Here is a 71,775-nt window from a genome sequence, read left to right as displayed (position 1 = left end):
CTATCGAGGTTACTAGACCTACCCACACAAGCGAGGTACCATTTGTATCGAGTGACCTGGAGGAATAATGGGCGGAAGTAAATTTGTGGCTCCTCTCAGAATCCAGAACTTTCTGTCACCAAAATGTGAGGGAAAACTGTTTTTTTGCCAAATCTTGAGGTTTGCCCAGGATTCTGAGTAACAGAACCTGTTGAGAGCCCCATAAGTCACCCCACCGTGGATTCCCCTACGTGTCTACTTTTTAAAAATGCATAGGTTGGGTAGGTTTCCCTAGCTGCCAGCTGAGCTAGAGGACAAAATCCATAGCTAGGCACTTTGCAAAAAACAGCTCTGTTTCCTTTGGGAAAATGTGATGTGTCAATGTTGTGTTTTGGGGCATTTCCTGTCGCGGGCACTAGACCTACCGACACAAGTGACGTACCATTTTTATTGGGAGACTTAGGGTAACGCTAGGTGGAAGTCAATTTGTGGCTTCTCTCAGATTCCACAACTTTCTGTCATGCAAATGTGAGAATAAAAGTATTTTTTTGCCACATTTTGAAGTTTGCACAGGCTTCTGGGTGACAGAACCTGGTGAGAGCCCCACAAGCCACCCCATCTGGGATTACCCTAGGTGTCTACTTCAAAAAAATGCACCGGTTTGGTAGGTTTCCCTAGGTGCTGGCTGAGCAAGAGGCCACAATCCACCGCTTGGCACTTTCCAGGAAACAGCTCTATTTTCTTTGGGAACATGTAATGTGTCCACGTTGTGTTTTGGGGCATTTCCTGTTGCAGGCACTAGGCCTACCAACACAAGTGAGGTATCATTTATTTTCGGAAGACTTGGGGGAACGCTGGATGGAAGGACATTTGTGGCTCCTCTCAGATTCCAGAACTTTCTGTCACCAAAATGTGAGGAAAAAGTGTTCTTGTTTGCCAGATTTTGAGGAGTGCACAGAATTCTAAGTAACAGAACCTGGAGAGCGAACCACAAGTCACCCCATCTTGGATTCCCCTGGGTGTCTACTTTAAAAAAATGCACAGGTTTGGTAGGTTTCCCTACTTGCCGGCTGAGCTATGGGCCAAAATCCATAGCTAGGCAGTTTGCAAAAAACACTTGTTTTTCCATTTGGAAAATGTGATGTGTCAATGTTGTGTTTTGGGGCATTTCCTGTCACGGGCACTAGACCTACCCACACAATCGAGGTACCATTTGTATCGGGTGACCTGGTGGAACGCTGGATGGAAGGAAATTTGTGGCTCCTCTCGGATTCCAGAACTTTCTGTCACCAAAATGTGAGGAAAAAGTGTTTTGGTTTACCAGATTTTGCGGATTGCACAGGATTCTGAGTAACAGACCTATGTGAGAGCCCCACTAGTCACCCCATCATGGATTCCCCTAGGTGTCTATTTTTAAAAAATGCACAGGTTTGGTAGTATTCCATAGGTGCCGGCTGAGCTAGAGACCAAAATCCACAGCTAGGCACTTCACAAAAAACAGCTCTTTTTTCTTTGGGAAAGTGTGATGTGTCCGCATTATGTTTTGGGGCATTTCCTGTCACGTGCACTAGGCCTACCCACACAAGCGACGTACGATTTTTATTGGGAGACTTCGGGGAACGCTGGGTGGAAGTGAATTTATGGCTCCTCTCAGATTCCAGAACTTTCTATCTCTGAAATGTGAGGGAAAGGTGCTTTTTTTTGCCAAATTTTGAGGTTTGCACAGGCTTCTGGGTAACAGAACCTGGTGAGAGCCCCACAAGTCACCCCATCTGGGATTCCCCTAGGTGTCTACCTTTACAAAATACACAGGTTTGGTAGGTTTCCCAGGTGCCATCTGAGGTAGAGGCCAAAATCCACAGCTCGGCACTTTGCAAAAAACAGCTCTGTTTTCTTTGGGAAAATGGGATTTGTCCATGTTATGTTTTGGGACATTTGCTGTCGTGGGCACTAGACCTACCCACACAAGCGGCGTACCATTTTTATCAGGAGACTTGGGGGGAACGCTGGGTTGAAGGAAATTTGTGGCTCCTCTCAGATTGCAGAATTTTCTGTCACCAAAATGTGAGGAAAAAGTGTTTTTGTTTGCCAGATTTTGAGGATTGCACAGGATTCTAAGTAACAGACCTGGTGAGAGCCCCACAAGTCACCCCATCTTGGATTCCTCTAGGTGTCTACTTTTTAAAAATGCACAGGTTTGGCAGGTTTCCCTAGCTGCCGGCTGAGCAACGGGCCAAAATCCATAGCTAGGCACTTTGCCAAAAACAGTTATTTTTCCTTTGGGAAAATGTGATGTGTCAATGTTGTATTTTGGGGCATTTCCTGTCGCGGTTACTAGACCTACCCACACAAGCGAGGTACCATTTGTATCGAGTGACCTGGAGGAATACTGGGCGGAAGTAAATTTGTGGCTCCTCTCAGAATCCAGAACTTTCTGTCACCAAAATGTGAGGGAAAAGTGTTTTTTTGCCAAATTTTGAGGTTTGCCCAGGAGTCTGAGTAACAGAACCTGTTGAGAGCCCCATAAGTCACCCCACCGTGGATTCCCCTACGTGTCTACTTTTAAAAAATGCACAGGTTGGGTAGGTTTCCCTAGCTGCCAGCTGAGCTAGAGGACAAAATCCATAGCTAGGCACTTTGCAAAAAACAGCTCTGTTTCCTTTGGGAAAATGTGATGTGTCAATGTTGTATTTTGGGGCATTTCCTGTCACGGGCACTAGACCTACCCACACCAGAGAGGCATCATTTATTATCGGAAGACTTGGGGGAACGCTGGATGGAAGGAAATTTGTGGCTCCTCTCAGATTCCAGAACTTTCTGTCACCGAAATGTGAGGGAAAAGTGATTTTTTGCCACATTTTGAGGTTTGAACAGGATTCTGAGAAACAGAACTATGTGTGAGCCCCACAAGTTACCCCATTGTGGATTACCCTAGGTGCCTCCTTTTAAAAAATGCACAGGTTTCTAAGTTTTCCCTAGGTGCTGGCTGAGCTAGAGGTCAAAATCCACAGCTAAGCACATTGAAAAAAAGAGCTCTGTTTTCTTTGGGAACATGTGATGTGTCCACGATGTGTTTTGGGGCATTTCCTGTCGTGGGCACTAGACCTACTCACACAAGCGACATACCATTTTTATCAGGAGACCTGGGGGGATGCTAGATGGAAGTAAATGTGTGTCTCCCCTCAGATTCCAGAACTTTCGGTCACCAAAATGTGAGAAAAAAATGTTTTTTTTTGCCAAATTTTGAAGTTTGCTGAGGCTTCTGGGTAACATAACCTGGTGAGAGTCCCACCAGTCACCCCATCTGGGATTCCACTAGGTGTCTACTTCTAAAAAATACACAGGTTTGGTAGGTTTCCCAGGTGCCGTCTGAACTAGAGGCCAAAATCCACAGCTCAGCACTTTGCAAAAAATAGCTCTGTTTTCTTTGGGAAAATGTTATGTGTCCACGTTGTGTTTTGGGGCATTTCCTGTCGCAGGCACTAGGCCTACCAACACAAGCGAGGTACCGTTTTTATCGGAGACTTGGGGGAATGCTGGTGAAGGAAATTTGTAGCTCCTCTTAGATTACAGAATTTTCTGTCACCGAAATGTGAGGAAAAGGTGTTTTTTTTGGCAGACTTTGAGGATTGCACAGGATTCTAGGAAACACATCCTGGTGAGAGCCCAACACGTCCCCCCATCTTGTATTCCCCTAGGTGTCTACTTTTTAAAAATGCACAGGTGAGGTACCATTTTTATCGTGAGACTTGGGGGAACGTTGGGTGGAAGGAAATTTGTGGCTCTGCTCAGATTCCAGAACCTTCTGTCACCGAAATGTGAGGGAAAAGTGTTTTTTGCCAAATTTTTAGGTTTGGACAGGATTCTGAGTAACAGAACTATGTGAGAGCCCCACAAGTCACCCCATTGTGGATTAACCTAGCTGTCTACTTTTCAAAAATGCACAGGTTTGTAAGGTTTCCCTAGGTGCTGGCTGAGCTAGAGGCCAAAATCCACTGCTAGACACTTTGCAAAAAACAGCTCTGTTTTCTTTGGGAACCTGTGATGTGTCCACGTTGTGTTTTGGGACATTTCCTGTTGGCGGCACTAGGCCAACCAACACAAGTGAGGTATCGTTCATGATCGGAAGACTTGGTGGAATGCTGGATGGAAGGAAATTGGTGGCTCCTCTCAGATTCCAGAACTTTCTGTCACCAAAATGTGAGGAAAAAGTGTTTTGGTTTGCCAGATTTTGAGGATTGCACAGGATTCTAAGTAACACAACTTGGTGAGAGCCCCACAAGTCACCCAATCTTGGATTCCACTAGGTGTCTACTTTTTAAAAATGCACAGGTTTGGTAGGTTTCCCTAGCTGCCGGCTGAGCTAGGGGCCAAAATCCATAGCTAGGCAGTTTGCAAAAAACACTTGTTTTTCCTTTGGGGAAATGTGATGTGTCAATGTTGTGTTTTGGGGCATTTCCTGTCACGGGCACTAGACCTACCCACACAAGCGAGGTACCATTTGTATCGGGTGTCCTTGTGGAACGCTGGATGGAAGGAAATTTGTGGCTCCTCTCAGATTCCAGAACTTTCTGTCACCAAAATGTGAGGAAAAAGTGTTTTGGTTTGCCAGATTTTGCGGATTGCACAGGATTCTGAGTAACAGAACTATGTGAGAGCCCCACTAGTCACCCCATCATGGATTCCCCTAGGTGTCTATTTTAAAAAAATGCACAGGTTTGGTAGGATTCCATAGGTGCCGGCTGAGCTTCAGACCAAAATCCACAGCTAGGCACTTTGCAAAAAACAGCTCTGTTTTCTTTGGGAAAATGTTATGTGTCCACGTTGTGTTTTGGGGCATTTCCTATCACGGGCACTAGGCCTACCAACACAAGTGAGGTACCAGTTTTATCGGGAGACTTGGGGGAATGCTGGGTGGAAGGAAATTTGTGGCTCCTCTCAGATTCCAGAACTTTCTGTCACCGAAATGTGAGGGAAAAGTGTTTTTTTGGCAGATTTTGAGGATTGCACAAGATTCTAGGAAACAGAACCTGGTGAGAGCCCAACAAGTCACCCCATCTTGGATTCCCCTAGGTGTCTACTTTTGAAAAATGCGTAGGTTTCCGTAGCTGCCGGCTGAGCTAGGGGCTAAAATCCATAGCTAGGCACTTTGCAAAAAACGTTTCTTTTCTCTTTGGGAAAATGTAATGTGCCCACGTTGTGTTTTGGGGCATATCCTGTCGCGGGCACTAGACCTACCCACACAAGCGACATACCATTTTTATTGGGAGACATAGGGGAACACTGGGTGGAAGTCAATTTGTGGCTCCTCTCAGATTCCAGAACTTTCTATCACTGAAATGTGAGGGAAAAGTAGTTTTTTTTTGCCAAATTTTGAAGTTTGCAGAGGCTTCTGGGTAACATAACCTGGCCAGAGACCCACAAGTCACCCCATCTGGGATTCCACTAGGTGTCTACTTCTAAAAAATGCACAGGTTTGGTAGGTTTCCCAGGTGCTGTCTGAGCTAGAGGCCAAAATCCACAGCTCAGCACTTTGCAAAAAAACAGCTCTGTTTTCTTTGGGAAAATGTTATGTGTCCACGTTGTGTTTTGGGGCATTTCCTGTCGCAGGCACTAGGCCTCCCAACACAAGTGAGGTACCATTTTTATCGGAGACTTGGGGGAACGCTGGGTTGAAGGAAATTTGTAGCTCCTCTCAGATTCCAGAATTTTCTGTCACCGAAATGTGAGGAAAAAGTGGGTTTTTTGGCAGATTTTGAGGATTGCACAGGATTCTAGGAATCAGAACCTGGTGAGAGCCCAACAAGTTACCCCATCTTGTATTCCCCTTGGTGTCTACTTTCTAAAAATGCACAGGATTGGTAGGTTTCCCTAGGTGCTGAGCTAGAGGCCAAAATCCACAGCTAGGCACATTGAAAAAAAGAGCTCTGTTTTCTTTGGGAAAATGTAATGTGTCCACGTTGTGTTTTAGGGCATTTCCTGTCGCAGGCACTAGGCCTCCCAACACAAGTGAGGTACCATTTTTATCGGAGACTTGGGGGAACGCTGGGTTGAAGGAAATTTGTAGCTCCTCTCAGATTCCAGAATTTTCTGTCACCGAAATGTGAGGAAAAAGTGTTTTTTTGGCAGATTTTGAGGATTACACAGGATTCTAGGAACCAGAACCTGGTGAGAGCCCAACAAGTTACCCCATCTTGTATTCCCCTAGGTGTCTACTTTCTAAAAATGCACAGGATTGGTAGGTTTCCCTAGGTGCTGAGCTAGAGGCCAAAATCCACAGCTAGGCACATTGAAAAAAAGAGCTCTGTTTTCTTTGGGAAAATGTAAAGTGTCCACTTTGTGTTTTAGAGCATTTCCTGTCACAGGCACTAGGCCTACCAACACAATTGAGGTACCATTTTTATTGGGAGACTTGGGGGAACGCTGGGTGAAAGGAAATTTGTGGCTCCACTCAGATTCCAGAACCTTCTGTCACCGAAATGTGAGGGAAAAGTGTTTTTTGCCAAATTTTGAGGTTTGAACAGGATTCTGAGTAACAGAACTATGTGAGAGCCCCACAAGACACCCCATTGTGGATTAACCTAGCTGTCTACTTTTCAAAAATGCACAGGTTTGTAAGGTTTCCCTAGGTGCTGGCTGAGTTAGAGGCCAAAATCCACTGCTAGACAATTTGCAAAAAACAGCTCTGTTTTCTTTGGGAACCTGTGATGTGTCCATGTTGTGTTTTGGGACATTTCCTGTTGGCGGCACTAGGCCAACCAGCAAAAGTGAGGTATGGTTTATGATCGGAAGACTTGGTGGAACACTGGATGGAAGGAAATTGGTGGCTCCTATCAGATTCCAGAACTTTCTGTCACCAAAATGTGAGGAAAAAGTGTTTTGGTTTGCCAGATTTTGAGGATTGCACAGGATTCTAAGTAACACAACCTGGTGAGAGCCCCACAAGTCACCCAATCCTGGATTCCACTAGGTGTCTACTTTTTAAAAATGCACAGGTTTGGTAGGTTTCCCTAGCTGCCGGCTGAGCTAGGGGCCAAAATCCATAGCTAGGCAGTTTGCAAAAAACACTTGTTTTTCCTTTGGGAAAATGTGATGTGTCAATGTTGTGTTTTGGGGCATTTTCTGTCACGGGCACTAGACCTACCCACACAAGCGAGGTACCATTTGTATCGGGTGACCTTGTGGAACGCTGGATGGAAGGAAATTTGTGGCTCCTCTCAGATTCCAGAACTTTCTGTCACCAAAATATGAGGAAAAAGTGTTTTGGTTTGCCAGATTTTGCGGATTGCACAGGATTCTGAGTAACAGAACTATGTGAGAGCCCCACTAGTCACACCATCATGGATTCCCCAAGGTGTCTATTTTAAAAAAATGCACAGGTTTGGTAGGATTCCATAGGTGCCGGCTGAGCTACAGACCAAAATCCACAGCTTGGCACTTTGCAAAAAACAGCTCTGTTTTCTTTGTGAAAGTGTGATGTGTCCACGTTGTGTTTTGGGGCATTTCCTGTCATGGGCACTAGGCCTACCAACCCAAGTGAGGTACCAGTTTTATCGGGAGACTTGGGGGGACGCTGGGTGGAAGGAAAGTTGTGGCTCCGCTCAGATTCCAGAACTTTCTCTCACCGAAATGTGAGGGAAAAGTGTTTTTTTGGCAGATTTTGAGGACTGCACAGGATTCTAGGAAACAGAACCTGGTGAGAGCCCAACAAGTCACCCCATCTTGGATTCCCCTAGGTGACACTTTTGAAAAATGCATAGGTTTGGTAGGTTTCCATAGGTGCCGGCTGATCTAGGGGCCAAAATCCATAGCTAGGCACTTTGCAGAAAACTGTTCTTTTTTCTTTGGGAAAATGTGATGTGCCCACGTTGTGTTTTGGGGCATATCCTGTCGCGGGCACTAGACCTACCCACACAAGCGACATACCATTTTTATTGGGACACTTAGGGGAACACTGGGTGGAAATCAATTTGTGGCCCCTCTCAGATTCCAGAACTTTCTATCATTGAAATGTGAGGGAAAAGTAGTTTTTTGCCAAATTTTTAGGTTTGCACAGGATTCTGAGTGACAGAACCTGGTGAGAGCCCAACAAGTCACCCCATCTTGGATTCCTCTAGGTGTCTACTTTCTAAAAATGAACAGGTTTGGTAGGTTTCCCTAGGTGCCGGCTGAGATAGAAGCCAAAATCCACAGCTAGGCACTTTGCATAAAACAGCTCTGTTCCCTTCGGGAAAATGTGATGTGTCGATGTTATGTTTTGGGGCATTTCCTGTCATGGGCACTAGACCTACCCACACAAGCGGCGTACCATTTTTATCGGGAGACCTGGGGGAATGCTGGATGGAAGTAAATTTGTGTCTCCTCTCAGAATCCAGAACTTTCTTTCACCGAAATGTGAGAAAAAAAGTGTTTTTTTTTTGCCACATTTTGAGGATTGCACAGGCTTCTGGGTAACAGAACCTGGTGAGAGCCCCACAAGTCACCCCATCTGGGATTCCCCTAGGTGTCTACTTCTAAAAAATGCACAGGTTTGGTAGGTTTCCCAGGTGCCATCTGAGCTAGAGGCCAAAATCCACAGCTCAGCACTTTGCAAAAAACAGCTCTGTTTTCTTTGGGAAAATGTGATGTGTCCACGTTGTGTTTTGGGGCATTTCCTGTCGCAGGCACTAGGCCTACCAACACAAGTGATATACTATTTTTATCGGGAGACTTGGGGGAATGCTGGGTGGAAGGAAATATGTGGCTCCGCTCAGATTCCAGAACTTTCTGTCACCGAAATGTGAGGGAAAAGTTTTTTTGGGCCAAATTTTGAAGTTTGAACAGGATTCTGAGTAACAGAATTATGTGAGAGCCCCACAAGTCAACCCATTGTGGATTACCCTAGGTGTCTACTTTTCAAAAATGCACAGGATTGTAAGGTTTCCCTAGGTGTTGGGTGAGCTAGAGTCCAAAATCCACTGCTAGACACTTTGCAAAAAACAGCTCTGTTTTCTTTCGGAACATGTGATGTGTCTACGTTGTGTTTTGGGACATTTCCTGTTGGCGGCACTAGGCCTACCATCACAAGTGAGGTGTCATTTATTATCGGGAGACTTGGTGGAATGGTGGATGGAAGGACATTTGTGGCTCCTCTCAGATTCCAGAACTTTCTGTCACCAAAATGTGAGGAAAAAGTGTTTTTGTTTGCCAGATTTTGAGGATTGCACAGGATTCTAAGTAACAGAACCTGGTGAGAGCCCCACAAGTCACCCTATCTTGGATTCCCCTAGGTGTCTACATTTTAAAAATGCACAGGTTTGGTAGGTTTCCCTAGCTGCCGGCTGAGCTAGGGTGCAAAGTCCATAGCTAGGCAGTTTGCAAAAAACACTTGTTTTTCCTTTGGGAAAATGTGATGTGTCAATGTTCTGATTTGGTGCATTTCCTGTCGTGGGCACTAGACCTACCCACACAAGCGACGTAGCATTTTTATCGGGAGACCTGGGAGAGTGCTGGATGGAAGTAAATTTGTGTCTCCTCTCAGAGTCCAGAACTTTCTGTCACTGAAATGTGAGAAAAAAAAGTGTTTTTTTGCCAAATTTTGAGGTTTGAAGAGGATTCTGAGTACCAGAACTATGTGGGAGCACCACAAGTCACCCCTTTGTGGATTAACCTAGGTGTCTACTCTTCAAAAATGCACAGGTTTGTAAGGTTTCCGTAGGTGCTGGCTGAGCTAGAGGCCAACATCCACCGATAGGCACTTTGCAAAAAAGAGCTCTGTTTTCTTTGGGAAAATAAGATGTGTCCACGTTGTGTTTTGGGGCATTTCCTGTCGCGGGCACTAGACCTACCCACACAAGCGACGTACGACTTTTATTGGGAGACTTCGGGGAACGCTGGGTGGAAGTGAATTTATGGCTCCTCTCAGATTCCAGAACTTTCTATCTCTGAAATGTGAGGGAAAGGTGCTTTTTTTTGCCAAATTTTGAGGTTTGCACAGGCTTCTGGGTAACAGAACCTGGTGAGAGCCCCACAAGTCACCCCATCTGGGATTCCCCTAGGTGTCTACTTTTACAAAATACACAGGTTTGGTAGGTTTCCCAGGTGCCATCTGAGCTAGAGGCCAAAATCCACAGCTCGGCACTTTGCAAAAAACAGCTCTGTTTTCTTTGGGAAAATGGGATTTGTCCATGTTATGTTTTGGGACATTTGCTGTCGTGGGCACTAGACCTACCTACACAAGCGGTGTACCATTTTTATCAGGAGACTTGGGGGAACGCTGGGTTGAAGGAAATTTGTGGCTCCTCTCAGATTGCAGAATTTTCTGTCACCGAAATGTGAAGAAAATGTGTTTTTTTTGGCAGATTTTGAGGATTGCACAGGATTCTAGGAAACTGAACCTGGTGAGAGACCAACAAGTCACCCCATCTTGAATTCCTCTAGGTGTCTACTTCTTAAAAATGCACAGGTTTGGTAGGTTTCCCTAGGTGCCAGCTGAGCTAGAGGCCAAAATCCACAGATAAGCACTTTGCAAAAAAGAGCTCTGTTTTCTGTGGGAGAATGTGATGTATCCACGTTGTGTTTTGTGGCATTTCCTGTCGCAGGCACTAGGCCTACCGACAAAAGTGAGGTACTATTGTTATCGGGAGACTTGGGGGAGCGCTGGGTGGAAGGAAATTTGTGGCTTCTCTCAGATTCCAGAACTTTCTGTCACCGAAATGTGAGGGAAAAGTGTTTTTTGCCAAATTTTGAGGTTTGAACAGGATTCTGAGTAAAATAACTATGTGAGAAACCCACTAGTCACCCCATCGTGAATTACCCTAGGTGTCTATTTTAAAATAATGCACAGGTTTGTAAGGTTTCCCTAGGTACTGGCTGAGCTAGAGACTAAAATTCACAGCTAGGCACTTTGCAAAAAACAGCTCTGTTTTCTTTGGGAACATGTGATGTGTCCACGTTTTGTTTTGGAGCATTTCCTGTCGCAAGCACTAGGCCTACCAACACAAGTGAGGTATCATTTATTATCGTAAGACTTCGTAGAACGCTGGGTTGAAGGAAATTTATGGCTCCTCTCAGATTGCAGAATTTTCTGTCACCAAAATGTGAGGAAAAAGTGTTTTTGTTTGCCAGATTTTGAGGATTGCACAGGATTCTAAGTAACAGAACCTGGTGAGAGCCCCACAAGTCACCCAATCTTGGATTCCTCTAGGTGTCTACTTTTTAAAAATGCACAGGTTTGGCAGGTTTCCCTAGCTGCCGGCTGAGCAAGGGGCCAAAATCCATAGCTAGGCACTTTGCAAAAAACAGTTGTTTTTCCTTTGGGAAAATGTGATGTGTCAATGTTGTATTTTGGGGCATTTCCTATCGAGGTTACTAGACCTACCCACACAAGCGAGGTACCATTTGTATCGAGTGACCTGGAGGAATAATGGGCGGAAGTAAATTTGTGGCTCCTCTCAGAATCCAGAACTTTCTGTCACCAAAATGTGAGGGAAAACTGTTTTTTTGCCAAATCTTGAGGTTTGCCCAGGATTCTGAGTAACAGAACCTGTTGAGAGCCCCATAAGTCACCCCACCGTGGATTCCCCTACGTGTCTACTTTTTAAAAATGCATAGGTTGGGTAGGTTTCCCTAGCTGCCAGCTGAGCTAGAGGACAAAATCCATAGCTAGGCACTTTGCAAAAAACAGCTCTGTTTCCTTTGGGAAAATGTGATGTGTCAATGTTGTGTTTTGGGGCATTTCCTGTCGCGGGCACTAGACCTACCGACACAAGTGACGTACCATTTTTATTGGGAGACTTAGGGTAACGCTAGGTGGAAGTCAATTTGTGGCTTCTCTCAGATTCCACAACTTTCTGTCATGCAAATGTGAGAATAAAAGTATTTTTTTGCCACATTTTGAAGTTTGCACAGGCTTCTGGGTGACAGAACCTGGTGAGAGCCCCACAAGCCACCCCATCTGGGATTACCCTAGGTGTCTACTTAAAAAAAATGCACCGGTTTGGTAGGTTTCCCTAGGTGCTGGCTGAGCAAGAGGCCACAATCCACCGCTTGGCACTTTCCAGGAAACAGCTCTATTTTCTTTGGGAACATGTAATGTGTCCACGTTGTGTTTTGGGGCATTTCCTGTTGCAGGCACTAGGCCTACCAACACAAGTGAGGTATCATTTATTTTCGGAAGACTTGGGGGAACGCTGGATGGAAGGACATTTGTGGCTCCTCTCAGATTCCAGAACTTTCTGTCACCAAAATGTGAGGAAAAAGTGTTCTTGTTTGCCAGATTTTGAGGAGTGCACAGAATTCTAAGTAACAGAACCTGGAGAGCGAACCACAAGTCACCCCATCTTGGATTCCCCTGGGTGTCTACTTTAAAAAAATGCACAGGTTTGGTAGGTTTCCCTACTTGCCGGCTGAGCTATGGGCCAAAATCCATAGCTAGGCAGTTTGCAAAAAACACTTGTTTTTCCATTTGGAAAATGTGATGTGTCAATGTTGTGTTTTGGGGCATTTCCTGTCACGGGCACTAGACCTACCCACACAATCGAGGTACCATTTGTATCGGGTGACCTGGTGGAACGCTGGATGGAAGGAAATTTGTGGCTCCTCTCGGATTCCAGAACTTTCTGTCACCAAAATGTGAGGAAAAAGTGTTTTGGTTTACCAGATTTTGCGGATTGCACAGGATTCTGAGTAACAGACCTATGTGAGAGCCCCACTAGTCACCCCATCATGGATTCCCCTAGGTGTCTATTTTTAAAAAATGCACAGGTTTGGTAGTATTCCATAGGTGCCGGCTGAGCTAGAGACCAAAATCCACAGCTAGGCACTTCACAAAAAACAGCTCTTTTTTCTTTGGGAAAGTGTGATGTGTCCGCATTATGTTTTGGGGCATTTCCTGTCACGTGCACTAGGCCTACCCACACAAGCGACGTACGATTTTTATTGGGAGACTTCGGGGAACGCTGGGTGGAAGTGAATTTATGGCTCCTCTCAGATTCCAGAACTTTCTATCTCTGAAATGTGAGGGAAAGGTGCTTTTTTTTGCCAAATTTTGAGGTTTGCACAGGCTTCTGGGTAACAGAACCTGGTGAGAGCCCCACAAGTCACCCCATCTGGGATTCCCCTAGGTGTCTACCTTTACAAAATACACAGGTTTGGTAGGTTTCCCAGGTGCCATCTGAGGTAGAGGCCAAAATCCACAGCTCGGCACTTTGCAAAAAACAGCTCTGTTTTCTTTGGGAAAATGGGATTTGTCCATGTTATGTTTTGGGACATTTGCTGTCGTGGGCACTAGACCTACCCACACAAGCGGCGTACCATTTTTATCAGGAGACTTGGGGGGAACGCTGGGTTGAAGGAAATTTGTGGCTCCTCTCAGATTGCAGAATTTTCTGTCACCAAAATGTGAGGAAAAAGTGTTTTTGTTTGCCAGATTTTGAGGATTGCACAGGATTCTAAGTAACAGACCTGGTGAGAGCCCCACAAGTCACCCCATCTTGGATTCCTCTAGGTGTCTACTTTTTAAAAATGCACAGGTTTGGCAGGTTTCCCTAGCTGCCGGCTGAGCAACGGGCCAAAATCCATAGCTAGGCACTTTGCAAAAAACAGTTATTTTTCCTTTGGGAAAATGTGATGTGTCAATGTTGTATTTTGGGGCATTTCCTGTCGCGGTTACTAGACCTACCCACACAAGCGAGGTACCATTTGTATCGAGTGACCTGGAGGAATACTGGGCGGAAGTAAATTTGTGGCTCCTCTCAGAATCCAGAACTTTCTGTCACCAAAATGTGAGGGAAAAGTGTTTTTTTGCCAAATTTTGAGGTTTGCCCAGGAGTCTGAGTAACAGAACCTGTTGAGAGCCCCATAAGTCACCCCACCGTGGATTCCCCTACGTGTCTACTTTTAAAAAATGCACAGGTTGGGTAGGTTTCCCTAGCTGCCAGCTGAGCTAGAGGACAAAATCCATAGCTAGGCACTTTGCAAAAAACAGCTCTGTTTCCTTTGGGAAAATGTGATGTGTCAATGTCGTGTTTTGGGGCATTTCCTGTCGCGGGCACTAGACCTACCGACACAAGTGACGTACCATTTTTATTGGGATACTTAGGGTAACGCTAGGTGGAAGTCAATTTGTGGCTTCTCTCAGATTCCACAACTTTCTGTCATGCAAATGTGAGAATAAAAGTATTTTTTTTGCCACATTTTGAAGTTTGCACAGGCTTCTGGGTGACAGAACCTGGTGAGAGCCCCACAAGCCACCCCATCTGGGATTACCCTAGGTGTCTACTTCAAATAAATGCACCGGTTTGGTAGGTTTCCCTAGGTGCTGGCTGAGAAAGAGGCCAAAATCCACTGCTTGGCACTTTCCAGGAAACAGCTCTGTTTTCTTTGGGAACATGTAATGTGTCCACGTTGTGTTTTGGGGCATTTCCTGTTGCAGGCACTAGGCCTACCAACACAAGTGAGGTATCATTTATTATCGGAAGTCTTGGGGGAAAGCTGGATGGAAGGAAATTTGTGGCTCCTCTCAGATTCCAGAACTTTCAGTCACCAAAATGTGAAGAAAAAGTGTTCTTGTTTGCCAGATTTTAAGGAGTGCACAGGATTCTAAGTAACAGAACCTGGAGAGCGAACCACAAGTCACCCCATCTTGGATTCCCCTGGGTGTCTACTTTTAAAAAATGCACAGGTTTGGTAGGTTTCCCTAGCTGCCGGCTGAGCTAGGGGCCAAAATCCATAGCTAGGCAGTTTGCAAAAAACACTTGGTTTTCCTTTTGGAAAATGTGATGTGTCAATGTTGTGTTTTGGGGCATTTCCTGTCACGGGCACTAGACCTACCCACACAATCGAGGTACCATTTGTATCGGGTGACCTGGTGGAACGCTGGATGGAAGGAAATTTGTGGCTCCTCTCGGATTCCAGAACTTTCTTTCACCAAAATGTGAGGAAAAAGTGTTTTGGTTTGCCAGATTTTGCAGATTGCACAGGATTCTGAGTAACAGAACTATGTGAGAGCCCCACTAGTCACCCCATCATGGGTTCCCCTAGGTGTCTATTTTTTAAAAATGCACAGGTTTGGTAGTATTACATAGGTGCCGGCTGAGCTAGAGACCAAAATCCACAGCTAGGCACTTCGCAAAAAACAGCTCTGTTTTCTTTGGGAAAGTGTGATGTGTCCGCATTATGTTTTGGGACATTTCCTGTCACGTGCACTAGGCCTACCCACACAAGCGACGCACGATTTTTATTGGGAGACTTCGGGGAACGCTGGGTGGAAGTGAATTTATGGCTCCTCTCAGATTCCAGAACTTTCTATCTCTGAAATGTGAGGGAAAGGTGCTTTTTTTTGCCAAATTTTGAGGTTTGCACAGGCTTCTGGGTAACAGAACCTGGTGAGAGCCCCACAAGTCACCCCATCTGGGATTCCCCTAGGTGTCTACTTTTACAAAATACACAGGTTTGGTAGGTTTCCCAGGTGCCATCTGAGCTAGAGGCCAAAATCCACAGCTCGGCACTTTGCAAAAAACAGCTCTGTTTTCTTTGGGAAAATGGGATTTGTCCATGTTATGTTTTGGGACATTTGCTGTCGTGGGCACTAGACCTACCCACACAAGCGGCGTACCATTTTTATCAGGAGACTTGGGGGAACGCTGGGTTGAAGGAAATTTGTGGCTCCTCTCAGATTACAGAATTTTCTGTCACCGAAATGTGGGGAAAATGTGTTTTTTTTGGCAGATTTTGAGGATTGCACAGGATTCTAGGAAACTGAACCTGGTGAGAGACCAACAAGTCACCCCATCTTGAATTCCTGTAGGTGTCTACTTCTTAAAAATGCACAGGTTTGGTAGGTTTCCCTAGGTGCCAGCTGAGCTAGAGGCCAAAATCCACAGATAAGCACTTTGCAAAAAAGAGCTCTGTTTTCTGTGGGAGAATGTGATGTATCCACGTTGTGTTTTGTGGCATTTCCTGTCGCAGGCACTAGGCCTACCGACAAAAGTGAGGTACTATTGTTATCGGGAGACTTGGGGGAGCGCTGGGTGGAAGGAAATTTGTGGCTTCTCTCAGGTTCCAGAACTTTCTGTCACCGAAATGTGAGGGAAAAGTGTTTTTTGCCAAATTTTGAGGTTTGAACAGGATTCTGAGTAAAATAACTATGTGAGAGCCCCACTAGTCACCCCATCGTGAATTACCCTAGGTGTCTATTTTAAAATAATGCACAGGTTTGTAAGGTTTCCCTAGGTACTGGCTGAGCTAGAGACTAAAATTCACAGCTAGGCACTTTGCAAAAAACAGCTCTGTTTTCTTTGGGAAGATGTGATGTGTCCATGTTTTGTTTTGGAGCATTTCCTGTCGCAAGCACTAGGCCTACCAACACAAGTGAGGTATCATTTATTATCGTAAGACTTCGTAGAACGCTGGATGGAAGTACATTTGTCGCTCCTCTCAGATTAAAGAACTTTCTGTCACCAAAATGTGAGGGAAAAGTGTTTTTTTGCCAAATCTTGAGGTTTGCCCAGCATTCTGAGTAACAGAACCTGTTGAGAGCCCCATAAGTCACCCCACCGTGGATTCCCCTACGTTTCTACTTTTAAAAAATGCACAGGTTGGGTAGGTTTCCCTAGCTGCCAACTGAGCTAGAGGACAAAATCCATAGCTAGGCACTTTGCAAAAAACAGCTCTGTTTCCTTTGGGAAAATGTGATGTGTCAATGTTGTGTTTTGGGGCATTTCCTGTCATGGGCACTAGACCTACCAACACAAGTGACGTATCATTTTTATTGGGAAATTTAGGGTAACGCTAGGTGGAAGTCAATTTGTGGCTTCTCTCAGATTCCACAACTTTCTGTCATGCAAATGTGAGAATAAAAGTATTTTTTTTGCCACGTTTTGAAGTTTGCACAGGCTTCTGGGTGACAGAACCTGGTGAGAGCCCCACAAGCCACCCCATCTGGGATTACCCTAGGTGTCTACTTCAAAAAAATGCACCGGTTTGGTAGGTTTCCCTAGGTGCTGGCTGAGCAAGAGGCCAAAATCCACCGCTTGGCACTTTCCAGGAAACAGCTCTGTTTTCTTTGGGAACATGTAATGTCTCCACGTTGTGTTTTGGGGCATTTCCTGTTGCAGGCACTAGGCCTACCAACACAAGTGAGGTATCATTTATTATCGGAAGACTTGGGGGAACGATGGATGGAAGGAAATTTGTGGCTCCTCTCAGATTCCAGAACTTTCTGTCACCAAAATGTAAGGAAAAAGTGTTCTTGTTTGCCAGATTTTGAGGAGTGCACAGGATTCTAAGTAACAGAACCTGGAGAGCGAACCACAAGTCACCCCAACTTGGATTCCCCTGGGTGTCTACTTTTAAAAAATGGACAGGTTTGGTAGGTTTCCCTAGCTGCCGGCTGAGCTAGGGGCCAAAATCCATAGCTAGGCAGTTTGCAAAAAACACTTGTTTTTCCTTTTGGAAAATGTGATGTGTCAATGTTGTGTTTTGGGGCATTTCCTTTCACGGGCACTAGACCTACCCACACAATCGAGGTACCATTTGTATCGGGTGACCTTGTGGAACGCTGGGTGGAAGTGAATTTATGGCTCCTCTCAGATTCCAGAACTTTCTATCTCTGAAATGTGAGGGAAAGGTGCTTTTTTTTGCCAAATTTTGAGGTTTGCACAGGCTTCTGGGTAACAGAACCTGGTGAGAGCCCCACAAGGCCCCCCATCTGGGATTCCCCTAGGTGTCTACTTTTACAAAATACACAGGTTTGGTAGGTTTCCCAGGTGCCATCTGAGCTAGAGACCAAAATCCACAGCTCAGCACTTTGCAAAAAACAGCTCTGTTTTCTTTGGGAAAATGGGATTTGTCCATGTTATGTCTTGGGACATTTGCTGTCGTGGGCACTGGACCTACCCACACAAGCGGCGTACCATTTTTATCAGGAGACTTGGGGGAACGCTGGGTTGAAGGAAATTTGTGGCTCCTCTCAGATTGCAGAATTTTCTGTCACCGAAATGTGAGGAAAATGTGTTTTTTTTGGCAGCTTTTGAGGATTGCACAGGATTCTAGGAAACTGAACCTGGTGAGAGACCAACAAGTCACCCCATCTTGAATTCCCCTAGGTGTCTACTTTTTAAAAATGCACAGGTTTGGTAGGTTTCCCTAGGTGCCAGCAGAGCTAGAGGCCAAAATCCACAGATAAGCACTTTGCAAAAAAGAGCTCTGTTTTCTGTGGGAGAATGTGATGTATCCACGTTGTGTTTTGTGGCATTTCCTGTCGCAGGCACTAGGCCTACCGACAAAAGTGAGGTACTATTGTTATCGGGAGACTTGGGGGAGCGCTGGGTGGAAGGAAATTTGTGGCTTCTCTCAGATTCCAGAACTTTCTGTCACCGAAATGGGAGGGAAAAGTGTTTTTTGCCACATTTTGAGGTTTGAACAGGATTCTGAGTAAAATAACTATGAGAGAGCCCCACTAGTCACCCCATCGTGAATTACCCTAGGTGTCTATTTTAAAATAATGCACAGGTTTGTAAGGTTTCCCTAGGTACTGGCTGAGCTAGAGACTGAAATTCACAGCTAGGCACTTTGCAAAAAACAGCTCTGTTTTCTTTGGGAAGATGTGATGTGTCCATGTTTTGTTTTGGAGCATTTCCTGTCGCAAGCACTAGGCCTACCAACACAAGTGAGGTATCATTTATTATCGTAAGACTTGGTAGAACGCTGGATGGAAGTACATTTGTCGCTCCTCTCAGATTCAAGAACTTTCTGTCACCAAAATGTGAGGAAAAAGTGTTTTTGTTTGCCAGATTTTGAGGATTGCACAGGATTCTAAGTAACAGAACCTGTTGAGAGCCCCACAAGTCGCCCCATCTTGGATTCCTCTAGGTGTCTACTTTTTAAAAATGCACAGGTTTGGCACGTTTCCCTAGCTGCCGGCTGAGCAAGGGGCCAAAATCCATAGCTAGGCACTTTGCAAAAAACAGTTGTTTTTCCTTTGGGAAAATGTGATGTGTCAATGTTGTATTTTGGGGCATTTCCTGTCGCGGTTACTAGACCTACCGACACAAGTGACGTACCATTTTTATTGGGAGACTTAGGGTAACGCTAGGTGGAAGTCAATTTGTGGCTTCTCTCAGATTCCACAACTTTCTGTCATGCAAATGTGAGAATAAAAGTATTTTTTTTGCCACATTTTGAAGTTTGCACAGGCTTCTGGGTGACAGAACCTGGTGAGAGCCCCAAAAGACACCCCATCTGGGATTACCCTAGGTGTCTACTTCACAAAAATGCACCGGTTTGGTAGGTTTCCCTAGGTGCTGGCTGAGCAAGAGGCCAAAATCCACTGCTTGGCACTTTCCAGGAAACAGCTCTGTTTTCTTTGGGAACATGTAATGTGTCCACGTTGTGTTTTGGGGCATTTCCTGATGCAGGCACTAGGCCTACCAACACAAGTGAGGTATCATTTATTATCGGAAGACTTGGGGGAACGCTGGATGGAAGGAAATTGGTGGCTCCTCTCAGATTCCTGAACTTTCTGTCACCAAAATGTGAGGAAAAAGTGTTCTTGTTTGCCAGATTTTGAGGAGTGCACAGGATTCGAAGTAACAGAACCTGGAGAGCGAACCACAAGTCACCCCATCATGGATTCCCCTGGGTGTCTACTTTTAAAAAATGCACATGTTTGGTAGGTTTCCCTAGCTGCCGGCTGAGCTAGGGGCCAAAATCCATAGCTAGGCAGTTTGCAAAAAACACTTGTTTTTCCTTTTGGAAAATGTGATGTGTCAATGTTGTGTTTTGGGGCATTTCCTGTCACGGGCACTAGACCTACCCACACAATCGAGGTACCATTTGTATCGGGTGACCTTGTGGAACGCTGGATGGAAGGAAATTTGTGGCTCCTCTCGGATTCCAGAACTTTCTGTCACCAAAATGTGAGGAAAAAGTGTTTTGGTTTGCCAGATTTTGCGGATTGCACAGGATTCTGAGTAACAGAACTGTGTGAGAGCCCCACTAGTCACCCCATCATGGATTCCCCTAGGTGTCTATTTTTTAAAAATGCACAGGTTTGGTAGTATTCCATAGGTGCCGGCTGAGCTAGAGACCAAAATCCACAGCTAGGCACTTCGCAAAAAACAGCTCTGTTTTCTTTGGGAAAGTGTGATGTGTCCACATTATGTTTTGGGGCATTTCCTGTCACGTGCACTAGGCCTACCAACACAAGTGATGTACCATTTTTATCGGGAGACTTGGGGGAACGCTGGGTGGAAGAAAATTTGTGGCTCCTTTCAGATTCCAGAACTTTCTGTTACCGAAATGTGAGGGAAAAGTGTTTTTTTGGCAGATTTTGAGGATTGCACAGGATTCTAGGAAACAGAACCTGGTGAGAGCCCAACAAGTTACCCCATCTTGGATTCCCCTTGGTGTCTACTTTTGAAAAATGCATAGGTTTGGTAGGTTTCCGTAGCTGCCGGCTGAGCTAGGGGCCAAAATCCATAGCTAGGCACTTTGCAAAAAACTGTTCTTTTCTCTTTGGGAAAATGTGATGTGCCCACGTTGTGTTTTGGGGCATATCCTGTCGCGGGCACTAGACCTACCCACACAAGCGACATACCATTTTTACTGGGAGACTTAGGGGAACACTGGGTGGAAGTCAATTTGTGGCTCCTCTCAGATTCCAGAACTTTCTATCACTGAAATATGAGGGAAAAGTAGTTTTGTTTGCCAAATTTGAAGTTTGCAGAGGCTTCTGGGTAACATAACCTGGCGAGAGCCCCACAAGTCACCCCATCTGGGATTCCACTAGGTGTCTACTTCTAAAAAATGCACAGATTTGGTAGGTTTGCCAGGTGCTGTCTGAGCTAGAGGCCAAAATCCACAGCTCGGCACTTTGCAAAAAAACAGCTCTGTTTTCTTTGGGAAAATGTTATGTGTCCACGTTGTGTTTTGGGGCATTTCCTGTCGCAGGCACTAGGCCTACCAACACAAGTGAGGTACCATTTTTATCGGACACTTGGGGGAACGCTAGGTTGAAGGAAATTTGTAGCTCCTCTCAGATTCCAGAATTTGCTGTCACCGAAATGTGAGGAAAAAATGTTTTTTTTGGCAGATTTTGAGGATTGCACAGGATTCTAGGAATCAGAACCTGGTGAGAGCCCAACAAGTCACCCCATCTTGTATTCCCCTAGGTGTCTACTTTTAAAAAATGCACAGGATTGGTAGGTTTCACTAGGTGCCGGCTGAGCTAGAGGCCAAAATCCACAGCTAGGCACATTGCAAAAAAGAGCTCTGTTTTCTTTGGGAAAATGTAATGTGTCCACGTTGTGTTTTGGGGCATTTCCTGTCACAGGCACTAGGCCTACCAACACAAGTGAGGTACCATTTTTATCGGGAGACTTGGGGGAATGCTGGGTGGAAGGAAATTTGTGGCTCCGCTCAGATTCCAGAACTTTCTGTCACCGAAATGCAAGGGAAAAGGTTTTTTTTGCCAAATTTTGAAGTTTGAACAGGATTCTAAGTAACAGAACTATGTGAAAGCCCCACAAATCACACCATTGTGGATCTCCCTTGGTGTCTACTTTTCAAAAATGCACAGGATTGTAAGCTTTCCCTAGGTGCTGGCTGAGCTAGAGTCAAAAATCCACTGCTAGACACTTTGCAAAAAACAGCTCTGTTTTCTTTCGGAACATGTGATGTGTCTACTTTGTTTTTTGGGACATTTCCTCTTGACGGCACAAGGCCTACCAACAGAAGTGAGGTATAATTTATTAGCGGAAGACTTGGTGGAATGGTGGATGGAAGGAAATGTGTGGCTCCTCTCAGATTCCAGAACTTTCTGTCACCAAAATGTGAGGAAAAAGTGTTTTGGTTTGCCACATTTTGAGGATTGCACAGGATTCTAAGTAACACAACCTGGTGAGAGCCCCACAAGTCACCCCATCTTGGATTCCACTAGGTGTCTACTTTTTAAAAATGCAGAGGTTTGGTAGGTTTCCCTAGCTGCCGGCTGAGCTAGGGCCAAAATCCATAGATAGGCAGTTTGCAAAAAACACTTGTTTTTCCTTTGGGAAAATGTGATATGTCAATGTTGTATTTTGGGGCATTTCCTGTCACAGGCACTAGACCTACCCACACAAGCGAGGTACCATTTGTATCGGGTGACCTTGTGGAACGCTGGATGGAAGAAAATGTGTGGCTCCTCTCAGATTCCAGAACTTTCTGTCACCGAAATGTGAGGGAAAAGTGTTTTTTTGCAACATTTTGAGGTTTCAACAGGATTCTGAGTAACAGAACTATGTGCAAGCCCCACAAGTTACCCCATCGTGGATTACCCTATGTGCCTCCTTTTAAAAAATGCGCAGGTTTCTAAGTTTTCCCTAGGTGCTGGCGGAGCTAGAGGTCAAAATCCACTGCTAGGCACTTTGCAAAAAAAAGCTCTGTTTTCTTTGGGAACATGTGATGTGTCCACGATGTGTTTTGGGGCATTTCCTGTCACGGGCACTAGGCCTACCCACACAAGCGAGGTACCATTTTTATCAGGATACTTGAGGGAACGCTGGGTGGAAGGACATTTGTGGCTCCTCTCAGATTCCAGAACTTTCTGTCACCGAAATATGGGAAAAAGTATTTTTTTGGGCAAATTTTGAGGTTTACACAGGATTCTGGGTAACAGAACCTGGCGAGAGCCCCACACGTCATCCGATCTTAGATTCCCCTATGTGTCTACTTTTAAAAAATGCACAGGTTTGGTAGGTTTCCCTAGGTGCCGGCTGAGCTAGAGGCCAAAATCCACGACTAGGCACTTTGCAAAAAAACAGGTGTGTTTTCTTTGGGAAAATGTGATGTGTCCACGTTGTGTTTTGGGGCATTTCCTGTCACAGGCACTAGGCCTACCAACACAAGAGAGGTATTGTTTATTATTGGAAGACTTGGGGGAACGCCGCATGGAAGGAAATGTGTTGCTCCTCTCAGATTCCAAAAATTTCTGTCACCAAAATGTGAGGAAAAAGTGTTTTTGTTTGCCAGATTTTGAGGATTGCACAGGATTCTAAGTAACAGAATCTGGTGTGAGCCACACAAGTCACCCCATCTTGGATTCCCCCAGGTTTCTACTTTTAAAAAATGCACAGGTTTGGTAGGTTTCACTAGCTGCCGGATGAGCTGGAGCCCAAAATCCATAGATAGGCACTTTGCAAAAAACAGCTCTGTTTCCTTTGGGAAAATGTGATGTGTCAATGTTGTGTTTTGGGGCATTTCCTGTCGTGGGCACTAGACCTACTCACACAAGCGACATACCATTTTTATCAGGAGACCTGGGGGGATGCTAGACGGAAGTAAATGTGTGTTTCCCCTCAGATTCCAGAACTTTCGGTCACCAAAACGTGAGAAAAAAATGTTTTTTTTGCCAAATTTTGAAGTTTGCTGAGGCTTCTGGGTAACATAACCTGGCGAGAGCCCCACAAGTCACTCCATCTGGGATTCCACTAGGTGTCTACTTCTAAAAAATACACAGGTTTGGTAGGTTTCCCAGGTGCTGTCTGAACTAGAGGCCAAAATCCACAGCTCAGCACTTTGCAAAAAATAGCTCTGTTTTCTTTGGGAAAATGTTATCTGTCCACGTTGTGTTTTGGGGCATTTCCTGTCGCAGGCACTAGGCCTACCAACACAAGCGAGGTACCGTTTTTATCGGAGACTTGGGGGAATGCTGGGTTGAAGGAAATTTGTAGCTCCTCTTAGATTCCACAATTTTCTCTCACCGAAATGTGAGGAAAAGGTGTTCCTTTTGGCAGACTTTGAGGATTGCACAGGATTCTAAGTAACACAACCTGGTGAGAGCCCCACAAGTCACCCAATCCTGGATTCCACTAGGTGTCTACTTTTTAAAAATGCACAGGTTTGGTAGGTTTCCCTAGCTGCCGGCTGAGCTAGGGGCCAAAATCCATAGCTAGGCAGTTTGCTAAAAACACTTGTTTTTCCTTTGGGAAAATGTGATGTGTCAATGTTGTGTTTTGGGGCATTTTCTGTCACGAGCACTAGACCTACCCACACAAGCGAGGTACCATTTGTATCGGGTGACCTTGTGGAACGCTGGATGGAAGGAAATTTGTGGCTCTGCTCAGATTCCAGAACTTTATGTCACCAAAATGTGAGGGAAAAGTGTTTTTTTGCTAAATTTTGAAGATTCAACAGGATTCTGAGTAACAGAACTATGTGAGAGCCCCACAAGTCACCCCACTGTGGATTACCCTAGGTGTCTACTTTTTAAAAATGCACAGGATTGTAAGGTTTCCCTAGGTGCTGGCTGAGCTAGAGTCCAAAATCCACTGCTAAGCACTTTGCAAAAAACAGCTCTGTTTTGTTTTGGAACATTTGATGTGTCTACGTTGTGTTTTGGGACATTTCCTGTTGGCGGCACTAGGCCTACCAACAAAAGTGAGGTATCATTTATTATCGGAAGACCTGGTGGAACGGTGGATGGTAGGAAATTTGTGGCTCCTCTCAGATTCCAGAACTTTCTGTCACCAAAATGTGAGGAAAAACTGTTTTTGTTTGCCAGATTTTGAGGAGTGCACAGAATTCTAAGTAACAGAACCTGGAGAGCGAACCACAAGTCACCCCATCTTGGATTCCCCTGGGTGTCTACTTTAAAAAAATGCATAGGTTTGGTAGGTTTCCCTACTTGCCGGCTGAGCTAGGGGCCAAAATCCATAGCTAGGCAGTTTGCAAAAAACACTTGTTTTTCCTTTTGGAAAATGTGATGTGTCAATGTTGTGTTTTGGGGCATTTCCTGTCACGGGCACCAGACATACCCACACAAGCGACATACCATTTTTATCGGGAGACCTGGGGGAATTCTGGATGGAAGTAAATTTGTGTCTCCTCTCAGAATCCAGAACTTTCTGTCACCGAAATGTGAGAAAAAATGTTTTGTTTTTGCCAAATTTTGAGGTTTGCATAGTCTTCTGGGTAACATAACCTGGCGAGAGCCCCACAAGTCACCCCATCTGGGATTCAACTAGGTGTCTACTTCTAAAAAATGCACAGGTTTGGTAGGTTTCCCAGGTGCCGTCTGAGCTAGAGGCCAAAATCCACAGCTCAGCACTTTGCAAATAACAGCTCTGTTTTCTTTGGGAAAATGTTGTGTGTCCACGTTCTGTTTTGGGGCATTTCCTGTTGCAGGCACTAGGCCTACCAACACAAGCGAGGTACCGTTTTTATCGGAGACTTGGGAGAATGCTGGGTTGAAGGAAATTTGTAGCTCCTCTTAGATTCCAGAATTTTCTGTCACCGAAATGTGAGGGAAATGTGTTTTTTTGGCATATTTTGAGGATTGCACACGATTCTAGGAAACACAACCTGGTGAGAGCCCAACAAGTCACCCCATCTTGTATTCCCCTAGGTGTCTATTTTTAAAAAATGCACAGGTTTGGTAGGATTCCATAGGTGCCGGCTGAGCTACAGACCAGAATCCACAGCTAGGCACTTTGCAAAAAACAGCTCTGTTTTCTTTGGGAAAATGTTATGTGTCCACGTTGTGTTTTGGGGCATTTCCTGTCACGGGCACTAGGCCTACCAACAAAAGTGAGGTACCAGTTTTATCGGGAGACTTGGGGGAACGCTGGGTGGAAGGAAATTTGTGGCTCCTCTCAGATTCCAGAACTTTCTGTCACCGAAATGTGAGGGAAAAGTGTTTTTTTGGCAGATTTGGAGGATTGCACAGGATTCTAGGAAACACAACCTGGTGAGAGCCCAACAAGTCACCCCATCTTGGATTCCCCTGGGTGTCTACTTTAAAAAAATGCATAGGTTTGGTAGGTTTCCCTACTTGCCGGCTGAGCTAGGGGCCAAAATCCATAGCTAGGCACTTTGCAAAAAACTGTTCTTTTTTCTTTGGGAAAATGTGATGTGCCCACGTTGTGTTTTGGGGCATATCCTGTCGCGGGCACTAGACCTACCCACACAAGCGACATACCATTTTTATCGGGAGACCTGGGGGAATTCTGGATGGAAGTAAATTTGTGTCTCCTCTCAGAATCCAGAACTTTCTGTCACCGAAATGTGAGAAAAAATTTGTTTTTTTTGCCAAATTTTGAGGTTTGCACAGGCTTCTAGGTAACATAACCTGGCGAGAGCCCCACAAGTCACCCCATCTGGGATTCAACTAGGTGTCTACTTCTAAAAAATGCACAGGTTTGGTAGGTTTCCCAGGTGCCGTCTGAGCTAGAGGCCAAAATCCACAGCTCAGCACTTTACAAATAACAGCTCTGTTTTCTTTGGGAAAATGTTGTGTGTCCATGTTGTGTTTTGGGGCATTTCCTGTTGCAGGCACTAGGCCTACCAACACAAGCGAGGTACCGTTTTTATCGGAGACTTGTGAGAATGCTGGGTTGAACGAAATTTGTAGCTCCTCTTAGATTCCAGAATTTTCTGTCACCGAAATGTGAGGAAAAAGTGTTTTTTTGGCATATTTTGAGGATTGCACAGGATTCTAGGAAACACAACCTGGTGAGAGCCCAACAAGTCACCCCATCTTGTGTTCCCCTAGGTGTCTATTTTTAAAAAATGCACAGGTTTGGTAGGATTCCATAGGTGCCGGCTGAGTTACAGACCAAAATCCACAGCTAGGCACTTTGCAAAAAACAGCTCTGTTTTCTTTGGGAAAATGTTATGTGTCCACGTTGTGTTTTGGGGCATTTCCTGTCACGGGCACTAGGCCTACCAACAAAAGTGAGGTACCAGATTTATCGGGAGACTTGGGGAACGCTGGGTGGAAGGAAATTTGTGGCTCCTCTCAGATTCCAGTACTTTCTGTCACCGAAATGTGAGGGAAAAGTGTTTTTTTGGCAGATTTGGAGGATTGCACAGGATTCTAGGAAACACAACCTGGTGAGAGCCCAACAAGTCACCCCATCTTGGATTCCTCTAGGTGTCTACTTTTGAAAAATGCGTAGGTTTCCGTAGCTGCCGGCTGAGCTAGGGGCCAAAATCCATAGCTAGGCACTTTGCAAAAAACTGTTCTTTTTTCTTTGGGAAAATGTGATGTGCCCACGTTGTGTTTTGGGGCATATCCTGTCGCGGGCACTAGACCTACCCACACAAGCGACATACCATTTTTATTGGGAGACTTAGGGAAACACTGGGTGGAAGTCAATTTGTGGCTCCTCTCAGATTCCAGAACTTTCTATCACTGAAATGTGAGGGAAAAGTAGGTATTTTTGCCAAATTTTGAAGTTTGCAGAAGCTTCTGGGTAACATAACCTGGCGAGAGCCCCACAAGTCACCCCATCTGGGATTCCACTAGGTGTTTACTTCTGAAAATTGCACAGGTTTGGTAGGTTTCCCAGGTGCCGTCAGAGCTAGAGGCCAAAATCCACAGCTTGGCACTTTGCAAAAAACAGCTCTGTTTTCTTTGGGAAAATGTTATGTGTCCACGTTGTGTTTTGGGGCATTTCCTGTCGCAGGCACTAGGCCTACCAACACAAGTGAGGTACCATTTTTATCGGAGACTTGGGAGAACACTGGATTGAAGGAAATTTGTAGCTCCTCTCAGAACCCAGAACTTTCTGTCACCGAAATGTGAGGGAAAAGTGTTTTTTTGGCAGATTTGGAGGATTGCACAGGATTCTAGGAAACACAACCTGGTGAGAGCCCAACAAGTCACCCCATTTTGGATTCCCCTAGGTGTCTACTTTTGAAAAATGCATAGGTTTGGTAGGTTTACGTAGCTGCCGGCTGAGCTAGGGGCCAAAATCCATAGCTAGGCACTTTGCAAAAAACTGTTCTTTTCTCTTTGGGAAAATGTAATGTGCCCACGTTGTGTTTTGGGGCATATCCTGTCGCGGGCACTAGACCTACCCACACAAGCGACATACCATTTTTATTGGGAGACTTAGGGGAACAATGGGTGGAAGTCAATTTGTGGCTCCTCTCAGATTCCAGAACTTTCTATCACTGAAAAGTGAGGGAAAAGTAGTTTTTTTTGCCAAATTTTGAAGTTTGCAGAGGCTTCTGGGTAAAATAACCTGGCCAGAGCCCCACAAGTCACCCCATCTGGGATTCCACTAGTTGTCTACTTCTAAAAAATGCACAGGTTTGGTAGGTTTCCCAGGTGCTGTCTGAGCTAGAGGCCAAAATCCACAGCTCGGCACTTTGCAAAAAAACAGCTCTGTTTTCTTTGGGAAAATGTTATGTGTCCACGTTGTGTTTTGGCACATTTCCTGTTGGCGGCACTAGGCCAACCAACACAAGTGAGGTATCGTTTATGATCGGAAGACTTGGTGGAACGCTGGATGGAAGGAAATTTGTGGCTCCTCTCAGATTCCAGAACATTCTGTCACCAAAATGTGAAGAAAAAGTGTTTTGGTTTGCCAGATTTTGAGGATTGCACAGGATTCGAAGTAACAGAACCTGGTGAGAGCCCCACATGTCACCCTATGTTGGATTCCCCTAGGTGTCTACTTTTTTAAAATGCACAGGTTTGGTAGATTTCCGTAGCTGCCGGCTGAGGTAGGGGCTGAAATCCATAGCTAGGCAGTTTGCAAAAAGCAGTTGTTTTTCCTTTGGGAAAATGTGATGTGTCAATGTTGTGTTTTGGGGCATTTCCTGTCACGGGCACTAGACCTACCCACACTAGCGAGGTACCATTTGTATCGGGTGACCTGGGGGAACACTGGGTGGGAGTACATTTTTGGCTCCTCTCAGATTCCAGAACTTTCTGTCACTGAAATGTGCGGGAAAAGTGTTTCTTTTGCCAAATTTTGAGATTTGCCCAGGATTCCGAGTAACAGAACCTGTTGAGAGCCCCACAAGTCACCCCATCATGGATTCATCTAGGTGTCTACTTTTAAAAAATGCACAGGTTTGGTAGGATTCCATAGGTGCCGGTCGAGCTAGAGACCAAAATCCACAGCTCGGCACTTTGCAAAAAACAGCTCTGTTTTCTTTGGGAAAATGTTATGTGTCCACGTTGTGTTTTGGGGCATTTCCTGTCGCAGGCACTGGGCCTACCGACACAAGTGAGGTACCGTTTTTATCGGAGACTTGGGGGAATGCTGTGTTGATGGAAATTTGTAGCTCCTCTTAGATTCCAGAATTTTCTGTCACCGAAATGTGAGGAAAAAGTGTTTTTTTTGGCAGATTTGGAGGATTTCACAGGATTCTAGGAAACACAACTTGGTGAGAGCCCAACAAGTCACCCCATCTTGTATTCCCCTAGGTGTCTACATTTTAAAAATGTACAGGTTTGGTAGGCTTCCCTAGGCGCCGGTTGAGCTAGAGGCTAAAATCCACAGCTAGGCAATTTGCGAAAAAGAGCTCTGTTTTCTTTGGGAAAATGTGATGTGTCCACGTTGTGTTTTGGGGCATTTCCTGTTGCAGGCACTAGGCCTACCAACACAAGTGAGGTACCATTTTTATTGTGATACTTGGGTGAAAGCTGAGTGGAAGGAAATTTGTAGCTCCGCTCAGATTCCAGAACTTTCTGTCACCGAAATGTGAGGGGAAAGTGTTTTTTTGCCAAATTTTGAGGTTTGAACAGGATTCTGAGTAACCGAACTATGTGAGAGCCCCACAAGTCACCCCATCGTGAATTAACCTAGGTGTCTACTTTAAAAAAATGCACAGGTTTGTAAGGTTTCCCTAGGTGCTGGCTGAGCTAGAGGCCAAAATCCACCGCTAGGCACGTTGCAAAAAAGAGCTCTGTTTTTTTTGGGAACATGTGATGTGTCCACGTTGTGTTTTGGGACATTTTCTGTTGGCGGCACTAGGCCTACCAACACAAGTGAGGTATCATTTATTATCGGAAGACTTGGTGGAACGCTGGATGGAAGGAAATTTGTGGCTCCTCTCAGATTCCAGAACTTTCTGTCACCAAAATGTGAAGAAAAAGTGTTTTGGTTTGCCAGATTTTGAGGATTGCACAGGATTCGAAGTAACAGAACCTGGTGAGAGTCCCACATGTCACCCTATGTTGGATTCCCCTAGGTGTCTACTTTCTAAAAATGCACAGGTTTGGTAGATTTCCGTAGCTGCCGGCTGAGCTAGGGGCCGAAATCCATAGCTAGGCAGTTTGCAAAAAGCAGTTGTTTTTCCTTTGGGAAAATGTGATGTGTCAATGTTGTGTTTTGGGGCATTTCCTGTCACGGGCACTAGACCTACCCACACAAGCGAGGTACCATTTGTATCGGGTGACCTGGGGTAACACTGGGTGGGAGTACATTTTTGGCTCCTCTCAGATTCCAGAACTTTCTGTCACTGAAATGTGCGGGAAAAGTGTTTCTTTTGCCAAATTTGGAGATTTGCCCAGGATTCCAAGTAACAGAACCTGTTGAGAGCCCCACAAGTCACCCAATCATGGATTCATCTAGGTGTCTACTTTAAAAAAATGCACAGGTTTGGTAGGATTCCATAGGTGCCGGTCGAGCTGGAGACGAAAATCCACAGCCCGGCACTTTGCAAAAAACAGCTCTGTTTTCTTTGGGAAAATGTTATGTGTCCACGTTGTGTTTTGGGGCATTTCCTGTCGCAGGCACTGGGCCTACTGACACAAGTGAGGTACCGTTTTTATCGGAGACTTGGGGGAATGCTGGGTTGAAGGAAATTTGTAGCTCCTCTTAGATTCCAGAATTTTCTGTCACCGAAATGTGAGGAAAAAGTGTTTTTTTTGGCAGATTTTGAGGATTTCACAGGATTCTAGGAAACACAACCTGGTGAGAGCCCCACAAGTCACCCCATCTTGTATTCCCCTAGGTGTCTACATTTTAAAAATGCACAGGTTTGGTAGGCTTCCCTAGGCGCCGGCTGAGCTAGAGGCCAAAATCCACAGCTAGGCAATTTGCGAAAAAGAGCTCTGTTTTCTTTGGGAAAATGTGATGTGTCCACGTTGTGTTTTGGGGCATTTCCTGTTGCAGGCACTAGGCCTACCAACACAAGTGAGGTACCATTTTTATCGTGATACTTGGGTGAAAGCTGGGTGGAAGGAAATGTGTGGTTCCGCTCAGATTCCAGAACTTTCTGTCACCGAAATGTGAGGGTAAAGTGTTTTTTTTGGCAGATTTGGAGGATTTAACAGGATTCTAGGAAACACAACCTGGTGAGAGCCCCACAAGTCACCCCATCTTGTATTCCCCTAGGTGTCTACATTTTAAAAATGCACAGGTTTGGTAGGCTTCCCTAGGCGCCGGCTGAGCTAGAGGCCAAAATCCACAGCTAGGCAATTTGCGAAAAAGAGCTCTGTTTTCTTTGGGAAAATGTGATGTGTCCACGTTGTGTTTTGGGGCATTTCCTGTTGCAGGCACTAGGCCTACCAACACAAGTGAGGTACCATTTTTATCGTGATACTTGGGTGAAAGCTGGGTGGAAGGAAATGTGTGGTTCCGCTCAGATTCCAGAACTTTCTAACACTGAAATGTGAGGGGAAAGTGTTTTTTTGCCAAATTTTGAGGTTTGAACAGGATTCTGAGTAACCGAACTATGTGAGAACCCCACAAGTCACCCCATCGTGGATTAACCTAGGTGTCTACTTTTCAAAAATGCACAGGTTTGTAAGGTTTCCCTAGGTGCTGGCTGAGCTAGAGGCCAAAATCCACCGCTAGGCACGTTGCAAAAAAGAGCTCTGTTTTCTTTGGGAACATGTGATGTGTCCACGTTGTGTTTTGGGACATTTCCTGTTGGCGGCACTAGGCCTACCAACACAAGTGAGGTATCATTTATTATCGGAAGACTTGGTGGAACGCTGGATGGAAGGAAATTTGTGGCTCCTCTCAGATTCCAGAACTTTCTGTCACCAAAATGTGAAGAAAAAGTGTTTTGGTTTGCCAGATTTTGAGGATTGCACAGGATTCGAAGTAACAGAACCTGGTGAGAGCCCCACATGTCACCCTATGTTGGATTCCCCTAGGTGTCTACTTTTTTAAAATGCACAGGTTTGGTAGATTTCCGTAGCTGCCGGCTGAGGTAGGGGCTGAAATCCATAGCTAGGCAGTTTGCAAAAAGCAGTTGTTTTTCCTTTGGGAAAATGTGATGTGTCAATGTTGTGTTTTGGGGCATTTCCTGTCACGGGCACTAGACCTACCCACACTAGCGAGGTACCATTTGTATCGGGTGACCTGGGGGAACACTGGGTGGGAGTACATTTTTGGCTCCTCTCAGATTCCAGAACTTTCTGTCACTGAAATGTGCGGGAAAAGTGTTTCTTTTGCCAAATTTTGAGATTTGCCCAGGATTCCGAGTAACAGAACCTGTTGAGAGCCCCACAAGACACCCCATCATGGATTCATCTAGGTGTCTACTTTTAAAAAATGCACAGGTTTGGTAGGATTCCATAGGTGCCGGTCGAGCTGGAGACCAAAATCCACATCTCGGCACTTTGCAAAAAACAGCTCTGTTTTCTTTGGGAAAATGTTATGTGTCCACGTTGTGTTTTGGGGCATTTCCTGTCGCAGGCACTGGGCCTACCGACACAAGTGAGGTACCGTTTTTATCGGAGACTTGGGGGAATGCTGTGTTGATGGAAATTTGTAGCTCCTCTTAGATTCCAGAATTTTCTGTCACCGAAATGTGAGGAAAAAGTGTTTTTTTTTGGCAGATTTGGAGGATTTCACAGGATTCTAGGAAACACAACCTGGTGAGAGCCCAACAAGTCACCCCATCTTGTATTCCCCTAGGTGTCTACATTTTAAAAATGTACAGGTTTGGTAGGCTTCCCTAGGCGCCGGTTGAGCTAGAGGCTAAAATCCACAACTAGGCAATTTGCGAAAAAGAGCTCTGTTTTCTTTGGGAAAATGTGATGTGTCCACGTTGTGTTTTGGGGCATTTCCTGTTGCAGGCACTAGGCCTACCAACACAAGTGAGGTACCATTTTTATCGTGATACTTGGGTGAAAGCTGGGTGGAAGGAAATTTGTGGCTCCGCTCAGATTCAGAACTTTCTGTCACCGAAATGTGAGGGGAAAGTGTTTTTTTGCCAAATTTTGAGGTTTGAACAGGATTCTGAGTAACCGAACTATGTGAGAGCCCCACAAGTCACCCCATCGTGGATTAACCTAGGTGTCTACTTTTAAAAAATGCACAGGTTTGTAAGGTTTCCCTAGGTGCTGGCTGAGCTAGAGGCCAAAATCCACCGCTAGGCACGTTGCAAAAAAGAGCTCTGTTTTTTTTGGGAACATGTGATGTGTCCACGTTGTGTTTTGGGACATTTTCTGTTGGCGGCACTAGGCATACCAACACAAGTGAGGTATCATTTATTATCGGACGACTTGATGGAACGCTGGATGGAAGGAAATTTGTGGCTCCTCTCAGATTCCAGAACTTTCTGTCACCAAAATGTGAAGAAAAAGTGTTTTGGTTTGCCAGATTTTGAGGATTGCACAGGATTCGAAGTAACAGAACCTGGTGAGAGCCCCACATGTCACCCTATGTTGGATTCCCCTAGGTGTCTACTTTCTAAAAATGCACAGGTTTGGTAGATTTCCGTAGCTGCCGGCTGAGCTAGGGGCCGAAATCCATAGCTAGGCAGTTTGCAAAAAGCAGTTGTTTTTTCTTTGGGAAAATGTGATGTGTCAATGTTGTGTTTTGGGGCATTTCCTGTCACGGGCACTAGACCTACCCACACAAGCGAGGTACCATTTGTATCGGGTGACCTGGGGTAACACTGGGTGGGAGTACATTTTTGGCTCCTCTCAGATTCCAGAACTTTCTGTCACTGAAATGTGCGGGAAAAGTGTTTCTTTTGCCAAATTTGGAGATTTGCCCAGGATTCCAAGTAACAGAACCTGTTGAGAGCCCCACAAGTCACCCAATCATGGATTCATCTAGGTGTCTACTTTAAAAAAATGCACAGGTTTGGTAGGATTCCATAGGTGCCGGTCGAGCTGGAGACGAAAATCCACAGCCCGGCACTTTGCAAAAAACAGCTCTGTTTTCTTTGGGAAAATGTTATGTGTCCACGTTGTGTTTTGGGGCATTTCCTGTCGCAGGCACTGGGCCTACTGACACAAGTGAGGTACCGTTTTTATCGGAGACTTGGGGGAATGCTGGGTTGAAGGAAATTTGTAGCTCCTCTTAGATTCCAGAATTTTCTGTCACCGAAATGTGAGGAAAAAGTGTTTTTTTTGGCAGATTTTGAGGATTTCACAGGATTCTAGGAAACACAACCTGGTGAGAGCCCCACAAGTCACCCCATCTTGTATTCCCCTAGGTGTCTACATTTTAAAAATGCACAGGTTTGGTAGGCTTCCCTAGGCGCCGGCTGAGCTAGAGGCCAAAATCCACAGCTAGGCAATTTGCGAAAAAGAGCTCTGTTTTCTTTGGGAAAATGTGATGTGTCCACGTTGTGTTTTGGGGCATTTCCTGTTGCAGGCACTAGGCCTACCAACACAAGTGAGGTACCATTTTTATCGTGATACTTGGGTGAAAGCTGGGTGGAAGGAAATGTGTGGTTCCGCTCAGATTCCAGAACTTTCTGTCACCGAAATGTGAGGGGAAAGTGTTTTTTTTGGCAGATTTGGAGGATTTAACAGGATTCTAGGAAACACAACCTGGTGAGAGCCCCACAAGTCACCCCATCTTGTATTCCCCTAGGTGTCTACATTTTAAAAATGCACAGGTTTGGTAGGCTTCCCTAGGCGCCGGCTGAGCTAGAGGCCAAAATCCACAGCTAGGCAATTTGCGAAAAAGAGCTCTGTTTTCTTTGGGAAAATGTGATGTGTCCACGTTGTGTTTTGGGGCATTTCCTGTTGCAGGCACTAGGCCTACCAACACAAGTGAGGTACCATTTTTATCGTGATACTTGGGTGAAAGGTGGGTGGAAGGAAATGTGTGGTTCCGCTCAGATTCCAGAACTTTCTGTCACTGAAATGTGAGGGGAAAGTGTTTTTTTGCCAAATTTTGAGGTTTGAACAGGATTCTGAGTAACCGAACTATGTGAGAACCCCACAAGTCACCCCATCGTGGATTAACCTAGGTGTCTACTTTTAAAAAATGCACAGGTTTGTAAGGTTTCCCTAGGTGCTGGCTGAGCTAGAGGCCAAAATCCACCGCTAGGCACGTTGCAAAAAAGAGCTCTGTTTTCTTTGGGAACATGTGATGTGTCCACGTTGTGTTTTGGGACATTTCCTGTTGGCGGCACTAGGCCTACCAACACAAGTGAGGTATCATTTATTATCGGAAGACTTGGTGGAACGCTGGATGGAAGGAAATTTGTGGCTCCTCTCAGATTCCAGAACTTTCTGTCACCAAAATGTGAAGAAAAAGTGTTTTGGTTTGCCAGATTTTGAGGATTGCACAGGATTCGAAGTAACAGAACCTGGTGAGAGCCCCACATGTCACCCTATGTTGGATTCCCCTAGGTGTCTACTTTCTAAAAATGCACAGGTTTGGTAGATTTCCGTAGCTGCCGGCTGAGCTAGGGGCCGAAATCCATAGCTAGGCAGTTTGCAAAAAGCAGTTGTTTTTCCTTTGGGAAAATGTGATGTGTCAATGTTGTGTTTTGGGGCATTTCCTGTCACGGGCACTAGACCTACCCACACAAGCGAGGTACCATTTGTATCGGGTGACCTGGGGTAACACTGGGTGGGAGTACATTTTTGGCTCCTCTCAGATTCCAGAACTTTCTGTCACTGAAATGTGCGGGAAAAGTGTTTCTTTTGCCAAATTTGGAGATTTGCCCAGGATTCCAAGTAACAGAACCTGTTGAGAGCCCCACAAGTCACCCAATCATGGATTCATCTAGGTGTCTACTTTAAAAAAATGCACAGGTTTGGTAGGATTCCATAGGTGCCGGTCGAGCTGGAGACGAAAATCCACAGCCCGGCACTTTGCAAAAAACAGCTCTGTTTTCTTTGGGAAAATGTTATGTGTCCACGTTGTGTTTTGGGGCATTTCCTGTCGCAGGCACTGGGCCTACTGACACAAGTGAGGTACCGTTTTTATCGGAGACTTGGGGGAATGCTGGGTTGAAGGAAATTTGTAGCTCCTCTTAGATTCCAGAATTTTCTGTCACCGAAATGTGAGGAAAAAGTGTTTTTTTTGGCAGATTTTGAGGATTTCACAGGATTCTAGGAAACACAACCTGGTGAGAGCCCCACAAGTCACCCCATCTTGTATTCCCCTAGGTGTCTACATTTTAAAAATGCACAGGTTTGGTAGGCTTCCCTAGGCGCCGGCTGAGCTAGAGGCCAAAATCCACAGCTAGGCAATTTGCGAAAAAGAGCTCTGTTTTCTTTGGGAAAATGTGATGTGTCCACGTTGTGTTTTGGGGCATTTCCTGTTGCAGGCACTAGGCCTACCAACACAAGTGAGGTACCATTTTTATCGTGATACTTGGGTGAAAGCTGGGTGGAAGGAAATGTGTGGTTCCGCTCAGATTCCAGAACTTTCTGTCACCGAAATGTGAGGGGAAAGTGTTTTTTTTGGCAGATTTGGAGGATTTAACAGGATTCTAGGAAACACAACCTGGTGAGAGCCCCACAAGTCACCCCATCTTGTATTCCCCTAGGTGTCTACATTTTAAAAATGCACAGGTTTGGTAGGCTTCCCTAGGCGCCGGCTGAGCTAGAGGCCAAAATCCACAGCTAGGCAATTTGCGAAAAAGAGCTCTGTTTTCTTTGGGAAAATGTGATGTGTCCACGTTGTGTTTTGGGGCATTTCCTGTTGCAGGCACTAGGCCTACCAACACAAGTGAGGTACCATTTTTATCGTGATACTTGGGTGAAAGCTGGGTGGAAGGAAATGTGTGGTTCCGCTCAGATTCCAGAACTTTCTAACACTGAAATGTGAGGGGAAAGTGTTTTTTTGCCAAATTTTGAGGTTTGAACAGGATTCTGAGTAACCGAACTATGTGAGAACCCCACAAGTCACCCCATCGTGGATTAACCTAGGTGTCTACTTTTCAAAAATGCACAGGTTTGTAAGGTTTCCCTAGGTGCTGGCAGAGCTAGAGGCCAAAATCCACCGCTAGGCACGTTGCAAAAAAGAGCTCTGTTTTCTTTGGGAACATGTGATGTGTCCACGTTGTGTTTTGGGACATTTCCTGTTGGCGGCACTAGGCCTACCAACACAAGTGAGGTATCATTTATTATCGGAAGACTTGGTGGAACGCTGGATGGAAGGAAATTTGTGGCTCCTCTCAGATTCCAGAACTTTCTGTCACCAAAATGTGAAGAAAAAGTGTTTTGGTTTGCCAGATTTTGAGGATTGCACAGGATTCGAAGTAACAGAACCTGGTGAGAGCCCCACATGTCACCCTATGTTGGATTCCCCTAGGTGTCTACTTTTTTAAAATGCACAGGTTTGGTAGATTTCCGTAGCTGCCGGCTGAGGTAGGGGCTGAAATCCATAGCTAGGCAGTTTGCAAAAAGCAGTTGTTTTTCCTTTGGGAAAATGTGATGTGTCAATGTTGTGTTTTGGGGCATTTCCTGTCACGGGCACTAGACCTACCCACACTAGCGAGGTACCATTTGTATCGGGTGACCTGGGGGAACACTGGGTGGGAGTACATTTTTGGCTCCTCTCAGATTCCAGAACTTTCTGTCACTGAAATGTGCGGGAAAAGTGTTTCTTTTGCCAAATTTTGAGATTTGCCCAGGATTCCGAGTAACAGAACCTGTTGAGAGCCCCACAAGACACCCCATCATGGATTCATCTAGGTGTCTACTTTTAAAAAATGCACAGGTTTGGTAGGATTCCATAGGTGCCGGTCGAGCTGGAGACCAAAATCCACATCTCGGCACTTTGCAAAAAACAGCTCTGTTTTCTTTGGGAAAATGTTATGTGTCCACGTTGTGTTTTGGGGCATTTCCTGTCGCAGGCACTGGGCCTACCGACACAAGTGAGGTACCGTTTTTATCGGAGACTTGGGGGAATGCTGTGTTGATGGAAATTTGTAGCTCCTCTTAGATTCCAGAATTTTCTGTCACCGAAATGTGAGGAAAAAATGTTTTTTTTGGCAGATTTGGAGGATTTCACAGGATTCTAGGAAACACAACCTGGTGAGAGCCCAACAAGTCACCCCATCTTGTATTCCCCTAGGTGTCTACATTTTAAAAATGTACAGGTTTGGTAGGCTTCCCTAGGCGCCGGTTGAGCTAGAGGCTAAAATCCACAGCTAGGCAATTTGCGAAAAAGAGCTCTGTTTTCTTTGGGAAAATGTGATGTGTCCACGTTGTGTTTTGGGGCATTTCCTGTTGCAGGCACTAGGCCTACCAACACAAGTGAGGTACCATTTTTATCGTGATACTTGGGTGAAAGCTGGGTGGAAGGAAATTTGTGGCTCCGCTCAGATTCAGAACTTTCTGTCACCGAAATGTGAGGGGAAAGTGTTTTTTTTGCCAAATTTTGAGGTTTGAACAGGATTCTGAGTAACCGAACTATGTGAGAGCCCCACAAGTCACCCCATCGTGGATTAACCTAGGTGTCTACTTTTAAAAAATGCACAGGTTTGTAAGGTTTCCCTAGGTGCTGGCTGAGCTAGAGGCCAAAATCCACCGCTAGGCACGTTGCAAAAAAGAGCTCTGTTTTTTTTGGGAACATGTGATGTGTCCACGTTGTGTTTTGGGACATTTTCTGTTGGCGGCACTAGGCCTACCAACACAAGTGAGGTATCATTTATTATCGGACGACTTGATGGAACGCTGGATGGAAGGAAATTTGTGGCTCCTCTCAGATTCCAGAACTTTCTGTCACCAAAATGTGAAGAAAAAGTGTTTTGGTTTGCCAGATTTTGAGGATTGCACAGTATTCGAAGTAACAGAACCTGGTGAGAGCCCCACATGTCACCCTATGTTGGATTCCCCTAGGTGTCTACTTTCTAAAAATGCACAGGTTTGGTAGATTTCCGTAGCTGCCGGCTGAGCTAGGGGCCGAAATCCATAGCTAGGCAGTTTGCAAAAAGCAGTTGTTTTTCCTTTGGGAAAATGTGATGTGTCAATGTTGTGTTTTGGGGCATTTCCTGTCACGGGCACTAGACCTACCCACACAAGTGAGGTACCATTTGTATCGGGTGACCTGGGGTAACACTGGGTGGGAGTACATTTTTGGCTCCTCTCAGATTCCAGAACTTTCTGTCACTGAAATGTGCGGGAAAAGTGTTTCTTTTGCCAAATTTGGAGATTTGCCCAGGATTCCAAGTAACAGAACCTGTTGAGAGCCCCACAAGTCACCCAATCATGGATTCATCTAGGTGTCTACTTTAAAAAAATGCACAGGTTTGGTAGGATTCCATAGGTGCCGGTCGAGCTGGAGACGAAAATCCACAGCCCGGCACTTTGCAAAAAACAGCTCTGTTTTCTTTGGGAAAATGTTATGTGTCCACGTTGTGTTTTGGGGCATTTCCTGTCGCAGGCACTGGGCCTACTGACACAAGTGAGGTACCGTTTTTATCGGAGACTTGGGGGAATGCTGGGTTGAAGGAAATTTGTAGCTCCTCTTAGATTCCAGAATTTTCTGTCACCGAAATGTGAGGAAAAAGTGTTTTTTTTGGCAGATTTTGAGGATTTCACAGGATTCTAGGAAACACAACCTGGTGAGAGCCCCACAAGTCACCCCATCTTGTATTCCCCTAGGTGTCTACATTTTAAAAATGCACAGGTTTGGTAGGCTTCCCTAGGCGCCGGCTGAGCTAGAGGCCAAAATCCACAGCTAGGCAATTTGCGAAAAAGAGCTCTGTTTTCTTTGGGAAAATGTGATGTGTCCACGTTGTGTTTTGGGGCATTTCCTGTTGCAGGCACTAGGCCTACCAACACAAGTGAGGTACCATTTTTATCGTGATACTTGGGTGAAAGCTGGGTGGAAGGAAATGTGTGGTTCCGCTCAGATTCCAGAACTTTCTGTCACCGAAATGTGAGGGGAAAGTGTTTTTTTGCCAAATTTTGAGGTTTGAACAGGATTCTGAGTAACCGAACTATGTGAGAACCCCACAAGTCACCCCATCGTGGATTAACCTAGGTGTCTACTTTTCAAAAATGCACAGGTTTGTAAGGTTTCCCTAGGTGCTGGCTGAGCTAGAGGCCAAAATCCACCGCTAGGCACGTTGCAAAAAAGAGCTCTGTTTTTTTTGGGAACATGTGATGTGTCCACGTTTTGTTTTGGGACATTTTCTGTTGGCGGCACTAGGCCTACCAACACAAGTGAGGTATCATTTATTATCGGACGACTTGATGGAACGCTGGATGGAAGGAAATTTGTGGCTCCTCTCAGATTCCAGAACTTTCTGTCACCAAAATGTGAAGAAAAAGTGTTTTGGTTTGCCAGATTTTGAGGATTGCACAGGATTCGAAGTAACAGAACCTGGTGAGAGCCCCACATGTCACCCTATGTTGGATTCCCCTAGGTGTCTACTTTTTAAAAATGCACAGGTTTGGTAGATTTCCGTAGCTGCCGGCTGAGCTAGGGGCCGAAATCCATAGCTAGGCAGTTTGCAAAAAGCAGTTTTTTTTCCTTTGGGAAAATGTGATGTGTCAATGTTGTGTTTTGGGGCATTTACTGTCACGGGCACTAGACCTACCCACACAAGCGAGGTACCATTTGTATCGGGTGACCTGGGGGAACACTGGGTGGGAGTACATTTTTGGCTCCTCTCAGATTCCAGAACTTTCTGTCACTGAAATGTGCGCGAAAAGTGTTTCTTTTGCCAAATTTTGAGATTTGCCCAGGATTCCAAGTAACAGAACCTGTTGAGAGCCCCACAAGTCACCCCATCATGGATTCATCTAGGTGTCTACTTTAAAAAAATGCACAGGTTTGGTAGGATTCCATAGGTGCCGGTCGAGCTGGAGACGAAAATCCACAGCCCGGCACTTTGCAAAAAACAGCTCTGTTTTCTTTGGGAAAATGTTGTGTGTCCACGTTGTGTTTTGGGGCATTTCCTGTTGCAGGCACTGGGCCTACTGACACAAGTGAGGTACCGTTTTTATCGGAGACTTGGGGGAATGCTGGGTTGAAGGAAATTTGTAGCTCCTCTTAGATTCCAGAATTTTCTGTCACCGAAATGTGAGGAAAAAGTGTTTTTTTTGGCAGATTTGGAGGATTTCACAGGATTCTAGGAAACACAACCTGGTGAGAGCACCACAAGTCACCCCATCTTGTATTCCCCTAGGTGTCAACATTTTAAAAATGCACAGGTTTGGTAGGCTTCCCTAGGCGCCGGCTGAGCTAGAGGCCAAAATCCACAGCTAGGCAATTTGCGAAAAAGAGCTCTGTTTTCTTTGGAAAAATGTGATGTGTCCACGTTGTGTTTTGGGGCATTTCCTGTTGCAGGCACTAGGCCTACCAACACAAGTGAGGTACCATTTTTATCGTGATACTTGGGTGAAAGCTGGGTGGAAGGAAATGTGTGGTTCCGCTCAGATTCCAGAACTTTCTGTCACCGAAATATGAGGGGAAAGTGTTTTTTTTGGCAGATTTGGAGGATTTCACAGGATTCTAGGAAACACAACCTGGTGAGAGCCCCACAAGTCACCCCATCTTGTATTCCCCTAGGTGTCTACATTTTAAAAATGCACAGGTTTGGTAGGCTTCCCTAGGCGCCGGCTGAGCTAGAGGCCAAAATCCACAGCTAGGCAATTTGCGAAAAAGAGCTCTGTTTTCTTTGGGAAAATGTGATGTGTCCACGTTGTGTTTTGGGGCATTTCCTGTTGCAGGCACTAGGCCTACCAACACAAGTGAGGTACCATTTTTATCGTGATACTTGGGTGAAAGCTGGGTGGAAGGAAATGTGTGGTTCCGCTCAGATTCCAGAACTTTCTGTCACCGAAATGTGAGGGGAAAGTGTTTTTTTGCCAAATTTTGAGGTTTGAACAGGATTCTGAGTAACCGAACTATGTGAGAACCCCACAAGTCACCCCATCGTGGATTAACCTAGGTGTCTACTTTTCAAAAATGCACAGGTTTGTAAGGTTTCCCTAGGTGCTGGCTGAGCTAGAGGCCAAAATCCACCGCTAGGCACGTTGCAAAAAAGAGCTCTGTTTTCTTTGGGAACATGTGATGTGTCCACGTTGTGTTTTGGGACATTTCCTGTTGGCGGCACTAGGCCTACCAACACAAGTGAGGTATCATTTATTATCGGAAGACTTGGTGGAACGCTGGATGGAAGGAAATTTGTGGCTCCTCTCAGATTCCAGAACTTTCTGTCACCAAAATGTGAAGAAAAAGTGTTTTGGTTTGCCAGATTTTGAGGATTGCACAGGATTCGAAGTAACAGAACCTGGTGAGAGCCCCACATGTCCCCCTATGTTGGATTCCCCTAGGTGTCTACTTTTTAAAAATGCACAGGTTTGGTAGATTTCCGTAGCTGCCGGCTGAGCTAGGGGCCGAAATCCATAGCTAGGCAGTTTGCAAAAAGCAGTTGTTTTTCCTTTGGGAAAATGTGATGTGTCAATGTTGTGTTTTGGGGCATTTCCTGTCACGGGCACTAGACCTACCCACACAAGCAAGGTACCATTTGTATCGGGTGACCTGGGGGAACACTGGGTGGGAGTACATTTTTGGCTCCTCTCAGATTCCAGAACTTTCTGTCACTGAAATGTGCGGGAAAAGTGTTTCTTTTGCCAAATTTTGAGATTTGCCCAGGATTCCGAGTAACAGAACCTGTTGAGAGCCCCACAAGTCACCCCATCATGGATTCATCTAGGTGTCTACTTTAAAAAAATGCACAGGTTTGGTAGGATTCCATAGGTGCCGGTCGAGCTGGAGACCAAAATCCACAGATCGGCACTTTGCAAAAAACAGCTCTGTTTTCTTTGGGAAAATGTTATGTGTCCACGTTGTGTTTTGGGGCATTTCCTGTCGCAAGCACTGGGCCTACCGACACAAGTGAGGTACCGTTTTTATCGGAGACTTGGGGGAATGCTGGGTTGAAGGAAATTTGTAGCTCCTCTTAGATTCCAGAATTTTCTGTCACCGAAATATGAGGAAAAAGTGTTTTTTTTGGCAGATTTGGAGGATTTCACAGGATTCTAGGAAACACAACCTGGTGAGAGCCCCACAAGTCACCCCATCTTGTATTCCCCTAGGTGTCTACATTTGAAAAATGCACAGGTTTGGTAGGCTTCCCTAGGCGTCGGCTGAGCTAGAGGCCAAAATCCACAGCTAGGCAATTTGCGAAAAAGAGCTCTGTTTTCTTTGGGAAAATGTGATGTGTCCACGTTGTGTTTTGGGGCATTTCCTGTTGCAGGCACTAGGCCTACCAACACAAGTGAGGTACCATTTTTATCGTGATACTTGGGTGAAAGCTGGGTGGAAGGAAATTTGTGGCTCCGCTCAGATTCCAGAACTTTCTGTCACCGAAATGTGAGGGGAAAGTGTTTTTTTGCCAAATTTTGAGGTTTGAATAGGATTCTGAGTAACCGAACTATGTGAGAGCCCCACAAGTCACCCCATCGTGGATTAACCTAGGTGTCTACTTTTCAAAAATGCACAGGTTTGCAAGGTTTCCCTAGGTGCTGGCTGAGCTAGAGGCCAAAATCCACCGCTAGGCACGTTGCAAAAAAGAGCTCTGTTTTCTTTGGGAACATGCGATGCGTCCTCGTTGTCTTTTGGGACATTTCCTGTTGGCGGCACTAGGCCTACCAACACAAGTGAGGTATCATTTATTATCGGAAGACTTGGTGGAACGCTGGATGGAAGGAAATTTGTGGCTCCTCTCAGATTCCAGAACTTTCTGTCACCAAAATGTGAAGAAAAAGTGTTTTGGTTTGCCAGATTTTGAGGATTGCACAGGATTCGAAGTAACAGAACCTGGTGAGAGCCCCACATGTCACCCTATGTTGGATTCCCGTAGGTGTCTACTTTTTAAAAATGCACAGGTTAGGTAGATTTCTGTAGCTGCCGGCTGAGCTAGGGGCCGAAATCCATAGCTAGGCAGTTTGCAAAAAGCAGTTGTTTTTCATTTGGGAAAATGTGATGTGTCAATGTTGTGTTTTGGGGCATTTCCTATCACGGGCACTAGACCTACCCACACAAGCGAGGTACCATTTGTATCAGGTGACCTGGGGGAACACTGGGTGGGAGTACATTTTTGGCTCCTCCCAGATTCCAGAACTTTCTGTCACTGAAATGTGCGGGAAAAGTGTTTCTTTTGCCAAATTTTGAGATTTGCCCAGGATTCCGAGTAACAGAACCTGTTGAGAGCCCCACAAGTCACCCCATCATGGATTCATCTAGGTGTCTACTTTTAAAAAATGCACAGGTTTGGTAGGATTCCATAGGTGCTGGTCGAGCTGGAGACCAAAATCCACAGATCGGCACTTTGCAAAAAACAGCTCTGTTTTCTTTGGGAAAATGTTATGTGTCCACGTTGTGTTTTGGGGCATTTCCTGTCGCAGGCACTGGGCCTACCGACACAAGTGAGGTACCGTTTTTATCGGAGACTTGGGGGAATGCTGGGATGATGGAAATTTGTAGCTCCTCTTAGAATCCAGAATTTTCTGTCACCGAAATGTGAGGAAAAAGTGTTTTTTTTGGCAGATTTTGAGGATTTCACAGGATTCTAGGAAACACAACCTGGTGAGAGCCCAACAAGTCACCCCATCTTGTATTCCCCTAGGTGTCTACATTTTAAAAATGCACAGGTTTGGTAGGCTTCCCTAGGCGCCGGCTGAGCTAGAGGCCAAAATCCACAGCTAGGCAATTTGCGAAAAAGAGCTCTGTTTTCTTTGGGAAAATGTGATGTGTCCACGTTGTGTTTTGGGGCATTTCCTGTTGCAGGCACTAGGCCTACCAACACAAGTGAGGTACCATTTTTATCGTGATACTTGGGTGAAAGCTGGGTGGAAGGAAATTTGTGGCTCAGCTCAGATTCCAGAACTTTCTGTCACCGAAATGTGAGGGGAAAGTGTTTTTTTGCCAAATTTTGAGGTTTGAATAGGATTCTGAGTAACCGAACTATGTGAGAGCCCCACAAGTCACCCCATCGTGGATTAACCTAGGTGTCTACTTTTCAAAAATGCACAGGTTTGTAAGGTTTCCCTAGGTGCTGGCTGAGCTAGAGGCCAAAATCCACCGCTAGGCACGTTGCAAAAAAGAGCTCTGTTTTCTTTGGGAACATGTGATGTGTCCACGTTGTGTTTTGGGACATTTCCTGTTGGCGGCACTAGGCCTACCAACACAAGTGAGGTATCATTTATTATCGGAAGACTTGGTGGAACGCTGGATGGAAGGAAATTTGTGGCTCCTCTCAGATTCCAGAACTTTCTGTCACCAAAATGTGAAGAAAAAGTGTTTTGGTTTGCCAGATTTTGAGGATTGCACAGGATTCGAAGTAACAGAACCTGGTGAGAGCCCCACATGTCACCCTATGTTGGATTCCCCTAGGTGTCTACTTTTTAAAAATGCACAGGTTTGGTAGATTTCCGTAGCTGCCGGCTGAGCTAGGGGCCGAAATCCATAGCTAGGCAGTTTGCAAAAAGCAGTTGTTTTTCCTTTGGGAAAATGTGATGTGTCAATGTTGTGTTTTGGGGCATTTCCTGTCAAGGGCACTAGACCTACCCACACAAGCGAGGTACCATTTGTATCGGGTGACCTGGGGGAACACTGGGTGGGAGTTCATTTTTGGCTCCTCTCAGATTCCAGAACTTGCTGTCACTGAAATGTGCGGGAAAAGTGTTTCTTTTGCCAAATTTTGAGATTTGCCCAGGATTCCGAGTAACAGAACCTGTTGAGAGCCCCACAAGTCATCCCATCATGGATTCATCTAGGTGTCTACTTTTAAAAAATGCACAGGTTTGGTAGGATTCCATAAGTGCCGGTCGAGCTGGAGACCAAAATCCACAGATCGGCACTTTGAAAAAAACAGCTCTGTTTTCTTTGGGAAAATGTTATGTGTCCACGTTGTGTTTTGGGGCATATCCTGTCGCAGGCACTGGGCCTACCGACACAAGTGAGGTACAGTTTTTATCGGAGACTTGGGGGAATGCTGGTTTGAAGGAAATTTGTAGCTCCTCTTAGATTCCAGAATTTTCTGTCACCGAAATGTGAGGAAAAAGTGTTTTTTTTGGCAGATTTTGAGGATTTCACAGGATTCTAGGAAACACAACCTGGTGGGAGCCCAACAAGTCACCCCATCTTGTATTCCCCTAGGTGTCTACATTTTAAAAATGCACAGGTTTGGTAGGCTTCCCTAGGCGCCGGCTGAGCTAGAGGCCAAAATCCACAGCTAGGCAATTTGCGAAAAAGAGCTCTGTTTTCTTTGGGAAAATGTGATGTGTCCACATTGTGTTTGGGGCATTTCCTGTTGCAGGCACTAGGCCTACCAACACAAGTGAGGTACCATTTTTATCGTGATACTTGGGTGAAAGCTGGGTGGAAGGAAATTTGTGGCTCCGCTCAGATTCCAGAACTTTCTGTCACCGAAATGTGAGGGGAAAGTGTTGTTTTGCCAAATTTTGAGGTTTGAACAGGATTCTGAATAACCGAACTATGTGAGAGCCCAACAAGTCACCCCATTGAGGATTAACCTAGGTGTCTACTTTTCAAAAATGCACAGGTTTGTAAAGTTTCCCTAGGTGCTGGCTGAGCTAGAGGCCAAAATCCACTGCTAGGCACGTTGCAAAAAAGAGCTCTGTTTTCTTTGGGAACATGTGATGTGTCCACGTTGTGTTTTGGGACATTTCCTGTTGGCGGCACTAGGCCTACCAACACAAGTGAGGTATCATTTATTATCGGAAGACTTGGTGGAACGCTGGATGGAAGGAAATTTGTGGCTCCTCTCAGATTCCAGAACTTTCTGTCACCAAAATGTGAAGAAAAAGTGTTTTGGTTTGCCAGATTTTGAGGATTGCACAGGATTCGAAGTAACAGAACCTGGTGAGAGCCCCACATGTCACCCTATGTTGGATTCCCCTAGGTGTCTACTTTTTAAAAATGCACAGGTTTGGTAGATTTCCGTAGCTGCCGGCTGAGCTAGGGGCCGAAATCCATAGCTAGGCAGTTTGCAAAAAGCAGTTGTTTTTCCTTTGGGAAAATGTGATGTGTCAATGTTGTGTTTTGGGGCATTTCCTGTCACGGGCACTAGACCTACCCACACAAGCGAGGTACCATTTGTATCGGGTGACCTGGGGGAACACTGGGTGGGAGTACATTTTTGTCTCCTCTCAGATTCCAGAACTTTCTGTCACTGACATGTGCGGGAAAAGTGTTTCTTTTGCCAAATTTTGAGATTTGCCCAGGATTCCGAGTAACAGAACCTGTTGAGAGCCCCACAAGTCACCCCATAATGGATTCATCTAGGTGTCTACTTTTAAAAAATGCACAGGTTTGGTAGGATTCCATAGGTGCCGGTCGAGCTGGAGACCAAAATCCACAGATCGGCACTTTGCAAAAAACAGCTCTGTTTTCTTTGGGAAAATGTTATGTGTCCACGTTGTGTTTTGGGGCATTTCCTGTCACAGGCACTGGGCCTACCGACACAAGTGAGGTACCGTTTTTATCGGAGACTTTTGGGAATGCTGGGTTGAAGGAAATTTGTAGCTCCTCTTAGATTCCAGAATTTTCTGTCACCGAAATGTGTGGAAAAAGTGTTTTTTTTGGCAGATTTTGAGGATTTCACAGGATTCTAGGAAACACAACCTGGTGAGAGCCCAATAAGTCACCCCATCTTGTATTCCCCTAGGTGTCTACATTTTAAAAATGCACAGGTTTGGTAGGCTTCCCTAGGTGCCGGCTGAGCTAGAGGCCAAAATCCACAGCTAGGCAATTTGCGAAAAAGAGCTCTGTTTTCTTTGGGAAAATGTGATGTGTCCACGTTGTGTTTTGGGGCATTTCCTGTTGCAGGCACTAGGCCTACCAAAACAAGTGAGGTACAATTTTTATCGTGAGACTTGGGTGAAAGCTGGGTGGAAGGAAATTTGTGGCTCCGCTCAGATTCCAGAACTTTCTGTCACCGAAATGTGAGGGGAAAGTGTTTTTTTGCCAAATTTTGAGGTTTGAACAGGATTCTGAGTAACTGAACTATGTGAGAGCCCCACAAGTCACCCCATCGTGGATTAACCTAGGTGTCTACTTTTCAAAAATGCACAGGTTTGTAAGGTTTCCCTAGGTGCTGGCTGAGCTAGAGGCCAAAATCCACCGCTAGGCACGTTGCAAAAAAGAGCTCTGTTTTCTTTGGGAACATGTGATGTGTCCACGTTGTGTTTTGGGACATTTACTGTTGGCGGCACTAGGCCTACCAACACAAGTGAGGTATCATTTATTATCGGAAGACTTGGTGGAACGCTGGATGGAAGGAAATTTGTGGCTTCTCTCAGATTCCAGAACTTTCTGTCACCAAAATGTGAAGAAAAAGTGTTTTGGTTTGCCAGATTTTGAGGATTGCACAGGATTCGAAGTAACAGAACCTGGTGAGAGCCCCACATGTCACCCTATGTTGGATTCCCCTAGGTGTCTACTTTTTAAAAATGCACAGGTTTGGTAGATTTCCGTAGCTGCCGGCTGAGCTAGGGGCTGAAATCCATAGCTAGGCAGTTTGCAAAAAGCAGTTGTTTTTCCTTTGGGAAAATGTGATGTATCAATGTTGTGTTTTGGGGCATTTCCTGTCACGGGCACTAGACCTACCCACACAAGCGAGGTACCATTTGTATCGGGTGACCTGGGGGAACACTGGGTGGGAGTACATTTTTGGCTCCTCTCAGATTCCAGAACTTTCTGTCACTGAAATGTGCGGGAAAAGTGTTTCTTTTGCCAAATTTTGAGATTTGCCCAGGATTCCGAGTAACAGAACCTGTTGAGAGCCCCACAAGTCACCCCATCATGGATTCATCTAGGTGTCTACTTTTAAAAAATGCACAGGTTTGGTAGGATTCCATAGGTGCCGGTCGAGCTGGAGACCAAAATCCACAGATCGGCACTTTGCAAAAAACAGCTCTGTTTTCTTTGGGAAAATGTTATGTGTCCACGTTGTGTTTTGGGGCATATCCTGTCGCAGGCACTGGGCCTACCGACACAAGTGAGGTACCGTTTTTATCGGAGACTTGGGGGAATGCTGGGTTGAAGGAAATTTGTAGCTCCTCTTAGATTCCAGAATTTTCTGTCACCGAAAAGTGAGGAAAAAGTGTTTTTTTTTTGGCAGATTTGGAGGATTTCACAGGATTCTAGGAAACACAACCTGGTGAGAGCCCAACACGTCACCCCATCTTGTATTCCCCTAGGTGTCTACATTTTAAAAATGCACAGGTTTGGTAGGCTTCCCTAGGCGCCGGCTGAGCTAGAGGCCAAAATCCGCAGCTAGGCAATTTGCGAAAAAGAGCTCTGTTTTCTTTGGGAAAATGTGATGTGTCCACGTTGTGTTTTGGGGCATTTCCTGTTGCAGGCACTAGGCCTACCAACACAAGTGAGGTACCATTTTTATCGTGATACTTGGGTGAAAGCTGGGTGGAAGGAAATTTGTGGCTCCGCTCAGATTCCAGAACTTTCTGTCACCGAAATGTGAGGGGAAAGTGTTTTTTTGCCAAATTTTGAGGTTTGAACAGGATTCTGAGTAACCGAACTATGTGAGAGCCCCACATGTCACCCCATTGTGGATTAACCTAGGTGTCTACTTTTCAAAAATGCACAGGTTTGTAAGGTTTCCCTAGGTGCTGGCTGAGCTAGAGGCCAAAATCCACCGCTAGGCACGTTGCAAAAAAGAGCTCTGTTTTCTTTGGGAACATGTGATGTGTCCACGTTGTGTTTTGGGGCATTTCCTGTTGGCGGCACTAGGCCTACCAACACAAGTGAGGTATCATTTATTATCGGAAGACTTGGTGGAACGCTGGATGGAAGGAAATTTGTGGCTCCTCTCAGATTCCAGAACTTTCTGTCACCAAAATGTGAAGAAAAAGTGTCTTGGTTTGCCAGATTTTGAGGATTGCACAGGATTCGAAGTAACAGAACCTGGTGAGAGCCCCACATGTCACCCTATGTTGGATTCCCCTAGGTGTCTACTTTTTAAAAATGCACAGGTTTGGTAGATTTCCGTAGCTGCCGGCTGAGCTAGGGGCCGAAATCCATAGCTAGGCAGTTTGCAAAAAGCAGTTGTTTTTCCTTTGGGAAAATGTGATGTGTCAATGTTGTGTTTTGGGGAATTTACTGTCACGGGCACTAGACCTACCCACACAAGCGAGGTACCATTTGTATCAGGTGACCTGGGGGAACACTGGGTGGGAGTACATTTTTGGCTCCTCTCAGATTCCAGAACTTTCTGTCACTGAAATGTGCGGGAAAAGTGTTTCTTTTGCCAAATTTTGAGATTTGCCCAGGATTCCGAGTAACAGAACCTATTGAGGGCCCCACAAGTCACCCCATCATGGATTCATCTAGGTGTCTACTTTTAAAAAATGCACAGGTTTGGTAGGATTCCATAGGTGCCGGTCGAGCTGGAGACCAAAATCCACAGATCGGCACTTTGCAAAAAACAGCTCTGTTTTCTGTGGGAAAATGTTATGTGTCCACGTTGTGTTTTGGGGCATTTCCTGTCGCAGGCACTGGGCCTACCGACACAAGTGAGGTACAGTTTTTATCGGAGACTTGGGGGAATGCTGGGTTGATGGAAATTTGTAGCTCCTCTTAGATTCCAGAATTTTCTGTCACCGAAATGTGAGGAAAAAGTGTTTTTTTTGGCAGATTTTGAGGATTTCACAGGATTCTAGGAAACACAACCTGGTGAGAGCCCAACAAGTCACCCCATCTTGTATTCCCGTAGGTGTCTACATTTTAAAAATGCAGAGGTTTGGTAGGCTTCCCTAGGCGCCGGGTGAGCTAGTGGGCAAAATCCACAGCTAGGCAATTTGCGAAAAAGAGCTCTGTTTTCTTTGGGAAAATGTGATGTGTCCACGTTGTGTTTTGGGGCATTTCCTGTTGCAGGCACTAGGCCTACCAACACAAGTGAGGTACCATTTTTATCGTGATACTTGGGTGAAAGCTGGGTGGAAGGAAATTTGTGGCTCCGCTCAGATTCCAGAACTTTCTGTCACTGAAATGTGAGGGGAAAGTGTTTTTTTGCCAAATTTTGAGGTTTGAACAGGATTCTGAGTAACCGAACTATGTGAGAGCCCCACAAGTCACCCCATCGTGGATTAACCTAGGTGTCTACTTTTTAAAAATGCACAGGTTTGGTAGATTTCCGTAGCTGCCGGCTGAGCTAGGGGCCGAAATCCATAGCTAGGCAGTTTGCAAAAAGCAGTTGTTTTTCCTTTGGGAAAATGTGATGTGTCAATGTTGTGTTTTGGGACATTTCCTGTCACGGGCACTAGACCTACCCACACAAGCGAGGTACCATTTGTATCGGGTGACCTGGGGGAACACTGGGTGGGAGTACATTTTTGGCTCCTCTCAGATTCCAGAACTTTCTGTCACTGAAATGTGCGGGAAAAGTGTTTCTTTTGCCAAATTTTGAGATTTGCCCAGGATTCCGAGTAACAGAACCTGTTGAGAGCCCCACAAGTCACCCCATCATGGATTCATCTAGGTGTCTACTTTTAAAAAATGCACAGGTTTGGTACGATTCCATAGGTGCCGGTCGAGCTGGAGACCAAAATCCACAGATTGGCACTTTGCAAAAAACAGCTCTGTTTTCTTTGGGAAAATGTTATGTGTCCACGTTGTGTTTTGGGGCATATCCTGTCGCAGGCACTGGGCCTACCGACACAAGTGAGGTACCGTTTTTATCGGAGACTTGGGGGAATGCTGGGTTGAAGGAAATTTGTAGCTCCTCTTAGATTCCAGAATTTTCTGTCACCGAAATGTGTGGAAAAAGTGGTTTTTTTGGCAGATTTTGAGGATTTCACAGGATTCTAGGAAACACAACCTGGTGAGAGCCCAACAAGTCACCCCATCTTGTATTCCCCTAGGTGTCTACATTTTAAAAATGCACAGGTTTGGTAGGCTTCCCTAGGCGCCGGCTGAGCTAGAGGCCAAAATCCACAGCTAGGCAATTTGCGAAAAAGAGCTCTGTTTTCTTTGGGAAAATGTGATGTGTCCACGTTGTGTTTTGGGGCATTTCCTGTTGCAGGCACTAGGCCTACCAACACAAGTGAGGTACCATTTTTATCGTGATACTTGGGTGAAAGCTGGGTGGAAGGAAATTTGTGGCTCCACTCAGATTCCAGAACTTTCTGTCACCGAAATGTGAGGGGAAAGTGTTTTTTTGCCAAATTTTGAGGTTTGAACAGGATTCTGAGTAACCGAACTATGTGAGAGCCCCACAAGTCACCCCATCGTGGATTAACCTAGGTGTCTACTTTTAAAAAATGCACAGGTTTGTAAGGTTTCCCTAGGTGCTGGCTGAGCTAGAGGCCAAAATCCACCGCAAGGCACGTTGCAAAAAAGAGCTCTGTTTTCTTTGGGAACATGTGATGTGTCCACGTTGTGTTTTGGGACATTTCCTGTTGGCGGCACTAGGCCTACCAACACAAGTGAGGTATAATTTATTATAGGAAGACTTGGTGGAATGCTGGATAGAAGGACATTTGTGGCTCCTCTCAGATTCCAGAACTTTCTGTCACCAAAATGTGAAGAAAAAGTGTTTTGGTTTGCCAGATTTTGAGGATTGCACAGGATTCGAAGTAACAGAACCTGGTGAGAGCCCCACATGTCACCCTATGTTGGATTCCCCTAGGTGTCTACTTTTTAAAAATGCACAGGTTTGGTAGATGTCCGTAGCTGCCGGCTGAGCTAGGGGCCAAAATCCATAGCTAGGCAGTTTGCAAAAAGCAGTTGTTTTTCCTTTGGGAAAATGTGATGTGTCAATGTTGTGTTTTGGGGCATTTCCTGTCACGGGCACTAGACCTACCCACACAAGCGAGGTACCATTTGTATCGGGTGACCTGGGGGAACACTGGGTGGGAGTACATTTTTGGCTCCTCTCAGATTCCAGAACTTTCTGTCACTGAAATGTGCGGGAAAAGTGTTTCTTTTGCCAAATTTTGAGATTTGCCCAGGATTCCGAGTAACAGAACCTGTTGAGAGCCCCACAAGTCACCCCATCATGGATTCATCTAGGTGTCTACTTTAAAAAAATGCACAGGTTTGGTAGGATTCCATAGATGCCGGTCGAGCTGGAGACCAAAATCCACAGCTCGGCACTTTGCAAAAAACAGCTCTGTTTTCTTTGGGAAAATGTTATGTGTCCACGTTGTGTTTTGGGGCATTTCCTGTCGCAAGCACTGGGCCTACCGACACAAGTGAGGTACCGTTTTTTTCGGAGACTTGGGGGAATGCTGGGTTGAAGGAAATTTGTAGCTCCTCTTAGATTCCAGAATTTTCTGTCACCGAAATATGAGGAAAAAGTGTTTTTTTTGGCAGATTTGGAGGATTTCACAGGATTCTAGGAAACACAACCTGGTGAGAGCCCCACAAGTCACCCCATCTTGTATTCCCCTAGGTGTCTACATTTTAAAAATGCACAGGTTTGGTAGGCTTCCCTAGGCGTCGGCTGAGCTAGAGGCCAAAATCCACAGCTAGGCAATTTGCGAAAAAGAGCTCTGTTTTCTTTGGGAAAATGTGATGTGTCCACGTTGTGTTTTGGGGCATTTCCTGTTGCAGGCACTAGGCCTACCAACACAAGTGAGGTACCATTTTTATTGTGATACTTGGGTGAAACCTGGGTGGAAGGAAATTTGTGGCTCCGCTCAGATTCCAGAACTTTCTGTCACCGAAATGTGAGGGGAAAGTGTTTTTTTGCCAAATTTTGAGGTTTGAACAGGATTCTGAGTAACCGAACTATGTGAGAACCCCACAAGTCACCCCATCGTGGATTAACCTAGGTGTCTACTTTTCAAAAATGCACAGGTTTGTAAGGTTTCCCTAGGTGCTGGCTGAGCTAGAGGCCAAAACCCACCGCTAGGCACGTTGCAAAAAAGAGCTCTGTTTTCTTTGGGAACATGCGATGCGTCCTCGTTGTCTTTTGGGACATTTCCTGTTGGCGGCACTAGGCCTACCAACACAAGTGAGGTATCATTTATTATCGGAAGACTTGGTGGAACGCTGGATGGAAGGAAATTTGTGGCTCCTCTCAGATTCCAGAACTTCCTGTCACCAAAATGTGAAGAAAAAGTGTTTTGGTTTGCCAGATTTTGAGGATTGCACAGGATTCGAAGTAACAGAACCTGGTGAGAGCCCCACATGTCACCCTATGTTGGATTCCCGTAGGTGTCTACTTTTTAAAAATGCACAGGTTAGGTAGATTTCTGTAGCTGCCGGCTGAGCTAGGGGCCGAAATCCATAGCTAGGCAGTTTGCAAAAAGCAGTTGTTTTTCATTTGGGAAAATGTGATGTGTCAATGTTGTGTTTTGGGGCATTTCCTATCACGGGCACTAGACCTACCCACACAAGCGAGGTACCATTTGTATCAGGTGACCTGGGGGAACACTGGGTGGGAGTACATTTTTGGCTCCTCCCAGATTCCAGAACTTTCTGTCACTGAAATGTGCGGGAAAAGTGTTTCTTTTGCCAAATTTTGAGATTTGCCCAGGATTCCAAGTAACAGAACCTGTTGAGAGCCCCACAAGTCACCCCATCATGGATTCATCTAGGTGTCTACTTTTAAAAAATGCACAGGTTTGGTAGGATTCCATAGGTGCTGGTCGAGCTGGAGACCAAAATCCACAGATCGGCACTTTGCAAAAAACAGCTCTGTTTTCTTTGGGAAAATGTTATGTGTCCACGTTGTGTTTTGGGGCATTTCCTGTCGCAGGCACTGGGCCTACCGACACAAGTGAGGTACCGTTTTTATCGGAGACTTGGGGGAATGCTGGGATGATGGAAATTTGTAGCTCCTTTTAGAATCCAGAATTTTCTGTCACCGAAATGTGAGGAAAAAGTGTTTTTTTTGGCAGATTTTGAGGATTTCACAGGATTCTAGGAAACACAACCTGGTGAGAGCCCAACAAGTCACCCCATCTTGTATTCCCCTAGGTGTCTACATTTTAAAAATGCACAGGTTTGGTAGGCTTCCCTAGGCGCCGGCTGAGCTAGAGGCCAAAATCCACAGCTAGGCAATTTGCGAAAAAGAGCTCTGTTTTCTTTGGGAAAATGTGATGTGTCCACGTTGTGTTTTGGGGCATTTCCTGTTGCAGGCACTAGGCCTACCAACACAAGTGAGGTACCATTTTTATCGTGATACTTGGGTGAAAGCTGGGTGGAAGGAAATTTGTGGCTCCGCTCAGATTCCAGAACTTTCTGTCACCGAAATGTGAGGGGAAAGTGTTTTTTTGCCAAATTTTGAGGTTTGAATAGGATTCTGAGTAACCGAACTATGTGAGAGCCCCACAAGTCACCCCATTGTGGATTAACCTAGGTGTCTACTTTTCAAAAATGCACAGGTTTGCAAGGTTTCCCTAGGTGCTGGCTGAGCTAGAGGCCAAAATCCACCGCTAGGCACGTTGCAAAAAAGAGCTCTGTTTTCTTTGGGAACATGTGATGTGTCCACGTTGTGTTTTGGGACATTTCCTGTTGGCGGCACTAGGCCTACCAACACAAGTGAGGTATCATTTATTATCGGAAGACTTGGTGGAACGCTGGATGGAAGGAAATTTGTGGCTCCTCTCAGATTCCAGAACTTTCTGTCACCAAAATGTGAAGAAAAAGTGTTTTGGTTTGCCAGATTTTGAGGATTGCACAGGATTCGAAGTAACAGAACCTGGTGAGAGCCCCACATGTCACCCTATGTTGGATTCCCCTAGGTGTCTACTTTTTAAAAATGCACAGGTTTGGTAGATTTCCGTAGCTGCCGGCTGAGCTAGGGGCCGAAATCCATAGCTAGGCAGTTTGCAAAAAGCAGTTGTTTTTCCTTTGGGAAAATGTGATGTGTCAATGTTGTGTTTTGGGGCATTTCCTGTCAAGGGCACTAGACCTACCCACACAAGCGAGGTACCATTTGTATCGGGTGACCTGGGGGAACACTGGGTGGGAGTACATTTTTGGCTCCTCTCAGATTCCAGAACTTGCTGTCACTGAAATGTGCTGGAAAAGTGTTTCTTTTGCCAAATTTTGAGATTTGCCCAGGATTCCGAGTAACAGAACCTGTTGAGAGCCCCACAAGTCACCCCATCATGGATTCATCTAGGTGTCTACTTTTAAAAAATGCACAGGTTTGGTAGGATCACATAAGTGCCGGTCGAGCTGGAGACCAAAATCCACAGATCGGCACTTTGCAAAAAACAGCTCTGTTTTCTTTGGGAAAATGTTATGTGTCCACGTTGTGTTTTGGGGCATATCCTGTCGCAGGCACTGGGCCTACCGACACAAGTGAGGTACAGTTTTTATCGGAGACTTGGGGGAATGCTGGTTTGAAGGAAATTTGTAGCTCCTCTTAGATTCCAGAATTTTCTGTCACCGAAATGTGAGGAAAAAGTGTTTTTTTTGGCAGATTTTGAGGATTTCACAGGATTCTAGGAAACACAACCTGGTGGGAGCCCAACAAGTCACCCCATCTTGTATTCCCCTAGGTGTCTACATTTTAAAAATGCACAGGTTTGGTAGGCTTCCCTAGGCGCCGGCTGAGCTAGAGGCCAAAATCCACAGCTAGGCAATTTGCGAAAAAGAGCTCTGTTTTCTTTGGGAAAATGTGATGTGTCCACATTGTGTTTTGGGGCATTTCCTGTTGCAGGCACTAGGCCTACCAACACAAGTGAGGTACCATTTTTATCGTGATACTTGGGTGAAAGCTGGGTGGAAAGAAATTTGTGGCTCCGCTCAGATTCCAGAACTTTCTGTCACCGAAATGTGAGGGGAAAGTGTTGTTTTGCCAAATTTTGAGGTTTGAACAGGATTCTGAATAACCGAACTATGTGAGAGCCCAACAAGTCACCCCATTGAGGATTAACCTAGGTGTCTACTTTTCAAAAATGCACAGGTTTGTAAAGTTTCCCTAGGTGCTGGCTGAGCTAGAGGCCAAAATCCACTGCTAGGCACGTTGCAAAAAAGAGCTCTGTTTTCTTTGGGAACATGTGATGTGTCCACGTTGTGTTTTGGGACATTTCCTGTTGGCGGCACTAGGCCTACCAACACAAGTGAGGTATCATTTATTATCGGAAGACTTGGTGGAACGCTGGATGGAAGGAAATTTGTGGCTCCTCTCAGATTCCAGAACTTTCTGTCACCAAAATGTGAAGAAAAAGTGTTTTGGTTTGCCAGATTTTGAGGATTGCACAGGATTCGAAGTAACAGAACCTGGTGAGAGCCCCACATGTCACCCTATGTTGGATTCCCCTAGGTGTCTACTTTTTAAAAATGCACAGGTTTGGTAGATTTCCGTAGCTGCCGGCTGAGCTAGGGGCCGAAATCCATAGCTAGGCAGTTTGCAAAAAGCAGTTGTTTTTCCTTTGGGAAAATGTGATGTGTCAATGTTGTGTTTTGGGGCATTTCCTGTCACGGGCACTAGACCTACCCACACAAGCGAGGTACCATTTGTATCGGGTGACCTGGGGGAACACTGGGTGGGAGTACATTTTTGTCTCCTCTCAGATTCCAGAACTTTCTGTCACTGACATGTGCGGGAAAAGTGTTTCTTTTGCCAAATTTTGAGATTTGCCCAGGATTCCGAGTAACAGAACCTGTTGAGAGCCCCACAAGTCACCCCATAATGGATTCATCTAGGTGTCTACTTTTAAAAAATGCACAGGTTTGGTAGGATTCCATAGGTGCCGGTCGAGCTGGAGACCAAAATCCACAGATCGGCACTTTGCAAAAAACAGCTCTGTTTTCTTTGGGAAAATGTTATGTGTCCACGTTGTGTTTTGGGGCATTTCCTGTCACAGGCACTGGGCCTACCGACACAAGTGAGGTACCGTTTTTATCGGAGACTTTTGGGAATGCTGGGTTGAAGTAAATTTGTAGCTCCTCTTAGATTCCAGAATTTTCTGTCACCGAAATGTGTGGAAAAAGTGTTTTTTTTTGGCAGATTTTGAGGATTTCACAGGATTCTAGGAAACACAACCTGGTGAGAGCCCAATAAGTCACCCCATCTTGTATTCCCCTAGGTGTCTACATTTTAAAAATGCACAGGTTTGGTAGGCTTCCCTAGGTGCCGGCTGAGCTAGAGGCCAAAATCCACAGCTAGGCAATTTGCGAAAAAGAGCTCTGTTTTCTTTGGGAAAATGTGATGTGTCCACGTTGTGTTTTGGGGCATTTCCTGTTGCAGGCACTAGGCCTACCAACACAAGTGAGGTACAATTTTTATCGTGAGACTTGGGTGAAAGCTGGGTGGAAGGAAATTTGTGGCTCCGCTCAGATTCCAGAACTTTCTGTCACCGAAATGTGAGGGGAAAGTGTTTTTTTGCCAAATTTTGAGGTTTGAACAGGATTCTGAGTAACTGAACTATGTGAGAGCCCCACAAGTCACCCCATCGTGGATTAACCTAGGTGTCTACTTTTCAAAAATGCACAGGTTTGTAAGGTTTCCCTAGGTGCTGGCTGAGCTAGAGGCCAAAATCCACCGCTAGGCACGTTGCAAAAAAGAGCTCTGTTTTCTTTGGGAACATGTGATGTGTCCACGTTGTGTTTTGGGACATTTACTGTTGGCGGCACTAGGCCTACCAACACAAGTGAGGTATCATTTATTATCGGAAGACTTGGTGGAACGCTGGATGGAAGGAAATTTGTGGCTTCTCTCAGATTCCAGAACTTTCTGTCACCAAAATGTGAAGAAAAAGTGTTTTGGTTTGCCAGATTTTGAGGATTGCACAGGATTCGAAGTAACAGAACCTGGTGAGAGCCCCACATGTCACCCTATGTTGGATTTCCCTAGGTGTCTACTTTTTAAAAATGCACAGGTTTGGTAGATTTCCGTAGCTGCCGGCTGAGCTAGGGGCTGAAATCCATAGCTAGGCAGTTTGCAAAAAGCAGTTGTTTTTCCTTTGGGAAAATGTGATGTATCAATGTTGTGTTTTGGGGCATTTCCTGTCACGGGCACTAGACCTACCCACACAAGCGAGGTACCATTTGTATCGGGTGACCTGGGGGAACACTGGGTGGGAGTACATTTTTGGCTCCTCTCAGATTCCAGAACTTTCTGTCACTGAAATGTGCGGGAAAAGTGTTTCTTTTGCCAAATTTTGAGATTTGCCCAGGATTCCGAGTAACAGAACCTGTTGAGAGCCCCACAAGTCACCCCATCATGGATTCATCTAGGTGTCTACTTTTAAAAAATGCACAGGTTTGGTAGGATTCCATAGGTGCCGGTCGAGCTGGAGACCAAAATCCACAGATCGGCACTTTGCAAAAAACAGCTCTGTTTTCTTTGGGAAAATGTTATGTGTCCACGTTGTGTTTTGGGGCATATCCTGTCGCAGGCACTGGGCCTACCGACACAAGTGAGGTACCGTTTTTATCGGAGACTTGGGGGAATGCTGGGTTGAAGGAAATTTGTAGCTCCTCTTAGATTCCAGAATTTTCTGTCACCGAAAAGTGAGGAAAAAGTGTTTTTTTTTTGGCAGATTTGGAGGATTTCACAGGATTCTAGGAAACACAACCTGGTGAGAGCCCAACACGTCACCCCATCTTGTATTCCCCTAGGTGTCTACATTTTAAAAATGCACAGGTTTGGTAGGCTTCCCTAGGCGCCGGCTGAGCTAGAGGCCAAAATCCGCAGCTAGGCAATTTGCGAAAAAGAGCTCTGTTTTCTTTGGGAAAATGTGATGTGTCCACGTTGTGTTTTGGGGCATTTCCTGTTGCAGGCACTAGGCCTACCAACACAAGTGAGGTACCATTTTTATCGTGATACTTGGGTGAAAGCTGGGTGGAAGGAAATTTGTGGCTCCGCTCAGATTCCAGAACTTTCTGTCACCGAAATGTGAGGGGAAAGTGTTTTTTTGCCAAATTTTGAGGTTTGAACAGGATTCTGAGTAACCGAACTATGTGAGAGCCCCACATGTCACCCCATTGTGGATTAACCTAGGTGTCTACTTTTCAAAAATGCACAGGTTTGTAAGGTTTCCCTAGGTGCTGGCTGAGCTAGAGGCCAAAATCCACCGCTAGGCACGTTGCAAAAAAGAGCTCTGTTTTCTTTGGGAACATGTGATGTGTCCACGTTGTGTTTTGGGGCATTTCCTGTTGGCGGCACTAGGCCTACCAACACAAGTGAGGTATCATTTATTATCGGAAGACTTGGTGGAACGCTGGATGGAAGGAAATTTGTGGCTCCTCTCAGATTCCAGAACTTTCTGTCACCAAAATGTGAAGAAAAAGTGTCTTGGTTTGCCAGATTTTGAGGATTGCACAGGATTCGAAGTAACAGAACCTGGTGAGAGCCCCACATGTCACCCTATGTTGGATTCCCCTAGGTGTCTACTTTTTAAAAATGCACAGGTTTGGTAGATTTCCGTAGCTGCCGGCTGAGCTAGGGGCCGAAATCCATAGCTAGGCAGTTTGCAAAAAGCAGTTGTTTTTCCTTTGGGAAAATGTGATGTGTCAATGTTGTGTTTTGGGGAATTTACTGTCACGGGCACTAGACCTACCCACACAAGCGAGGTACCATTTGTATCAGGTGACCTGGGGGAACACTGGGTGGGAGTACATTTTTGGCTCCTCTCAGATTCCAGAACTTTCTGTCACTGAAATGTGCGGGAAAAGTGTTTCTTTTGCCAAATTTTGAGATTTGCCCAGGATTCCGAGTAACAGAACCTATTGAGGGCCCCACAAGTCACCCCATCATGGATTCATCTAGGTGTCTACTTTTAAAAAATGCACAGGTTTGGTAGGATTCCATAGGTGCCGGTCGAGCTGGAGACCAAAATCCACAGATCGGCACTTTGCAAAAAACAGCTCTGTTTTCTGTGGGAAAATGTTATGTGTCCACGTTGTGTTTTGGGGCATTTCCTGTCGCAGGCACTGGGCCTACCGACACAAGTGAGGTACAGTTTTTATCGGAGACTTGGGGGAATGCTGGGTTGATGGAAATTTGTAGCTCCTCTTAGATTCCAGAATTTTCTGTCACCGAAATGTGAGGAAAAAGTGTTTTTTTTGGCAGATTTTGAGGATTTCACAGGATTCTAGGAAACACAACCTGGTGAGAGCCCAACAAGTCACCCCATCTTGTATTCCCGTAGGTGTCTACATTTTAAAAATGCACAGGTTTGGTAGGCTTCCCTAGGCGCCGGGTGAGCTAGTGGGCAAAATCCACAGCTAGGCAATTTGCGAAAAAGAGCTCTGTTTTCTTTGGGAAAATGTGATGTGTCCACGTTGTGTTTTGGGGCATTTCCTGTTGCAGGCACTAGGCCTACCAACACAAGTGAGGTACCATTTTTATCGTGATACTTGGGTGAAAGCTGGGTGGAAGGAAATTTGTGGCTCCGCTCAGATTCCAGAACTTTCTGTCACTGAAATGTGAGGGGAAAGTGTTTTTTTGCCAAATTTTGAGGTTTGAACAGGATTCTGAGTAACCGAACTATGTGAGAGCCCCACAAGTCACCCCATCGTGGATTAACCTAGGTGTCTACTTTTAAAAAATGCACAGGTTTGGTAGATTTCCGTAGCTGCCGGCTGAGCTAGGGGCCGAAATCCATAGCTAGGCAGTTTGCAAAAAGCAGTTGTTTTTCCTTTGGGAAAATGTGATGTGTCAATGTTGTGTTTTGGGACATTTCCTGTCACGGGCACTAGACCTACCCACACAAGCGAGGTACCATTTGTATCGGGTGACCTGGGGGAACACTGGGTGGGAGTACATTTTTGGCTCCTCTCAGATTCCAGAACTTTCTGTCACTGAAATGTGCGGGAAAAGTGTTTCTTTTGCCAAATTTTGAGATTTGCCCAGGATTCCGAGTAACAGAACCTGTTGAGAGCCCCACAAGTCACCCCATCATGGATTCATCTAGGTGTCTACTTTTAAAAAATGCACAGGTTTGGTACGATTCCATAGGTGCCGGTCGAGCTGGAGACCAAAATCCACAGATTGGCACTTTGCAAAAAACAGCTCTGTTTTCTTTGGGAAAATGTTATGTGTCCACGTTGTGTTTTGGGGCATATCCTGTCGCAGGCACTGGGCCTACCGAGACAAGTGAGGTACCGTTTTTATCGGAGACTTGGGGGAATGCTGGGTTGAAGGAAATTTGTAGCTCCTCTTAGATTCCAGAATTTTCTGTCACCGAAATGTGTGGAAAAAGTGTTTTTTTTGGCAGATTTTGAGGATTTCACAGGATTCTAGGAAACACAACCTGGTGAGAGCCCAACAAGTCACCCCATCTTGTATTCCCCTAGGTGTCTACATTTTAAAAATGCACAGGTTTGGTAGGCTTCCCTAGGCGCCGGCTGAGCTAGAGGCCAAAATCCACAGCTAGGCAATTTGCGAAAAAGAGCTCTGTTTTCTTTGGGAAAATGTGATGTGTCCACGTTGTGTTTTGGGGCATTTCCTGTTGCAGGCACTAGGCCTACCAACACAAGTGAGGTACCATTTTTATCGTGATACTTGGGTGAAAGCTGGGTGGAAGGAAATTTGTGGCTCCACTCAGATTCCAGAACTTTCTGTCACCGAAATGTGAGGGGAAAGTGTTTTTTTTGCCAAATTTTGAGGTTTGAACAGGATTCTGAGTAACCGAACTATGTGAGAGCCCCACAAGTCACCCCATCGTGGATTAACCTAGGTGTCTACTTTTCAAAAATGCACAGGTTTGTAAGGTTTCCCTAGGTGCTGGCTGAGCTAGAGGCCAAAATCCACCGCAAGGCACGTTGCAAAAAAGAGCTCTGTTTTCTTTGGGAACATGTGATGTGTCCACGTTGTGTTTTGGGACATTTCCTGTTGGCGGCACTAGGCCTACCAACACAAGTGAGGTATAATTTATTATAGGAAGACTTGGTGGAACGCTGGATAGAAGGACATTTGTGGCTCCTCTCAGATTCCAGAACTTTCTGTCACCAAAATGTGAAGAAAAAGTGTTTTGGTTTGCCAGATTTTGAGGATTGCACAGGATTCGAAGTAACAGAACCTGGTGAGAGCCCCACATGTCACCCTATGTTGGATTCCCCTAGGTGTCTACTTTTTAAAAATGCACAGGTTTGGTAGATGTCCGTAGCTGCCGGCTGAGCTAGGGGCCAAAATCCATAGCTAGGCAGTTTGCAAAAAGCAGTTGTTTTTCCTTTGGGAAAATGTGATGTGTCAATGTTGTGTTTTGGGGCATTTCCTGTCACGGGCACTAGACCTACCCACACAAGCGAGGTACCATTTGTATCGGGTGACCTGGGGGAACACTGGCTGGGAGTACATTTTTGGCTCCTCTCAGATTCCAGAACTTTCTGTCACTGAAATGTGCGGGAAAAGTGTTTCTTTTGCCAAATTTTGAGATTTGCCCAGGATTCCGAGTAACAGAACCTGTTGAGAGCCCCACAAGTCACCCCATCATGGATTCATCTAGGTGTCTACTTTAAAAAAATGCACAGGTTTGGTAGGATTCCATAGATGCCGGTCGAGCTGGAGACCAAAATCCACAGCTCGGCACTTTGCAAAAAACAGCTCTGTTTTCTTTGGGAAAATGTTATGTGTCCACGTTGTGTTTTGGGGCATTTCCTGTCGCAAGCACTGGGCCTACCGACACAAGTGAGGTACCGTTTTTTTCGGAGACTTGGGGGAATGCTGGGTTGAAGGAAATTTGTAGCTCCTCTTAGATTCCAGAATTTTCTGTCACCGAAATATGAGGAAAAAGTGTTTTTTTTGGCAGATTTGGAGGATTTCACAGGATTCTAGGAAACACAACCTGGTGAGAGCCCAACAAGTCACCCCATCTTGTATTCCCGTAGGTGTCTACATTTTAAAAATGCACAGGTTTGGTAGGCTTCCCTAGGCGCCGGGTGAGCTAGTGGGCAAAATCCACAGCTAGGCAATTTGCGAAAAAGAGCTCTGTTTTCTTTGGGAAAATGTGATGTGTCCACGTTGTGTTTTGGGGCATTTCCTGTTGCAGGCACTAGGCCTACCAACACAAGTGAGGTACCATTTTTATCGTGATACTTGGGTGAAAGCTGGGTGGAAGGAAATTTGTGGCTCCGCTCAGATTCCAGAACTTTCTGTCACTGAAATGTGAGGGGAAAGTGTTTTTTTGCCAAATTTTGAGGTTTGAACAGGATTCTGAGTAACCGAACTATGTGAGAGCCCCACAAGTCACCCCATCGTGGATTAACCTAGGTGTCTACTTTTTAAAAATGCACAGGTTTGGTAGATTTCCGTAGCTGCCGGCTGAGCTAGGGGCCGAAATCCATAGCTAGGCAGTTTGCAAAAAGCAGTTGTTTTTCCTTTGGGAAAATGTGATGTGTCAATGTTGTGTTTTGGGACATTTCCTGTCACGGGCACTAGACCTACCCACACAAGCGAGGTACCATTTGTATCGGGTGACCTGGGGGAACACTGGGTGGGAGTACATTTTTGGCTCCTCTCAGATTCCAGAACTTTCTGTCACTGAAATGTGCGGGAAAAGTGTTTCTTTTGCCAAATTTTGAGATTTGCCCAGGATTCCGAGTAACAGAACCTGTTGAGAGCCCCACAAGTCACCCCATCATGGATTCATCTAGGTGTCTACTTTTAAAAAATGCACAGGTTTGGTACGATTCCATAGGTGCCGGTCGAGCTGGAGACCAAAATCCACAGATTGGCACTTTGCAAAAAACAGCTCTGTTTTCTTTGGGAAAATGTTATGTGTCCACGTTGTGTTTTGGGGCATATCCTGTCGCAGGCACTGGGCCTACCGAGACAAGTGAGGTACCGTTTTTATCGGAGACTTGGGGGAATGCTGGGTTGAAGGAAATTTGTAGCTCCTCTTAGATTCCAGAATTTTCTGTCACCGAAATGTGTGGAAAAAGTGTTTTTTTTGGCAGATTTTGAGGATTTCACAGGATTCTAGGAAACACAACCTGGTGAGAGCCCAACAAGTCACCCCATCTTGTATTCCCCTAGGTGTCTACATTTTAAAAATGCACAGGTTTGGTAGGCTTCCCTAGGCGCCGGCTGAGCTAGAGGCCAAAATCCACAGCTAGGCAATTTGCGAAAAAGAGCTCTGTTTTCTTTGGGAAAATGTGATGTGTCCACGTTGTGTTTTGGGGCATTTCCTGTTGCAGGCACTAGGCCTACCAACACAAGTGAGGTACCATTTTTATCGTGATACTTGGGTGAAAGCTGGGTGGAAGGAAATTTGTGGCTCCACTCAGATTCCAGAACTTTCTGTCACCGAAATGTGAGGGGAAAGTGTTTTTTTGCCAAATTTTGAGGTTTGAACAGGATTCTGAGTAACCGAACTATGTGAGAGCCCCACAAGTCACCCCATCGTGGATTAACCTAGGTGTCTACTTTTCAAAAATGCACAGGTTTGTAAGGTTTCCCTAGGTGCTGGCTGAGCTAGAGGCCAAAATCCACCGCAAGGCACGTTGCAAAAAAGAGCTCTGTTTTCTTTGGGAACATGTGATGTGTCCACGTTGTGTTTTGGGACATTTCCTGTTGGCGGCACTAGGCCTACCAACACAAGTGAGGTATAATTTATTATAGGAAGACTTGGTGGAACGCTGGATAGAAGGACATTTGTGGCTCCTCTCAGATTCCAGAACTTTCTGTCACCAAAATGTGAAGAAAAAGTGTTTTGGTTTGCCAGATTTTGAGGATTGCACAGGATTCGAAGTAACAGAACCTGGTGAGAGCCCCACATGTCACCCTATGTTGGATTCCCCTAGGTGTCTACTTTTTAAAAATGCACAGGTTTGGTAGATGTCCGTAGCTGCCGGCTGAGCTAGGGGCCAAAATCCATAGCTAGGCAGTTTGCAAAAAGCAGTTGTTTTTCCTTTGGGAAAATGTGATGTGTCAATGTTGTGTTTTGGGGCATTTCCTGTCACGGGCACTAGACCTACCCACACAAGCGAGGTACCATTTGTATCGGGTGACCTGGGGGAACACTGGCTGGGAGTACATTTTTGGCTCCTCTCAGATTCCAGAACTTTCTGTCACTGAAATGTGCGGGAAAAGTGTTTCTTTTGCCAAATTTTGAGATTTGCCCAGGATTCCGAGTAACAGAACCTGTTGAGAGCCCCACAAGTCACCCCATCATGGATTCATCTAGGTGTCTACTTTAAAAAAATGCACAGGTTTGGTAGGATTCCATAGATGCCGGTCGAGCTGGAGACCAAAATCCACAGCTCGGCACTTTGCAAAAAACAGCTCTGTTTTCTTTGGGAAAATGTTATGTGTCCACGTTGTGTTTTGGGGCATTTCCTGTCGCAAGCACTGGGCCTACCGACACAAGTGAGGTACCGTTTTTTTCGGAGACTTGGGGGAATGCTGGGTTGAAGGAAATTTGTAGCTCCTCTTAGATTCCAGAATTTTCTGTCACCGAAATATGAGGAAAAAGTGTTTTTTTTGGCAGATTTGGAGGATTTCACAGGATTCTAGGAAACACAACCTGGTGAGAGCCCCACAAGTCACCCCATCTTGTATTCCCCTAGGTGTCTACATTTTAAAAATGCACAGGTTTGGTAGGCTTCCCTAGGCGTCGGCTGAGCTAGAGGCCAAAATCCACAGCTAGGCAATTTGCGAAAAAGAGCTCTGTTTTCTTTGGGAAAATGTGATGTGTCCACGTTGTGTTTTGGGGCATTTCCTGTTGCAGGCACTAGGCCTACCAACACAAGTGAGGTACCATTTTTATTGTGATACTTGGGTGAAACCTGGGTGGAAGGAAATTTGTGGCTCCGCTCAGATTCCAGAACTTTCTGTCACCGAAATGTGAGGGGAAAGTGTTTTTTTGCCAAATTTTGAGGTTTGAACAGGATTCTGAGTAACCGAACTATGTGAGAACCCCACAAGTCACCCCATCGTGGATTAACCTAGGTGTCTACTTTTCAAAAATGCACAGGTTTGTAAGGTTTCCCTAGGTGCTGGCTGAGCTAGAGGCCAAAACCCACCGCTAGGCACGTTGCAAAAAAGAGCTCTGTTTTCTTTGGGAACATGCGATGCGTCCTCGTTGTCTTTTGGGACATTTCCTGTTGGCGGCACTAGGCCTACCAACACAAGTGAGGTATCATTTATTATCGGAAGACTTGGTGGAACGCTGGATGGAAGGAAATTTGTGGCTCCTCTCAGATTCCAGAACTTCCTGTCACCAAAATGTGAAGAAAAAGTGTTTTGGTTTGCCAGATTTTGAGGATTGCACAGGATTCGAAGTAACAGAACCTGGTGAGAGCCCCACATGTCACCCTATGTTGGATTCCCGTAGGTGTCTACTTTTTAAAAATGCACAGGTTAGGTAGATTTCTGTAGCTGCCGGCTGAGCTAGGGGCCGAAATCCATAGCTAGGCAGTTTGCAAAAAGCAGTTGTTTTTCATTTGGGAAAATGTGATGTGTCAATGTTGTGTTTTGGGGCATTTCCTATCACGGGCACTAGACCTACCCACACAAGCGAGGTACCATTTGTATCAGGTGACCTGGGGGAACACTGGGTGGGAGTACATTTTTGGCTCCTCCCAGATTCCAGAACTTTCTGTCACTGAAATGTGCGGGAAAAGTGTTTCTTTTGCCAAATTTTGAGATTTGCCCAGGATTCCGAGTAACAGAACCTGTTGAGAGCCCCACAAGTCACCCCATCATGGATTCATCTAGGTGTCTACTTTTAAAAAATGCACAGGTTTGGTAGGATTCCATAGGTGCTGGTCGAGCTGGAGACCAAAATCCACAGATCGGCACTTTGCAAAAAACAGCTCTGTTTTCTTTGGGAAAATGTTATGTGTCCACGTTGTGTTTTGGGGCATTTCCTGTCGCAGGCACTGGGCCTACCGACACAAGTGAGGTACCGTTTTTATCGGAGACTTGGGGGAATGCTGGGATGATGGAAATTTGTAGCTCCTCTTAGAATCCAGAATTTTCTGTCACCGAAATGTGAGGAAAAAGTGTTTTTTTTGGCAGATTTTGAGGATTTCACAGGATTCTAGGAAACACAACCTGGTGAGAGCCCAACAAGTCACCCCATCTTGTATTCCCCTAGGTGTCTACATTTTAAAAATGCACAGGTTTGGTAGGCTTCCCTAGGCGCCGGCTGAGCTAGAGGCTAAAATCCACAGCTAGGCAATTTGCGAAAAAGAGCTCTGTTTTCTTTGGGAAAATGTGATGTGTCCACGTTGTGTTTTGGGGCATTTCCTGTTGCAGGCACTAGGCCTACCAACACAAGTGAGGTACCATTTTTATCGTGATACTTGGGTGAAAGCTGGGTGGAAGGAAATTTGTGGCTCCGCTCAGATTCTAGAACTTTCTGTCACCGAAATGTGAGGGGAAAGTGTTTTTTTGCCAAATTTTGAGGTTTGAATAGGATTCTGAGTAACCGAACTATGTGAGAGCCCCACAAGTCACCCCATTGTGGATTAACCTAGGTGTCTACTTTTCAAAAATGCACAGGTTTGCAAGGTTTCCCTAGGTGCTGGCTGAGCTAGAGGCCAAAATCCACCGCTAGGCACGTTGCAAAAAAGAGCTCTGTTTTCTTTGGGAACATGTGATGTGTCCACGTTGTGTTTTGGGACATTTCCTGTTGGCGGCACTAGGCCTACCAACACAAGTGAGGTATCATTTATTATCGGAAGACTTGGTGGAACGCTGGATGGAAGGAAATTTGTGGCTCCTCTCAGATTCCAGAACTTTCTGTCACCAAAATGTGAAGAAAAAGTGTTTTGGTTTGTCAGATTTTGAGGATTGCACAGGATTCGAAGTAACAGAACCTGGTGAGAGCCCCACATGTCACCCTATGTTGGATTCCCCTAGGTGTCTACTTTTTAAAAATGCACAGGTTTGGTAGATTTCCGTAGCTGCCGGCTGAGCTAGGGGCCGAAATCCATAGCTAGGCAGTTTGCAAAAAGCAGTTGTTTTTCCTTTGGGAAAATGTGATGTGTCAATGTTGTGTTTTGGGGCATTTCCTGTCAAGGGCACTAGACCTACCCACACAAGCGAGGTACCATTTGTATCGGGTGACCTGGGGGAACACTGGGTGGGAGTACATTTTTGGCTCCTCTCAGATTCCAGAACTTGCTGTCACTGAAATGTGCTGGAAAAGTGTTTCTTTTGCCAAATTTTGAGATTTGCCCAGGATTCCGAGTAACAGAACCTGTTGAGAGCCCCACAAGTCACCCCATCATGGATTCATCTAGGTGTCTACTTTTAAAAAATGCACAGGTTTGGTAGGATCACATAAGTGCCGGTCGAGCTGGAGACCAAAATCCACAGATCGGCACTTTGCAAAAAAACAGCTCTGTTTTCTTTGGGAAAATGTTATGTGTCCACGTTGTGTTTTGGGGCATATCCTGTCGCAGGCACTGGGCCTACCGACACAAGTGAGGTACAGTTTTTATCGGAGACTTGGGGGAATGCTGGTTTGAAGGAAATTTGTAGCTCCTCTTAGATTCCAGAATTTTCTGTCACCGAAATGTGAGGAAAAAGTGTTTTTTTTGGCAGATTTTGAGGATTTCACAGGATTCTAGGAAACACAACCTGGTGGGAGCCCAACAAGTCACCCCATCTTGTATTCCCCTAGGTGTCTACATTTTAAAAATGCACAGGTTTAGTAGGCTTCCCTAGGCGCCGGCTGAGCTAGAGGCCAAAATCCACAGCTAGGCAATTTGCGAAAAAGAGCTCTGTTTTCTTTGGGAAAATGTGATGTGTCCACATTGTGTTTTGGGGCATTTCCTGTTGCAGGCACTAGGCCTACCAACACAAGTGAGGTACCATTTTTATCGTGATACTTGGGTGAAAGCTGGGTGGAAGGAAATTTGTGGCTCCGCTCAGATTCCAGAACTTTCTGTCACCGAAATGTGAGGGGAAAGTGTTGTTTTGCCAAATTTTGAGGTTTGAACAGGATTCTGAATAACCGAACTATGTGAGAGCCCAACAAGTCACCCCATTGAGGATTAACCTAGGTGTCTACTTTTCAAAAATGCACAGGTTTGTAAGGTTTCCCTAGGTGCTGGCTGAGCTAGAGGCCAAAATCCACTGCTAGGCACGTTGCAAAAAAGAGCTCTGTTTTCTTTGGGAACATGTGATGTGTCCACGTTGTGTTTTGGGACATTTCCTGTTGGCGGCACTAGGCCTACCAACACAAGTGAGGTATCATTTATTATCGGAAGACTTGGTGGAACGCTGGATGGAAGGAAATTTGTGGCTCCTCTCAGATTCCAGAACTTTCTGTCACCAAAATGTGAAGAAAAAGTGTTTTGGTTTGCCAGATTTTGAGGATTGCACAGGATTCGAAGTAACAGAACCTGGTGAGAGCCCCACATGTCACCCTATGTTGGATTCCCCTAGGTGTCTACTTTTAAAAAATGCACAGGTTTGGTAGATTTCCGTAGCTGCCGGCTGAGCTAGGGGCCGAAATCCATAGCTAGGCAGTTTGCAAAAAGCAGTTGTTTTTCCTTTGGGAAAATGTGATGTGTCAATGTTGTGTTTTGGGGCATTTCCTGTCACGGGCACTAGACCTACCCACACAAGCGAGGTACCATTTGTATCGGGTGACCTGGGGGAACACTGGGTGGGAGTACATTTTTGTCTCCTCTCAGATTCCAGAACTTTCTGTCACTGACATGTGCGGGAAAAGTGTTTCTTTTGCCAAATTTTGAGATTTGCCCAGGATTCCGAGTAACAGAACCTGTTGAGAGCCCCACAAGTCACCCCATAATGGATTCATCTAGGTGTCTACTTTTAAAAAATGCACAGGTTTGGTAGGATTCCATAGGTGCCGGTCGAGCTGGAGACCAAAATCCACAGATCGGCACTTTGCAAAAAACAGCTCTGTTTTCTTTGGGAAAATGTTATGTGTCCACGTTGTGTTTTGGGGCATTTCCTGTCACAGGCACTGGGCCTACCGACACAAGTGAGGTACCGTTTTTATCGGAGACTTTTGGGAATGCTGGGTTGAAGGAAATTTGTAGCTCCTCTTAGATTCCAGAATTTTCTGTCACCGAAATGTGTGGAAAAAGTGTTTTTTTTGGCAGATTTTGAGGATTTCACAGGATTCTAGGAAACACAACCTGGTGAGAGCCCAATAAGTCACCCCATCTTGTATTCCCCTAGGTGTCTACATTTTAAAAATGCACAGGTTTGGTAGGCTTCCCTAGGTGCCGGCTGAGCTAGAGGCCAAAATCCACAGCTAGGCAATTTGCGAAAAAGAGCTCTGTTTTCTTTGGGAAAATGTGATGTGTCCACGTTGTGTTTTGGGGTATTTCCTGTTGCAGGCACTAGGCCTACCAACACAAGTGAGGTACAATTTTTATCGTGAGACTTGGGTGAAAGCTGGGTGGAAGGAAATTTGTGGCTCCGCTCAGATTCCAGAACTTTCTGTCACCGAAATGTGAGGGGAAAGTGTTTTTTTGCCAAATTTTGAGGTTTGAACAGGATTCTGAGTAACTGAACTATGTGAGAGCCCCACAAGTCACCCCATCGTGGATTAACCTAGGTGTCTACTTTTCAAAAATGCACAGGTTTGTAAGGTTTCCCTAGGTGCTGGCTGAGCTAGAGGCCAAAATCCACCGCTAGGCACGTTGCAAAAAAGAGCTCTGTTTTCTTTGGGAACATGTGATGTGTCCACGTTGTGTTTTGGGACATTTACTGTTGGCGGCACTAGGCCTACCAACACAAGTGAGGTATCATTTATTATCGGAAGACTTGGTGGAACGCTGGATGGAAGGAAATTTGTGGCTTCTCTCAGATTCCAGAACTTTCTGTCACCAAAATGTGAAGAAAAAGTGTTTTGGTTTGCCAGATTTTGAGGATTGCACAGGATTCGAAGTAACAGAACCTGGTGAGAGCCCCACATGTCACCCTATGTTGGATTTCCCTAGGTGTCTACTTTTTAAAAATGCACAGGTTTGGTAGATTTCCGTAGCTGCCGGCTGAGCTAGGGGCTGAAATCCATAGCTAGGCAGTTTGCAAAAAGCAGTTGTT

This window comes from Pleurodeles waltl, chromosome 7 (assembly GCF_031143425.1).
Source record: "Pleurodeles waltl isolate 20211129_DDA chromosome 7, aPleWal1.hap1.20221129, whole genome shotgun sequence".
NCBI classification, from domain to species: Eukaryota; Metazoa; Chordata; class Amphibia; order Caudata; family Salamandridae; genus Pleurodeles; species Pleurodeles waltl.
Note: the sequence above shows the minus strand (reverse complement) of the source record.